We start from the raw sequence: 71,017 nt of genomic DNA, 5'->3' as shown, positions 1-71,017 counted from the left end.
GAGGGTCTCTGGGTGCTGACGTTGCTGTTTTTGTTGTTTGGAAAAGGATTTTCCCCTCACAACTCAGGGAACAGACTCCACATTCATTTTCTGAAGACTTGCTGCCTTCATTGCTGCTCTTCCTTGGGGATGAATTCCAGCTACCTGCTTGCGAACAGCCTATTTTACGGATGAGTGTGTCAGCAAATGCCTCGGTAGGCAAGACCAGTGCTGTTCCCCAATACTTTTCCCCCCTCCTGGCACAGGATAGGAATGTATGTCTGAAAGTGTTTGGGTGGGTAGAGCCACATGATTAATTCTAGCAATTGAGTAGTAAGTAGAAATTATGTATCTCGTGGGTGAGCTAGTATGAACCCTCAGAGATCTCTTTTTTTCTCTTTAGCAACTGGCAATAGGCAAGATGGAAGCTGCTCTGACAGCCTGGGAACCTGAGTGGCCTCAGTAAGTAGAGCTCCCTGTCAATTTGCAACAGACATGTAATAAGAGCAAGAAATGAACATTTGTTCAGGCTATTTGTTGTCACAGCAAAACCTAGCCTATCCTGACTGATACAATGCTACTGATGACATCTGCATTTTGGTTTCTCTTTTTAGACTAAATCAAAGCCAAAGCTTTAAGAAAACCAAAGGTAATTATGCCACAGGTTAGATTCTCAAAGATCTAGCATTCAGGATCCGAGCAAGCCAAGTGTCAGCCCAGAAAACCCAGGTCCAGTCAGTTGGCCTTCAATTCTGTGAAATGAGAAAGAGCTCCCAACAAAGGGAGAAATCATCAGAAGCCCCTAAATTGACCCGTCTGCCCAACGTTCTCTAAGGCCCTTGCAGCCACTAACTCTCCACAGTGTGAATTCTAAGTTCCATCACAATTTAGGGGTGCAAGCTGAGGTTCGGTGAGCTGAGCCTGTACACTTCTGCCAAATGAGGCTTCTCCCCACCCCCACAGACGCTGTTCCTTAGAGGCACAAGGGCAGGAGCCTCTGGTCTCTCGTACAGCTGGCTCTTCTCACAGCCCAGAGCCTCAGGAACACGAGAAAAATGACCTGGGCCGTGGACTGCTGGTATAGGGACTTGGTATCAGGTTCCTGGGAATGAGAGATTGTCATCAATGTAGCTGGATGATCTGCCGTCTTTTTCTGGAGGCTAATTATAAGCCTGAACCCAGAACATCACCAATTTTGGAATCTCCTCAGAGAATAGCAAAATACTGACAAGATTAGCTTTCAGTTTAATTTTGGGCAAATGGTCCAACGTGCCATGGCCTAGATTCCTGAGCCATAAAATAAGAATATCAAATGGCTTGTTGGAAATTGGGCCACAACAACATTCTGAAAGATGCTATGTAAACAAGGGGCTGTGGAATCACAGTGTCTTAGGAGACTCACAAGGTCGCTCTTCATTCCCCTACCTTCAGACAAGCATGTCTGTATAGTCTGTATAGTCTGTATAGTCTGTATAGTCTGTATAGTCTGCATAGTCTGCATAGTCTGCATAGTCAGAGGAGGGCTGTTCTCATTTTACAGTATTTCTGAGCTGACTTCACACTGTGGTTAGTTTACTGTGATAGTCAACAGCTTAAGAAACTTTTCCCCATGTTGTCTTAGCTTCCACATCTCACATACCCCGGCAACCCCTTCCATTGTCCTTGGGCATCTTTGGTACCCTCACTGGACTCGCTGTGCTGGTGTCCCTCCTGTCGCTGCCAGAGGTAAGGGCCATGCCTCTGAGGTAGGAAGTCAACATCTCCACTGGCGAGAAGGGACCTCTGACAAGAAGGAAGAAGGAGGAAGGACAGAAGGCAACTCTGGTTCTCAGGTCTATGATCCCTCAGGGATAGACCTCAAAAGATTCAAACCTACTGAACGCTATAAAAGGAGTTATAAAAGGCCTCTGTCTCATGGAGGCAGTCAAGGCACTAGGTCAGGAGGTGTCCATGGGGAGGACCTCAGGACTAACAAGTGACAGCTGTCTGTCAGAAGCCAGACTATCCGTTGCATGTTGTTAAATGTGCTTTAATGTGCCCAAGGCTCCACTCCAGATGCCTCCAGGACAGAGGTCAGCAAACTTATTAGTCAACAGAGCCACGTATCAACAGTACAACGATTAAAATTTCTTTTGAGAGCCAAATTTTTTAAACTTAAACTTCTTCTAACGCCACTTCTTCAAAATAGACTCTCCCAGGGCGTGGTATTTTGTGGAAGAGCCACACTCAAGGGGCCAAAGAGCTACATGTGGTTCACGAGCTGCTGTTTGCCGCCCACAGCTCTAGGATAAGCATCTCTCCACTCTTCTCTTGGAAGGGGGCTTTTGGTGGATATTTGGAGCAGCCCTAGATCACAGCGTTTCTTTTGTGAGAATATCGGCTGTTCTTCCTACTCATCTTGCTGTCCCAGAAGTTTCCTTGTCCTTCTCTAACCTCTTCATTCTCTAACCTCTTAATTCAATCAACAAATAATCACTGAGCACCTATAACACTGAGGATCCAGCTGTGAGCACAGTCCACCTGGTGTCTGTCCTCAGGGAGTTTACATCCTATAAAGATCAGGTGCCCCGTTCCCGAGACTGAGCTCCTACTGGCTCCTTGCTGCCCCCTCCCCGGGTTCTGCTCTGCCCTCCTGTAGGGACACTAGCCTGCTTACCAGGATGAGGGTAAGTAGGTATGTGGTCCAGAGGGTAGCAAATGGTTAGGTAACTGTGGCTGCTGGGCTACTTCTGGGCCAGGGGTTGCTCATTTCAAGGCTGGCCTGACTCAGAACACTCCTATTGACAAAAGAAGTCCACTGGGGTTCCATTACACTGGTCAGATGCCCACTCACAGGCCTTCAGCAATGAGTCAGAGTTAATTCCCAGACTTAATGAAATAACAAGAGAGTAATATTGAAATAACGAATAAAATGAAAATAATGAAATTCTCTTCTTAATGAAGCCCTTGACATGATGACTGTGAATGGTCAAATAAGGGCTGGACTTTCTGCACAGCACTGAGCCCTCACCTACTCAAGCTACTGACGTGGGTGGGTCGTGACCATTTTGCTGTCACTCTACCCTTAGCTTGGCATCATCCAGCAGAGATGGTGAAAGTCAGATAGGTGAGGTAGGTGAAACAAGGCAGTGTGTTTATGAGGCAGGTAATTGACAGATTACCCACATAGCTGTTGGCCTCTCAGCGTTGTCTCCCTTCCTTCCAACTTCTTTGTTTTGTTATTGCTGTTGTTTTGTTAATCTTGACCCGAGGATGTTTTTCCCATTGATTTTTAGAGAAAGTAGAAGGGAGGGAGGAGGGAAAGAGAGGATGAGAGAGAGATTGAGAGAGAGAGAGAGAGAGAGAGAGAGAGAGAGAGAGAGAGAGAGAGAGAGAGAAATATCAATGTGAGACATCAATTGGTTGTCTCCCTCAAGCACCCTGACCAGGGCCAGGGATCAGATTGTACCTGCAACCCAGCTACATGCCATTGACCAGGCATCAAACCTGAGACCATTCGGAAGGCAGGCCAACACTCACTGATTTCACCTGCCAGGGCTCTATCCACCTTTTGACCTTTCATGTTTTCTAGAAGGGAGGAAGAGGACATTTTTACTTTCTATGGGCACTCCTGTGAAGTGTTTAGAAAAAGATAAAACTTAAAACTTGCTTAACATGAGGGTTCGGAATGGATTCTTGATGCTAACAAACCATGTTTTTCCAGCTGTTGCCTTTGGCCATGACCCTCTGTGAGTGCAGCATGGGGCATTCGGGACAGTGTCCTGGCAGAAGCCTTGGGAGTCCCAGTTCAGTTGATATAGTGCCCATTTGGTGTATCCCCAGAAATATCCCTAAGATGTCATGACACAATTATTAATACTTGCTAGAACAGAAAAATTACTGGGGTAAACAAAGCACCTGAAGAGGAATCTGGTAGTTTTTTCTTTCCTCTATTTGTTTCTTAGGAGGAAAAATATCTTTAATAAATAAATAAATAAATAAATAAAAGCCATTACTAAACCTGGAACAGCTCTATTTCAGAACGCCCACATCCTGTGCACCAAGCCTGATAAATGATGGCATTAAGCTCTGGCTAGCTGGGGCTCAAATAGCAGAGGATCTCTCTCGGGACCTCTGGGATCACATCTGCTGTGCTGTTTGCTGTTACCTGGAGGGAAGCTCGGCATTTCTTCGGGTCCTAAGCCAGCCCTCCCCTGCCTGCTGGAGGCAGTCGGTGAGTGTGTGCTGTGTGTGTGTGTGTGTGTGTGTGTGTGTGTGCGCGCGGGGGGGCGGGGGGGCACGCTGCGGTGTTATTTCGGGTCCAGTGAACACCTAATCGAACGCATACACAATTGCATTCCATCCTGGAAAATCTACTTGCTGGTTTCATCACAAGCCCGGCGTTCTCAAAAACAGGTGACACTTTGCACAATAGCAGTGGCGATGTCATGCAAACATGCCTCCTGATTTGATTATCACTTAAACATCGCTTGCTCACAGCTCTGTGACGTGGAGAGACAATTGCTGCCTCCCATTCCACCCTCAGCTTAGTCACTCCAGTGATTAACTCATGCGTAACCACCCTCGTCGCAAATAAAATAACCAAGAAGCCTGGAGTGCATTGTGGTGGTGCCTGCTTCTATTCTGGCTTATTTTCTCTTCAGCCTAATGAGTTGCTATAATTCTTTTCCTCCCACTCAAAATGTTCACGCTCATGTTCTTTTCATAGTTTCCGGCAGAAACCATACTTATTTTCTAAAACAACATCTCTCCACTTTTTTTTGCCCCAAAACCTTTTAATGACGTCAGAGGTGGTTCTAGGTTTAAAAACAAAGGTTTCTTGTTTTTGTGGACACCAAAGGCTATTTTTCACTGAATCTTAAGGAGATTCTGAGACAGTTTTAATTTTGCTTTTCTGTTACATCCATCAAAACAGGAGTAACCAGAGGCTGCTGAGTGAGACGAAATAAACCAGAGGACAGCTGTACCAAATAGCCATTAGCAACAAAGAGCCACTAAAAAGTGTAACCATGAACACTGTTATTAAAAAAAAAAATTAAAAAAATCAAACTAGGTAACCTGTTCTCACTTTTATAGGTACACTAGAGGCCCCGTGCACGAAATCCATGCACTGGGGGTGGGGGTGGGGGAGGGTCCCTCAGCCCTGCCTGTGCCCTCTCACAGTCTGGGCTCCCTCTCGCAGTCCAGGGCCCCTCATTCCTTACCACCCCCCTGCTCGCTGCTCCTTAGTGCTGCCACAGAGGCGGAGAGGCTCCTGCCTCCGCTGCTGCGCTAGGCATCTGAGAGCCTGGCTCCTGGCCGAGCAGCACTCCCCCTGTGGGAGCACACTGACCACCATGGGCAGCTCCTGTGTTGAGCATCTTCCCCTTGGTGGTCAGTGTGTGTCACAGTGATCAGTTGTTTCACTGGTCCTTCCGAAGTTCAGTTTATTTGCATATTAGGCTTTTATTATATAGGATTTGTGTAAGCTCTTATATGTTAAAGATATAAATATTTATTGAATATTTGCTGCAAATACATTTTCCCAGTTTGACTTTTAAAATCTAGGCCCACAGGCCCGGAGCAGCAGCTGCCAGGCTGGGAGCAGCCAGGCCTGGAGTGGCCAGGCCCGGAGCAGCGGCTGCCAGGCTGGGAGCAGCCAGGCCCAGAGCAGCAGGGCCCAGAGCGGCCGGGTTGGGTGCGGCCAGGCCCGGAGCAGCAACAGCCACACCCAGAGCAACCAGGTCGGGTGCGGCAGTGGCCAGACCTGGAGCAGCTGGTTGTAGAACAGACCAGAGCAACAGAGGCCAGGCCCGGAACAGCCAGGCCCGGAACAGCTCGCTCCTCGCCTGCCCCCACCCCAAGGCTGCCTCTCAGACATGGCTGGAAACTTTTGTGGGAACTTGAGGGTCTGCTGAATCAAGTGATGAAGGCTTAGATCTGGATGTGTTGAGTTAGTATAGCGCTGGGGTGTTGATCTGGGAGTGCCTTGTGTGGAGCCTGGATGAGGTTGGTTGACCTATTTGGAAATGTCTTTTGTGTGAAGTGTATCTTTGGGCATGTGGAGGTATTATTGATATGAGAAAATGCTAAGTAACTGATTTACTATCTGAAAAGGGATTTACTATCGGGGAAAGGGATGGAGGAAGAGACTGAACATAAACTGTGCACCTATGGGTGAGGACAATGGGGGATGGGGAGGAGGCGGAGAGTGGGGTGGGAACCTGGTGGAGGGGGGAAGAAATGAGGAACCTTTGTAATAATATGAACAATAAAGATTGATTTAAAAGAAAAAATAAAATAAAAAATAAAATCTAGGCCCATTTAGATGCCCGTTTTCTTCCTCATTGGAATTCTGTTATTTTTATTGCTACAATTTCTTTCTTTCTTTTTTTTTAAAGAGCCTCTTATTCTTGTTGAGTTATATTTTCTTCTAGTTCACAGCCATGGGACCATAATGGCTTCACCTCTAACTTTATTTTTTTAAATATGCTTTCATTTATTTGAGAGAGAGAGGAAGAAAGAGAGAAACATTGAGCCCACAATCGGGCATGAGCCCTGACAGGGAGCCTAACCAGCAACCTATTGGTGTACAGGACAGACAGCCAGGCAGGGCCTCAGGCTTCTTAGTCTTTGTTGTTAATGCTTACAGGAGGCAAAGGGTTTATTATGCTAATGAGCTCCCAGTTTCTGAAAGGGGCCGAAGAAGGTTTTCACAGGACAGGGCACCTTGCCCAACCCCTGCCCCTAGGAGACTCCCCTTTCAGCAGTAATACAGAACAGCTGACGCTGAACGGCAGCTTAAAACAGGCCCAGCACTCTTTAAGGTGCTTCACCTGAGACCTGGTGTGGTCAACAACCCCAGGAGGCCGGTACCCTCATTCCCTCCCGGCTTTCAGATGAGAAAACAGAGGCGCGGAGTGAAGTGATTGTTGTGAAATGATTTGCCCCTGTGCAGGGCGGAGCCGGGGGCACAGGGAGGGGGCTGCTGGGGGACAGGTGTGCACCCAGATGGCGCAGGGGTTCCTGGCTGAGGAGGACTGGTCAGTGCCAGCAGAGACGGAGACCCGGGGAGACTTGCCGTTTCCAGGCTGTTCTATTGTGTCTTCTTCCCACTGATGGAAACTGGTGTGCCACCGGTGATCAGAGCCTGTGTGTATGTGTGCGTGTGTGTGTGGGGGGGGGGGGGGGGGGAGTAAGGACCAAGAGGTCGGCCATTCTCTCCCCCGCTCTCCAGGTGAATGCCAGCCTTGCCCTTGGGCTGGGTGACCCTACGTTGGGGGCAGGGTCCTTGGCCTGGTGCCTTTGCACGTCCCACCACCCACCCCGGGTCCCCCCAGCCCCCCATTCACCATCGCAGAGGGACTGAGAGGTTCGCCGTTCCCACCCGCTCCCCGGCCCACCCCAACCGAGGGTGGCCCTCTATGTGTGTGGGGGTGGGGGCTGGCGGGGCGGAGGCCTTGGCCTGGTATGGCCCAGGTCCCCTGCCACCCGCCCATGGTTCCCCGTTCGCCCTTGGCGGTGGGAGCTGCCGCCTAGGGAAGGGACCCAGAGGTGCAGTGGTCCTTCCTACTGCCAAGCCCCAGCGGCCCGGGCCCACTGTTCGGTCCTCCGAACGGTCCTGGCTATTATAAGTATAGATTATTAGTATAGATTATTAGTATAGATAGGTCCGTGTATGTGTACATGCATTTACCCTCAAATGCACGGGAAGAGGATGAGGCCTCGCATGGGGAGCCGCTGCCAGCGGTGTAGCTGGTACAGGGAGGAGGAACGAAGGACAGTCAGTTCCACTTGGATTACTTCTGTGTTGCTGGATCTATTACAAAACTGTGTTACTTTGTAATACATATGTGTACACATACCTCCATAAATGAGTAAGTATGTATATAAAAGAGAAGATCAATTCCAAACTGTATAACTCTTCCAGAAAGTTCGTATGGTAGTAGTCTCACTCAGAGAGGCTGAGAATGGCTCTTCCTCTTTAGCTTATGGACTAGGGAGGGCTTGTGTTCCCTCGCTGCCATGATTCTCACCCTGGGGTGCACATCAGACTCACTGGGGAGCTCGCACATATCAATGCCTCGCACCAGGAAAGTCAGATCTCTTCCGGGAGGCTGGCTCCCACAACGTCAAGGACCACTGCTCTCGTCTCTAACCCCCTCAATGGTAGGGTCTGTGTCTGGTTTGTCTTTTTGCCCTCAAAGCTCTTAAATTAGTGACTTTCCTTAATACAGTGAAACCTCGTTTCTCGAACTTAATTTTTTCCAAGAGGCCGTTCAGAAAGTGATTTGTTCAAAAACTAAATCAGTTTTTCCCATTATAAATGATGTAAGTTGAATTAATTCATTTCAGACTCCCAAATGATTACATGTTTTAACCTTTCTTCTATACAGAGGAAGAAAAAACGCAGAAATTGAATGTGTTAGAACTGTCAAAAAAAAAAAAAAAGTGCACAGATTCACAGAATCCCACAGTCAGTGTCACCTCCTGCTGATGTCTTTGGGGCCAGTTGACTCTTGGACATGCATCTTTTTGGGTACAGACACACACACACACACACACACTGAGTTCTCTACCCCTGAGAACTGTTTAGTGTTGAGGAAAGTGAAATCCCTCAACCAGTTGTGCCCTTGTTGATGTTCACATGAAGACTGTAAAATGAATTTCTCAATCACTGCTGAGCAGAGGGCCACCCTGAGAATTTTCCCAATAGAAACTGGCCTTTCTTTGGAACTCATTAACAACCCCTCGTGAAAAGAGAACTTTGAAATTTTTCAAATATATTTTGGATTAGATTTTTTTTCTGATGGTGTCAAAGGCTTCTTCATCCCTGAGAACAGCTGGTATTACTGATTCCAGTGACCTTATTTAAAACTTTATAGCTTTAAATGTTACTGGTCTTTGGTCTGACCAGGCCTGTTAAAAAGAGTGATTGCTGAGGGCAGAGGGTCCATTTTTATTGGGCACCAAAGCTGAAATTACCAATGCTTGATGTGGCCCTCTGAGCAGCCCATGCGGTTATCGTAATCGGCTAGCTGTCAATTTCTTGATGACTCCATGTCAGAGGCAGAATATCTGTTTTATGAGTAAATTATAATCCTATATAATAAAAGGCTAATATGCAAATTAGCCTCAGGAGTTCGACTGGGAGACCAGAAGTTCAATTGCTTGCTATGACATGCACTGATCACTGGGGGCAGTGTGAACATGGCACGTGACCAATGGCAGTAGTGTGCTGAGGGAGTGAGGGAAGGAGGAGATGGGGAGGCCGGGAGATGGGGAACCATGTGGTGCACAGGCAGTGAGGGAAGGAAGAGGCAGGGAGTTGGGGAGGTGGGGAACCTGATCAGCCCTGATCACTGGCCAGGCCTAGAGACCTTACCCATGCATACATTTTATGCACTGGACCTCTAGTTTCATAATAAAGATCTCTGTAATTATTAATAAGTTGCTCTAAAAATAATCTATAGCCCTGACTGGTTTGGCTCAGTGGATAGAGCGTTGGCATGTGGACTGAAGGGCCCCAGGGTCTATTCCAGTCAAAGGCATGTACCTTGGTTGCAGGCACATCCCAGTAGGGGGTGTTCAGGAGGTAACTGATTGATGTTTCTCTCTCATCAATGTTTCTAACTCTCTATTCCTTTCCCTTCCTCTCTGAACAAAATCAATAAAAATATTTTAAATAAAAAATAAATACAAAAATAAAAATAATCTGTAAGCCCTAGCCAGTTTGCTAAGTAGTTAGTGCGTCAGCCCACAGACTGAAGGGTCATGGGTTCAATTCTGATCAAGGGCACACACCTCCGTAGCAGGCTCAATCAATCTCCAGCCCTGGTTGAGGTCCGTGCAGGAGGCAACCAATCTATGTGACTCCTTCACATCAATGTTCCTCTCTCTCTCTCTCCCTCCCTTCCACTCCTTTAAAAAAATAAAAATCAATGGAAAAAATATTCTCAGGTGAAGGTTAACAACAAAAAATATTTGCATAAACACTCTAAAGGTACCCGTGTCTTTAATTGTTCCAGACATCAGCAACAATTATTCAATTTTCAAATTTTAGGATGCTGTTGCTTTCTTAAAAATAATCAGACCAGATTTTGTATCACTTATTAAACCTCTAAAACAAGCGATACTATATATATTTTTTGAAACTCTGTGTTTTTAAATAAAAAAATTCCCCAATTATTTGGAGCAGTAACCACCTTTACATCATTTAGGAGTACATACATGTTGAGAGCTTACAATTCCAAACAAAGAGAAATAATGGTTTTAAATCCCAGTATTTGGGAGAAAAACTACATTAACTCATGCACATATGTCCCACTAGATTCATTTATTTGATATTTCATTCATGATTAGTATGGTTTCTTGCATAGAAGTATGTGTTAAACACAAACTTCCCTCCCTGCTTCTTTCAGAGGCTGTCTTTCTAGAAGCCACTGTCTACGGACAGCTGCCCGCCCACCTTTCTCTCCTCCACTGCTCTCCTCTGGCTTTTCAACTCCCTGTGAGAGAGCTAATTCAAGCAAGAATCATCAATGAATACTACCACCATCAAGTACAGAATTGTGGGACTATAGGATCTTGTAGTCATTACCAAAGTATCGCCCCACAAGTGATCTGCCCGGTTTTAAGAGAAGGCTCTGCTTTTACTGAGAGAGCCCAGGTGATCAACAAAGCAACAAAGGAGTAGACTTAGTAGCCCTAACAATGGCACACCCAGGGGGTAGACTTCCTAATGTCATCCAACAGGAAGCATTCAGTATCACCAAATATTTTTTCCTGATAAGTTCAACCTATATTTAACCAAGCCTTTACACCATGGGTGGGGAACCGTGTTTCTACCAAGGGCCATTTGGATATTTATATCATTCTCAGGCCATACAAAATTATCCACTTAAAAATTAGCCTACTATATTTGATCAAATATTTAATTAACTCACCCCTAATGCCTTAGCAGGGCCAGACCAAATTATTTCTTGGGCCTTATATGAGCCAGATGTTCCCTACCCTGCTTTAGATCCAACTTTTAGTGCACCAGAAATTCAATAGCTATGGTATCAAGGCAGTGACACTACAAAAAAACAGACATGCTGGATATTCTACAGAACAAACTAGCCTAGTCTCTTCAGAAAATCAACACAATAATGGAAAGCAGATCGAGGGCAGCCTGGCCAGGAGTAGAGAGGGTGACTATAGAGGGGCACAAAGAAGTTTTTCAGGGTGACAGAAATATTTATCTCAATTGGGGTGTTGGTTACATAGGTATATATATTCGTCAAAACTTGTGAACAGGAGAAAACCAAGATGGCGGCATAGGTAAACACCTAAACTGCTGCCTCCCACAACAATTTCAAAACTACAACTAAAAGACAGAACGGACATCATCCAGAACCACAGGAAAGCTGGCTGAGTGAAAATTCTACAACTAGAAGGAAAGAGGAGAGCACACAGAGAATCAGAGGAGCTGCAAAGGATTGAGGTACGGAGACACGCGCACACAGAGAGGAAGGTAGGCTGAGTTCTCTGGCAGGAGAGGGAAGGAAGCCCATGACTGCACTGAACCCCAGTTTGGGCTAAATGCCATGGACCCAGACTTATGGGGGGGTGGGTCTGGACTGTCAGGTAGAGAGAAAGGTTCGCGGAGACCTGGAGACTCAGAGAAGCTGCGGCAGGCAGGGGTCTGAAGACACATGCGTGTGAGTGCACACAGAGAAGACTGGCTGCTGAGGTTGCTGCTAGCTCTCCCTAGCAGAAGGGAGTTCCTGACTGCACTGAACCCCAGTTCCAGGCAAGCCTGGGGTAATCTGGACTGTCAGGTGGAAACTCAGGGGAGCTGCAGAAGGCAGAGGTTTGGAGGCACACGTGCAAGGTAAGGGGTGATGGGAAGCTCAGCCCTGAGACTCCTCTGCCCCAATCAAGCTGAGCACAGAGGCTTTTGCAATTTTGCAAGTCTGATCCCATAAGGCTGTTTCCAATACAGAAGATATCCCAGCATAGACACAGCTGATCCTCACATCCAATTGGCCTGGAGGTCAATTCCTCCCAGTGATACCAACAACAATCAAGACTTAACTACAACAAGGCTGTACACACAGACCACAAAGGGGTGCACCAAGAGTGTCCACCTCAGGTAACTGGGGAGGCTGACTCACTGGGCCATAAAGGAAACCTAGCACACAAAGCTACCCTACCAACTCAGGGAAGCAATGAAAATGCGGAGACAAAGAAACAGATCACAAATGAAAGAAATGGAGAAAAGCAAATGCCTGGATATAGAATTCAAAACCATGGTTATAAGGTTTTTCAAGAATTTCCTAGAAAAGGCTGATAAATTTAATGAGACCCTTGAGGATATGAAAAAAGACCAACTAGAAATTAAACATACACTGAGTGAAATAAAAAATATTATACAGAGACCCAACAGCAGACTAGAGGAATGAAAGAATCAAGTCAAAGATTTTAAATACAGAGAAGCAAAAAAAGCACTCATCCAGAAAATCAAAAAGGAAAAAGAATCCAAAAATTTGAAGATAGTGTGAGAAGCCTCTGGGACAACTTCAAGGGTACCAACATCAGAATTATGGAGGTGCCAGAAGAAGAGAGAGAGCAATATACTGAAAACATATTTGAAGAAATAATGACAGAAAACTTCCCCTATCTGGTCAAAGAAATAGACTTACAAGTCCAGAAAGCACACAGAACCCCAAACAAAAGGAATCCAAAGAGGACCACACCAAGACACATCATAATTAAAATGCCAAGGGCAGAAGACAAAGAGAGAATATTAAAAGCAGCAAAAACCACATTGAAAATCCTGCCACACAAGCAGCCTCAGCCACCAATAGCAGTGCTATTAGTGAGCTCAGTAAGCACTGACTTCTTAGAAAACCATGACATTGGCCATCTGGGAAGAGAGAAAAACCGATGGACTGACTTAGTTACAAAAAATAAATAAATAAATAAATAAATAAATAAATAAATAAATAAAAGGCTGTCTTTTCCCAGGAGAGGCTAGAACTAGCTTTTCTGTCTTTTGACCAGTGTTCAGTGAGTAGAATGACTAGTTTGCAAGAGGAGGAGGAGGAGGAACTGGGTTCAGCTGTGGTGCTTTGTTGTAAAAGGCAGCCTGGCCTTTGCTACTGATAAGAAAGACGGAGCCTGGGTCTGGAGCCCACCTTTGGTGTACCTTTGCCATACAAAGGTACTATATGTGTGCCGGCTAAAAGGAGGGTGAGGGATTCTTTACAGTCTGAGAATGAGTGTGTGTGAATGAGGTGGTATCCACATTCTCAACTTCAAGTAATTGAATTTCTTTTTCCCAGAAAAAAGGGGTTAGACATTGCATTTCATAAAACTAACAGAAGTTCCGTCTACTGATGCAGCACAAGAGATGTAAAAAAAAAGGGGGGGGGGATGCTCTTTAGGTTTCATTTTTTGTTTTTTTAATTATCTTCAAGGGAAAACACTGATGAATGTTCAGAGCTCTCATTCTGATCTATCTCATCAAGGCACATTTCCTAATAATATGGTTCAACTGTGAATGAAGAATTGGGGGAAGGGGAAAGAAAAAGAAAACTCTGGAGTTAGATGATATAGAAAAAATAAAAATACAATTGTTACAAATAAAAAATGAAGACTTCAAAAACAAAGGAAAGCCACAGCCTCACCCCCAAAAAGACAACAAAATGTAAATGCTTATATTGGCAGCACAAAAGAAATGTTCTCTTCTGACATGTATCAAGGCAGTCTGAATGCCCCCAGAAAATTGTGCCAAAGAGTTTAGAAAACAAATACACAATAAAGCAAACATGCACACATACAGCAAACTTCAGGTAATTGTTTTGGATTGCAAACAGGATAAATTTAATGTTCAAACAATTTGATAAAATAACCACTTGGAAACTGGAAGGAAAAAAAAAGCAGCAAGAGAAAAATTACCTACAAGGGAGCACCCATACGATTGTCAGCTGATTTCTCAACAGAAACTATGCAGGCCAGATGGGAGTGGCAAAAAAATATTTAAAGTGATGAATAGCAATAACCTACAGCCAATATTACTCTACCCAGCAAAATTATCATTCAGAATGGAAGGTCAGATAAAGAGCTCCGCAGATAAGAAAAAGCTAAAGGTCAGGGGTATAAAAAGGGAGTGGACTCGTAATTCTCAGGGGGGAAGGAGTATGAAGGGTGCAGGAAGAGATTGGACAAAAATTGTACACCTATGGATGAGGACAGTGAGGGGTGGGAACAGGGTGGAGGGAAACTAGGAGGGGAGAGGAGAAACTATTATAATAATCTGAACAATAAAAATTTATTAAATTAGCCAAAAACGGTTTGGCTTAGTGGATAGAGCAGGTGTCCAGAGCCACATGCGACTCTTTTGAAGCTTTACTGCGGCTCCGACAACTTGCAAGCCTGTGTGAAAATGAAGGTAATGTCTTACAGCCCTGATGTGCTGACACTGTGCACTGAGGTTCAGGAGCAAAAATCCCATTAACCAGGTAAATTAAATATTTTAATTAGCTATTAATTTGCAAAAATATATTTTACATTGTTAAGTGAAAAAGTCCTTTTTTTCTTCAGACTGACAGCTAACTGCACGATCCGGTATATAGCATTAAAGAAAGAAACAATATATGCAGTGTTATATTTGTTTTAAATGTCGCAATGGTTTTGCGGCTCCCAGGTTTTTTTTTCCTTCAGAAACGGGTCCAAGTGGCTCTTTATGTCTTAAAGGTTGCAGACCCCTGGGATAGAGTGTCGGCCTGTGGACTGAAGGGTCCTGGGTTCGATTCCAGTCAAGGGCATGTACCTTGGTTGCGGGCACATCCCCAGTAGGGGGTGTGCAAGAGGCAGCTGGTCAATGTTTCTCCCTCATCAACGTTTCTAACTCTCTATCCCTCTCAATTCCTCTCTGTGTAAAAAAATCAATAAAATATATTTTAAAAAATAAAAAATAAAATAAAAGGAAATATAAAGATATACAACAAAAAGCTAACAACAGTTGAATCTAGATAGAGGAAGAACAAATATTCTATACTTTTGACATTGTAATAACAAAAATAATTGAAAATAGGGCATGCTGATTAAGTGGTGAGATGGATCCTATGGTTTAGAGTCAGTCTTCAGAAATTTTGGCCTCTTTGTGAAATATTTTTTCTATTAAGGAGCCACACCCTCCCCGCTTCCCCCCTTTCAGTGTATGATACTATGATACTGGATATATGTCATTAAATATTTAAATCCCATAGAATGTACAACAGCAAGAGTGAACCCTATGCCGAAACCGGTTTGGCTCAGTGGTGGAGCGTTGGTCTGCGGAATGAAAGGTCCCAGGTTCGATTCCGGTCGGGGGCATGTGCATTGGTTGCGGGCACATCCCCGGTAGGGGGAGTGCAAGAGGCAGCTGGTCGGTCTTTCTCTCTCATCGACGTTTCTGGCTCTCTATCTCTCTCCCTTCTTCTCTGTAAAAAATCAATAAAAATATATATTATTAAAAAAAAAAAAAAGGAGGATCCAAGATGGCTGCACCCAGGTGAACACCTAGCCGCAGCCACACACAACAATTTCAATAAAAAACAACTAAAATATAAAACGGACATTGCCCAGAACTACAGGTACGTTGACTGACTGGAAATTCTACAGCGAGAAGCAAGGAGAAAACCAGAAGGAGGCGCGGAGGAGCTGGAAAAGCCCAAGGTATGGAGACGCGGTGCGCGGAGAGGACGGAGCCGGAGAGGAGGGAGGCCGAGTGCCTGGCGGGCGTTCCCTAGCGGAAAGGAGATAAAACTCTGACTGTGCTGGGCCCCCGACTGCTCTGATCCCCAGTTCTAGGCCAGACCCCGGGGACTCAGGCTCAGCCATAGGGAGCCAGGCTGTAAGGCGGAACCCCGGGGAAGCGGTGAAAGGAGGTCCGGGCGGCGCGCACACTGCGCACAGAGAAGGGACATTCGGCCGCGCCGCGGGATTGCCCTGGCGGGAAGGAGACAGGGGCTTCAGACTGCTTTGAACGCCACCTCCAACTCCACTTCCAACTGAACTGAACCCCAGTACCGTGCTCATTGTGGGAGAGCATAGACTGTTTGGTAGCAGGTGAAAATCGAGGGCACCTTTCTCTCAGAGGCACCGGCAGCGAGCACTGAAGGACCCGCATAGGGCGGGGCTGACGGAAGCTGCAGGCTCCACCCTGAAACCCCGTCCCATCTGTAACTGCGAAATGCAACAACGAAATAGATTACAAACGAAAGAAATGGAGGACAAAAAGCGTCTGGATATAGAGTTCAAATCTACGTTTTTAAGGTTTTTCAAGAATTTCCTAGAAAAGATGGATAAGACCTATGAGGATATGAAAAGAGATCAACTAGAATTAATAAGGAGTCATCAAGAAATGATAAAGGATCAACAAGAAATGATAAGGGATCAACAAGAAATAAAGAATACGTTGTCTGAAATAAAAAATATTACACAGAGTCCTAAAAACAGAATGGAAGATCGCAAGAATCAAGTCAAAGATTTGGAACATACAGAGCCAGAAGACACTCCTCCGCAGAAGCAAGAAGGCAAAAGAATCCAGAAAATTGAAGATAATGTAAGAAACCTCTGGGACAACTTCAAGCGAACCAACATCAGAATTATGGGGGTCCCAGAAGATGAGAGAGAGCAAGATATGGAAAACATACTGAAAGAAATAGTGACAGAAAACTTCCCCCACCTGGGGAAAGAATTAGACTTACAAGTCCAGGAAGCGCACAGAACTCCAAACAAAAGAAATCCAAAAAAGACCACACCAAGACACATCATACTTAAAATTCCAAGAGCAAAAGACAAAGAGAGAATATTAAAAGAAGCAAGAGCAAGGAAGGTAGTTACCTATAAAGGAGCACCTATACGATTGTCAGCTGACTTCTCAACAGAAACCATGCAGGCCAGAAGGGAATGGCAAGAAATATTCAAGGTGATGAATAGCAAGAACCTACAGCCAAAGATAATCTATCCAGCAAAGCTATCACTCAGAATCGAAGGTCAGATAAAGAGCTTCACTAATAAAAAAAAGCTAAAGGAGTTCATCAACACCAAACCAGAATTATATGAATTGCTGAAGGGGGTTCTTTCAGAAGAGAAAGTAAACAAAGATAAAAATTATGAACAACAAATACGTAACTATCAACAAGTGAATCTAAAAACCAAGGGAATTAAAAAAAAATCTGATGAACAATAGTAACTGTTGAATATAATAGAATCAGAGGTATGGAAGGGGAGTGAACTGACGATTCTTGGGGAAAAGGGGAAAGGGGGCGTGGGAAGAGACTGAACATAAACTGTGCACCTATGGATGAGGACAATGGGGAGTGGGGAAAGGGCAGAGGGTGGGGTGGGAATCTGGTGGAGGAGAGCAATGGTGGGGGGAAAAAAAGGAACATTTGTAATAATATGAACAATAAAAACTTATTTAAAAAAAATAAAAATAATAAAAAAAATAAAATTGGAAAAAAAAAAGAGTGAACCCTAATATAAAGTATGGGCTTTGGTTGATAACAGCCCATACATGCAGGTTGGCCAGTTGTCACAAAAGCACCGCTCTGTGCGGACACTGACAGTGGGAGGCGGTGTGTGTTGGGGGCCGGGAGCTCATGGGAATTCTGTGTACTTCCTGCTCACTTTGCTGTGAACTTACAACTGCTCATTTGTTTAAATTGAAAAGTTCATTTGTTTAAATTATCAAAGATAAACAGTAACTTTAGCCCAAAATTGGCTTGGAGACTCGTCCTAAATTGGTGTTATCATGTCATCATGCAAACCTCCAAAAGACACTGTAAGATGCAGCTTGACGTGAGTGATAGATGGTAAAAGACAGAACCTCCTGCCCAGTCTGTGTTTAATGGCAAATAACAACCTGGAGTGGTAAAAAGGGAAATAATTTTGTTAAGGAAAAATCTTGGCTGATTTGACAGTTAGAATTATTGCTTCGTGATCTTGCAATTCAGTTCTCATTCATTATAAAATTTCTTTCCATTTTGTCTCATTCTCTCTGCAGGATGTTTAATAGTGTTCCCATAGCAACAAGGAATTCTTTAAATAGTTCAAATGGGATGCCACTTATGCCACTTTGAGATTTCATTGCACGGCCATGTGAATCTGTCTTCACTGCTTCTGGAAGGACACCGTTCAGGGACAAGGCTTTGGCTCAGTGAGTGCCAGAGAGGAACAAGCCACATGCCCGGAGTTATCAGGGAGAGAAAATGCAGAGAGGGGCCTGGTATTGGCCATCAATGTAGAAATCTGAATTTTGACTCTACTACTCACTTCCCTGGACCAAATCAGCGGAGCAGTCGGAAGAGGACATAAGGAGATGGGTTCCAGAGACCTGGGGGGGATGGAGAACCGAGTGATCAGAAGGGTTGAAGGGAGACGCTGAGGGACCTGAAGGGTCGGGGAAGGATGATCAGGAGCCTAGGGTGGAAAGGTCCAGGGCTGGAAGAAGGGGGCTTTGAGTGAAGCAGTATTTGATAAGTAGAGAAAGTTTGACAGAGAGAAGGACGATTGCAGAGTGTAAAGAAGACCTGGACTAAGGGGATGTCTGACAACTTCCCATTGTGGTAACAGAAATTAAGTCCTGGAGAATGTTAAAATCTCAGGCCAGGGTGATTAATTTATATTGAGGATAATAAGTGCTTTGGCCTGACCTCCGTGTAAAGGCTGCGCATATTAAGGTTAAAAGGAGACATCCCAGAGGAGTGTTTTGGGGGAGAGGGAAAGAAATTACCTGTGGTGTACATTAGGAAGAGGGGGTAAGGAACAAAGGGAGACCCGGGGAGCAAGACTAGGAGTGTGTCCCCACCAACTAGTCAGGCTCAGGAGAGAGGAGACAGTCTAGCCCAGTGTTTTTCAACCTTTTTTGGGCAAAGGCACACTTGTTTCATGAAAAAAATCACGAGGCACACCACCATTAGAAAATGTTAAAAAATTTAACTCTGTGCCTATATTGACTATATATAAAGTAATTCTCTTGAATAGGAATCAAATAAACACAAAGAAAGTATTTTATAATTACTTTATTATGAAATATTAAGTAAACAAAATAGTGAAAAATTATAAAATTCTTGTCTTGTCTGCACCTACGGCACACCAGGCAACATCTCGCGGAACAGCGGTTGAAAAACGCTGGTCTAACCCACATGGTGGACCTAGTCCCGGGGCCAAAGCTCAGTTAGATAGGATCTCTGGCCTCACGCTAGGTCTTTTTAGACGGACAAACCAGAAATCTGGATGGGGTGATCTAATTGTCACTTACCAGAGATGAAATGCATTTCTGAGTGAAAGTTCTATAACTAGACTGAAAGAGAAAAGAGCATTCAGGACACAAGCACTGAAAAACTGAGGTACGGGAGCACTTGATGCGGGCTGGCGGAGGGCGTTGCTTTCTTCAATCCGAAGAGAGACAAGCTCCCAATCTCTCTGAATTTAGTTTCTGGGATGAAGCTGGACTGTCTGCCATCAGGTCGGAAAGTGAGGGTGGCTGGCCTGCAGAGCTGCGCGCAAGAATAATTGTTTGCTGTGCTGGGACGCAAGACACAGTGACGGTGACGAGGTCAGAGAGACAGAGACCATCGCTGTTTGCCATGCCCTAACCTAGTGACGCCCTGAGGCTGCCCCGTACAATCTACAAACACACCCAAGCTCCAAGCAGCGGCTTTTGCATATGAATGGCCTTCTCAATTGCAGTTTAACCTAGCAAACTTGCATCCTGGTGCAGACAGCTCCAAAGCCTCCAAGCTCCAAGCAAGGGGAGAGGACTGTGTTTCTCGCTGTAGCTCCTGCAGGGTGGCCTCAGACAGTAGCTGAACTGCACCTCACTGGTTGCTGAGAAACTGTAGGCTTCTTTAAAGGCCAAATCCTAAACTCTCAAGAATGGAGGTGCCTTCCTGAGGTAGAGACAGCCAGTTACCACCCAATGCCTGTTCTGTTTTCCCTTCAAAATAAAACTGCACTATCACTAGGGCTGTCAATGCACTCAGAGGAAAGGCTACATTTCCCAGCTTCCTCCACAGCCATGTGTGGCCGTGTGACTAATGGCATATAAATGCAAGTGCTGGGCAGGCCTGGAAAGGTTAGTGCATGAAACCCAGGTCACTGGGGGCCCTTCCTGCTGCCTGGAGCTTCGGGGGCTGGAGCTCCAACAGCTGTCCGGGACCACAAGGAGGCCTGGAGGATGAGAACTACACACTCACTAAAAGACAAAAAGATGCCAAAACCGGTTTGGCTCAGTGGATAGAGCGTCGGCTTGGGGACTGAAAGGTCCCGGGTTCGATTCTGGTCAAGAGCATGTACCTTGGTTGCAGGCATATCCCCAGTAGGCAGCTGATCGATGACTCTCTCATCGATGTTTCTGACTATCTCTCTCCCTTCCTGTCTGTACAAAATCAATAAAATATATTTTTTTAAAAAAAGAAAGAAAGAAAGAAAGAAAGAAATGACATTGTGAAATATTAAAAAAAAAAAAAAAAGACAGAAAGATGCCACGTTTCTGGGTCTCCGGTGGCCATGGAACTATCATTTCAACCCAAGGTAGTCTATCCTGACTTTAAAAAACATAGACTTCCTTCTCACCGACTCTTCTGAATATGAGTTATGTCCACTCTGCCTTCCAGACTGTTGTATTTACTAAGTTTATTCTCCCTTTGTAAAGGGCACCCAAATCCGTCAGGGCTGGTACTGCATGCACACTGAGAAGAGGACATTTCGAAGGACTTGTTTGTGGTGTTAACCTTAAAGATAAAACAATTATCTCTAACCAGAAAAAATTGGTTTATTGGGAATAGCAGAAGATTGCAATTCAGGGCAAGCATGATGTAGCAAAAACTACAGGAAAGTCCAGCAAACAAAGGAGAGGAACATTTCTTTGTAGAGAAAGAGGAGGAAGTTGGGAGGGAGCGCTTTGAGGGAAAGTTCACTGGAGGAAAGCGAGAGGTCAGTGGCTTCTCACTGGTGGGATTTTGACATCCCCATTGGCTGGGCTTGGCGCTGGCCAAGGAGAACCCGCTTCCTCCGTGGGGTAGCAGAGACGCTTCTGTTCGGAAATGCACGGTATGCCTGTCCGCGTTGGAGCCCGTCGCTGAGGCTTTGCCTGCTGGCGGCGGTAATTACTGTTGAGTGACAGTGTGTGAGCACTTCTCCTTCCCGCCTCCCAACTCCATTTTAAGTGAAGTGTCTTTATTCAGCTTCACAGGATGTAATTATAGACTGAAAGCTGATGAAAGATTCACCTTAAATCCTTTTGATCCCTGGGATAAAAGGGAGAGACAAAGAGACAGGCTTTCATATAAACCCAAGTAACACAGTCAAGAAGTTCTCTCCCCGATGAGAGAACATATAGGGTGCAACTCAGCAGTCCACATGGTGACGGAAACCAGGGGAGGGGGTGGGGGTGGGGAGAATGATATCATTGCGGTCTATAGTAGAAAGTGCCGGGAGACGGGGAAGGTGGAGGAGAATTCTCTCTCTCTCTCTCTCTCTCTCTCTCTCTCTCTCTCTCTCTCTCTCTCTCTCTCTCTCTCTCACACACACACACACACACACACACACACACACACACACACGCTTTTGGATTCCTGCTTCCGTAGTGTGCTAAAGGCTTTGGTACCTGCAGCTGTTTGTGTTACCCTTCAACATGATCTTCAGCTCTGCACAGACAGCTTTCTCTCCTGAAATGCATGGCATTCTCTGTAACTATAGGTCCCTTAGCGAGCAAGGAGCCTTAGCACTAATTACAATCTGATTTTCTTTCAAGCAATGTTTGTGGTACATTTTGGGTAATACTTTTATTTACCTGTTTTTGCCGCTATTTCCCCAGTCATGATTAGCACCATTGAAACTCTTCCTTTGTGCAACTAAATAGCCAAAAGAGGAAATTATACTTCACAAGTAGAACTAAGGCATCCAGTATTTCTTTCTGGAAGAAAGATACTGGATAATAAATTTCCACCTAGTTAAACACACACACACACACACACACACACACACACACACACACAGCTACTCTTCCCCCAAGAGATTCTTTTAAAGGATCCACCATCCAATAAGGTGGCAACTCAGAACTAGAAATGATACATGGGTGACATGAAGTGTGGTCCCATTTAAGGCCCAGGACAAATTAATCTGCACAACCTCAGTGAGGGAGCTGGACACCCCCTCTCCCCCGTCTGCAATGCATGGGCCACCAGCTGCTCCCTCCTGCTTCTTTCCTGAGAAGTTGGGATCTTTTAGATAAGCACATTCCTAGGTCCAAAGGAGTGTCCAAACTTCTGGAAAAAGACTTACGCAAATCAACCTTATCAAGAAAGACTTACTGACCATCTCCTCAGGAGTTTTGCAATTTGAAACCACTATAGCAATTATTACTTTTTTTCATAATTGTTTTGCTACTATTACTTCTTTTTACAACAAATAGCAATAACTATCCAGTAGAAATTTCCAAGTACTTTAGAATTACAAAAGAAAGCCACACAAAGCAGGACGTTTTCTCATGAAAGCCTTTTAATTCTATTAAAAGCAGTCACTCAAAAAGAAAAAGAAAAAAGCTCTTTTAATAAGAAAATGCCAATTACAAGTTTCTTTGAAAAGGTAATTTTTTATCATTTTTTAATTTTTCATCACCATTTATTCCCTCTATGCATTCTTCCACTTCCACCTCCCCCCTCCTCCCTGCAATCACCGCACTGCTGTCCATGTCCCTGAGTTGTCTTTTTTTTTTTTTTTTCTCAATCACCCCCAAACCCTCACACACCACCACCAGAGCTGCTACCTGCTCGCTATCTATGAGTCTGTCTCTATTTTGCTTCACAGTTCAGTTTGTTCATTGAATTCCACACATGAGCCAAAACCAGTTTGGCTCAGTGGATAGAGCGTCAGCTTGTGGACTAAGGGGTCCCAGGTTAGATTCCGGTCAAGGGCATATACCTTGGTTGCTGGCACATCCCCAGTGGTGGGTGTGCAGGTGGCAGCTGATTGATGTTTCTCTCTTATCGATGTTTCTGACTCTCTATCCCTCTCCCTTCCTCTCTGTAAAAAAATCAATAAAATATACTTTAAACAAACAAACAAACAAAAAAATCCACATATGAGTAAAGTGATAGGATACTTGTGTTTCTCTGACTGGCTATTTCAGTTAGCAAAATGTTCTCCAGGTCCACCCATGCTGTTGCAAAGGGTAAGATTTTTTTTCTTTTTCCGGCAGAGCAGTATTCCATTGTGTAAATGTACCACAGTTTAGTTATCCACTCATCTACTTATGATACTTGGGCTGCTTCCATAGATTGGCTATTGTAAACTAGAGGCCCGATGCATGAAATTGTGCAAGGGGCTTGTCCCTCACTGCCCTGGTGGCTTGCCTTAGCCCTCGCAGCCCTGGCTTGGTCTGGAAGGTCATCAGAAAGATTGTTCAGCTGTCTGGTCTAATTAGCATATTATGCTTTTATTATTATAGATTAGGGGTGTCGAACTCAATCAGAAAAGGGGCCAAAATCTAAAATCCAGCCTAAATCGCGGGCCGAATGGTTTACTGAACAGTCATAAACTGTCATTGTGATGGAAACGCAGCGGAGTGCAGTGATGACAGCGCGGTGCGGGCCACATTGCAAGGCCTGGCGGGACGGATTTGGCCCGCGGGCCTTGTGTTTGACACATGTGTTATAGATAATGCTGCAATGAACACAGGGGTGCATATATTCTTTCAGATTTGTTCAAATAAATTTCCAGCAGTGGAATTACTGGGTCATAAGGCAGTTCTACTTTTAGTTTCTTAAGCTAACTCTATACCGTTCTCCACAGTGGCTGCATCAGTCTGCACTCCCACCAGCAGTGCTGAAGAGTGTCCTTTTCTCCACTTCCTCGCCAGCACTTGTTGTTTGTTGACTTACTGATGACAGCCATTTGATAGGTGTGACGTGATATCTCACTGGGGTTTTTATTTTCATTTCTCTGATATTGAGCATCTTTTCATATGTGTATAGGCCATCTGCATGTCCACTTTGGAAAAGTGTCTATTCAGGTCTTTGCCCGTATTTTAATTGGATTGTTTGTTTTTTGGTGTTGAGTTCTATCAGTTCTTTATACATTTTGGCTATTAACCCCTTATCAGATGCATCATTGGTGAATATGTCCTCCCATTCAGTGGGTTGTATTTTCATTTTGTTGATCATTTCCTTTGCTGAGCAAAATCTCTCTAGTTTGATGTAGTCTCACTTTTTTATTTTGTTTTCCTGAAAAGTTAATGTTAAATACAAAGTAACATCTGGGCTAGCAGAGGTTTCTCATTCAAAAAATTTCCAAAAACACACCATACCAAGATGTAACAACAGCAACTCCATGTGGCAAATATTTCACTCCTGAGGAATCACTTACGTTCTAGTCTCAGCCTAAGAATCCCTCTTTAGAACCACCTTTTGAAAAAAAAATGACATTTCTAAGTTCGAAGTTCATTTCAATCTGCCACTTGGACGGGTAGAAAAGGTTATACGGGCAGATACATCAACAGCAATGCCATGAGAATGCAGGCCCTGTGAGGGCAGAGGTGCTGTCACCTTTGTAACTTCAGTCAGATGTGTCGGTCTTTTCTTTTACTGATACGTCTTCTGTGTTGTGATGGCGAATGCTATGTGTTTATTTGGCTGGGCTATGGTGCCCCGTTATTTGGTCAAACACCAGTCCAGTTGTTGCTGTGAAAGTATTTTTTAGGGATGATTGACTTTGAGTAAAGCAGAGGATCCTCCATCATGTGGGTGGGCCTCAAGCAATCAGTTGAAGGCCTTCAGAGCAAAACTGAGGCTCTCCAAAGAAGGAATTTTTCTCAAGGCTACCACATCCTGCCTGAGTTCCTAGCCTTCTGACTCAAAACTACAAATCCACTCTTACCTGAATCTCTAGATTGTTGGCTTGCCCTAAAATGTTTATTTTAAGCCCTAACTGGTTTGGCTCAGTGGATACAGTGTTGGCCTGCGAACTGAAGGGTCCCAGGTTCGATTCCGGTCAAGGGCATGTACCTTGGTTGCGGGCACATACCCAGTAGGGAGTGTGCAGGAGGCAGCTAATCGATGTTTCTAGCTCTATATCCCTCTCCCTTCCTCTCTATAAAAAAAACAATAAAATATATATTTTAAAAATGTTGAATTTGAACTTGTCTCCACAATCACATGAGCCAATTCCTTAAAATAAATACCTCTCTGTTATACTTACATGCTTTCTCTCTCTCTCTTTCCTCTCTCTCTACCTCCCTCTCTCTTTCTATGTTTCTCTCATACCCACACACATTCATGCACACATTATATAATTACTAGAGGCCAAATGCATTATATAATTATTAGAGGCCCAGTGCACAAAATTCGTGCACTTGGGGGGTCCCTCAGCCAGGCCTGCACCCTCTTGCAGTTCGGGAGTCCTCAGAGGATGTCCAACTGACAGCTTAGCACTGCCCGATGGGAGCACACTGACCACTAGGGGGCAGCTGACCATGCAGGGCATTGAGTGTCTGCCCCCTGGTGGTCAGTGTGTGTCATAGTGGTTGGTTGTTCTGTCATTCAGTTGATTTTCATATTAGCCTTTTATTATATAGGATATGTATATATAATATTATATAGGATATGTATATATGTATATATATCCTATTGATTGTGTCCCTCTGGAAAACCCTAATACATGTGCTGTGTGTCATACTTAAAAAGACCTTCTTATCCTAACTGGGGTTACTAAGTGGTTAGAGCGTCAGTATATGCACCAAAGGGTCGAGGGTTCAATTCCTGGTCAAGGTCATATACGTAGGTTGCAGTTTCCATCCCCTGGTCAAGGCACATTCAGGAAACAACCAATCAATGTGTCCCTTTCTCATTGATGTTTCTCTCTCTCTCTTTCCCCCTCCTCTCTCCCTTCCACTTTCTCTAAAAATCAACAGAAAAAATATCTCAGGTAAGGATTAACAACAACAAAAAAGACTTTCTTCATTCTAAGATTGTTAAAATAATTTTATCTCATATATTCTTTTCACACTTTTTATGGCTTATTTTGTAATATTTAATATTATATTTGTTTTTTATTTTGGTGTAAGGTTGAATAGGATATAATTTAATTTTACTTTCAGTTTTATTTGTGAATCTGTCATAAATATAATAAGACTGATTTTATTTCACAGTTTGTAAACTGTCTCTGAGAGCCATGACAAAAGAAAAGTTCAAAAACACTTTAGAGAATGCTGGCATCTTTGGGAAAAGTGTATTATTTCTTGGGAACAACTTTGAAGGCCACAACTCAGATTTAGGAGTCCTGAAGTGTTTACTACAAAAAGAAAGCCAAGCTCTAATCATTTTGACTCAGTGGATAGAGCATTGTCCTGCAGACTGAAGGGTCCCAGGTTCGATTTCGGTCAAAGGCATGTACCTTGGTTGCAAGCACATCCCCAGTAGGGGGTGTGCAAGAGGCAGATGATCGATGATTCTCTTTCATCGATATTTCTAACTCTCTATCCCTCTCTCTTCCTCTCTATAAAAAATCAATAAAATATATTTTAAAAAGAAAGAAAGAAAAGAAAATTGAATGAGATAATATATGTAAAATGCTCAGGATAGGGTCTTGAGCCATAAATGCTATTTTTATCACCATAAATGAGGGTCATATAGGTGGTGAGGACCAAGGGTTTGAAACATGCTTGTTTAACTTAACATCCAAGCTCTTCCTCTCCTGTTCTCTGCCCAATGGCCATTTGTTTAAAGGGCCTGGCGTATTCCAGGTTCTCGCGTGCTTCCTAAGAGCCTTGTCTGTAGCCACACAGGACGCTGATCCTTCTGGTAAGTGCAATTCTGTTCTGAGAATAACTGGAGATCCATCAACACTGTTTCTGCAAGCTTGAAAAAACCTCACCAACACATGAACGGTCTCTCACACACAAAAATGCAAAGCAGGCAGAACCATTAAGATGCACTCAGCCTGTTCTAAGCCTTGAGGAAATCAGCCTGAATCACTGTTCTTGTCAGCTGAGTCTTTCAGCAGCGTTGGAAGATCTTGTTCCCAGTAGCAGACCAGATTGCTCAGGGAGTAAGAGGAAGCCAGAAGCTCAGACCACCCGCTCTCACTGTTGCTGACCAAGTGCTCACTGCATTGGGAACACTAAGCCAAGCCACACCAGATGGAGAGACACAAGAACAGCGATCCTAGTGAAGGCAGCTGAAGAATTCTAGTGTCTGATTCTATTAATGAGCACTCCTTCCCTGAGGTCTGTACTGCTCTCTTCCTCCTCAAGAAGTAGAGAGGGGAAGCAAGTAGCAATCTTCATGGCCTGCATATGTCCCTGACCACAAGCAAAGGATCTGTACAAGACACAGTATAGCTTGGCAATTAAGAGTCTGAAGTCAGACAGCCAAGGCGTGAATTCTGTTTGCTTCTTATCAGCTGTGCAATTTTGGGCAAGTTATTTAACTTCTCCAGGCCACAGTCTTGGAACAGCCTTAGAATGAAGTTAAATCCAAGGACAGAATGAAGAAATGGAAGGACCTTCAGGGCTTGCTATTAAGTGAGACTACATGTGTTTCTATTGTCAAAGGTAGCTGAAATCAAGTTTTTAGCCAAATGCATGCTAACTGACACAAGAGCTGGAATAAATTGTAGAGCCCATCTAATCCAGCTTCCTCATTTGCAGGTGAGGAAACAGAGGTCAGTCAGGTTGGTGATTTGCCCACAGAAATGCGGTGCCTGAGGAGCAGTGCTCATCCCCCTCACTGCTCTGCTGGAGCAATGACACAAATCCTCGCAAATGGAGCTCCCTATCCAGCGAGACTGGAGTCAGGACTGATACCCAGCTAAGGACTGTGTCAGTTGGCCACACCCAGGAAGGAGGTGAACTGTGCCACACAACTGAGGTAGTACAAGAAAATTAGTGACAGTCTACTTACTGTTAATGCTTTTCAGTTAACCAAGGAGAATTTACCAGGCACCTACTAGGTCAGTGGTTCTCAACCTTTCTAATGCCTCGACCCTTTAATACAGTTCCTCATGTTGTGGTGACCCCCAACCATAAAATTATTTTCGTCGCTACTTCATAACTGTAATTTTGCTACTGTTAATGCATTTTAATGTAAATATCTGTGTTTTTGGATGGTCTTAGGCTCTACAGCAGCGATTTTCAACCTGTGGATAGAGACGCTTCTAGCAGCGTCATCTAAGACCATAATAACGAAATAATTTTATGGTTGGAGATCACCACAACATGAGGAACTGTATTAAAAGGTCGTGGCATTAGGAAGGTTGAGAACCACTGCTCTAGGAGGTGCTAAGAGTATTCCAAAGATGTGTAGGCATGGATTCTGATCTCCACTAGTGAACAACTTAAGTTTGTATGACCCTCCACAGCTAATAATTGGGTGCTTTCATACTCATGAGGTCTTCCAGATTATGACCTCAAGGTATGGGAAGAGATAATTCCTGTCTGTCAGTCTTTTTGAGGAGATAGCACATATGCGACTCTCCACAATAAACCCTTAGAAGTGGCACCAGTCTCCTTAGGTCACCATAGCCAAGTACCACATGGGGAACTTAAGCAACAGAAATTTTCTCATAGCCCTGGAGGCTGGAAGTCTGAGATCAGGGTATTAGGAGGGTTAGTTTCTTCTGAGGCCTCTCCTCTTGGCTTATAGATGGCTGTTTTCCCCTATGTCTTCACATGGTCTTCCCTCTGTATATGTTTATTTCCAAATTTCCTCTTCTTACAAGGCCATTAATCAGATTGGATTAAGGCCCAACTATATGACCTTATTTAACTTAGCTACCTCTTTAAAAGCCCTATGTCAAAATACTCACATTCTGAGGTTCTGAGGGTTAAGACTTCAATATTTGAGTTTGAGGAGGACACAATTCAGCCCCATAACAGAGGGCATCATCTCTGGAGAACACACCTGCACTGCTATAGGTATCCAATATAATTATCCACAGCTAAGGAAGCAGCACATCGTGGGCATAACCCTCCATAGCAGCATGGTGGCTGGGGTAGGGAACTGGCAGGTGGAGGCAGGAGGTGGGCATGGTTGCCAGTGATATTGACCATGCAACATAGGTCTCATTGGATCCGAGAAACCTGGTTTTGCCCTCTGTCATAGTCATGCTACACTTGGGCTTTCAACACTCTTCAGGAAGAACTTACACAAACAACATCTACACTTAATGCATCCATTTAAAGAATATTTACAACAAACACCAAACTTCTAGTTCCCAAAATAACTCAGACTACAACTTTGTCTGCATAAATCAGAAGAATCAAAGACAAATGGCCTTGTGCAGCACATCTAAGTCTCCAGCTACCTAGCACAGACAGAATAAAAACAAGTAAAATTCAAATTAATTTAGTCTGACCTCTGACATCCTGTGGACTGGATGTCCCCCAAGACCATTTGTGCTCAAATATTCTGACTCTAGTTAGTGTCACAAAAAGCAACAGAAGCAATGAATGCTTTCTTGTTGCTTTCACTCACTCACTCATGCAAAAAGTATTAATCAAGTACCTACTATGTGCTGGGTGCTCAGAATGGAAGGGTGAAGGGGAGAGAAGAGGTTTCATGATGAAAGTGACATTTGTGTTTACCTTTGCTGACCTGCTACACTCTTGATGAGCAGAAGGAATTCCAGGTGGAAGGAAGACATGAATAAAGGCCAGGAATCAGGAGAAACCAATCATATTCAGGAATAATGAATATGTAAGGTCTGGTGGGGAACTAGAGAGGATTGTGCCAAGGAAACATGAGCTGCTAATCTAGGTGGTAGGTAAGATGTGGTTGTGCCTGAGGAGGAGCACTTCACCTGGCCATCTGCTCTCCACCTCCTCCAGGTTTGACATCAACCTGCAGGGATCAAGGAGAAGGGCGGAAGAACCAGAGGAAGGCAGGTCATTCTTTCCAGGAAAGGATGGAGAGAGAAAGGAAATGTTGGCAATGTGCTTTGACTATAAACATCACAGGTATTCTTCAGCTGGAATGTTCTACAACTCTGGATTCTGACCGTTCTAGTGGGCGTTCCTATTTGCATGTCAGTATGGGAAAGTGACTTGATTGTCTATTTTTGAGCATTTAAATCTGTCACTGAGTGAGTGAATTTGTTTATATACTATTCACAGGATGAGTATTTTCACCCCACAGGATGAGTATTATTGCTCATGCAGGTACTTGCTTTCAAAGCAGGATGGTGGGAGTCAAGAGATGCTTATGCTGGAGCCCTGACTAGCCTCTGAGACCAGAGTTAGTGCCTATGGCAAGACTCCCCACCCCATGGTGCCCCTGAAATAAAATCCCAAGTGAGCACGTTGGCTTCCTAAAGTATAGTGGGAGTAGGGACAATAAAGAGTGGGATCTGAGGAGCTAACCTGTGCCTCTGCAGGAAGTTTGAGAAGACTGATGGGACTTGGCAGCCAGCCTAACTGTTCAACACAGCTGGGCCGTTTAAGTAAGTAAGGGCCTTCCTGTCCAAAATTGTCACTCTGTACACTCCTTGCTTACTCATAGGATTCCAAGTTATCAGTGCATGAAGGAACAATAAAAAGAAACTTGTAAAATATCGTTTCCCTTCTGGAGCATGAAAAAATGGTGTGGTCTGCTGTGCCAAAGGAGTGGGTGCGGTACTACCTCATTAGAAAGATCTAGGGATGTTTTCCAGGTGGGTTGTACTCCTCAAATCCTCAGTTATCTTCTGAGTTGAGAGCACCTTTGTATCTCCTTAATTCAACTTCCTCCTCCCCCCAACCCTCTTTTGGGGTTTCTTTTCCTCTAGTTCAACACCTCAATTTACTTTTATTAAATCTCCAAGCCACCTCGTTCTGTGGGCTCTGCTTTTGAGCTATTCCTCCTGCACCCACCACCTCCTGTTCATCCCCTGGCAGTGCTCTATCCCTGAGATAGCCACAGCCCCCTGGTATCCAGCTCCTACCGCAGCTGCTGCCTGTGGTCCCTGCCTCCTCTGAGGGCTCCTGTGGCCTGTACAACGGAGCCTCCCCCTTCCTGTCAGGCCATCAGGCTCTTCACAATCCACCTGTGGCAGACTCTCCTCCCCTCCCCCTGGAATTCTCTCGCTTGAACCCCACACACGAGCCCAACCAAAGGACCTGCTCTTTGGAGAAGGCTGTTACCTCTGCACCTGGAACTCTGTGCTCCGGCCCTTCCCCAGGCTGGAAGCTCTGCTTCCCTCTGCCCTTAACAAGCTCCTCAGTTGAGCTGCCAGCCTCTCTCTGATGCTTACCTTAACCCCTCCCGTCAGGAAGACCCAATCCTTTCACCACCCTCCCACTCTGCTCTCAGAACACTTAGCTGTCCCTTTCTCCTGGCTTCTGTCGGTGTTTGCCTTGTATTCTGTGATGTGGGTCTTAGCTTCTTGACTACAATGCCAGTTCCTTAGGGACACTGTTTATTTAGGCAGCCAGCCGAACAGCTGGCTTGTGGTTTACAACAGCCTCTGGGTGAAACAGTAGTTGAGAGCACGGGATCTACAGCCTGGCCTGGCCTGGGTCTCAGCTCTGCCTCTCCCAACTGTGTGACCTGGGACTAGCCTGTTGGCTGTTGTGCGCCTCATTTTACTCATCTTTAAAATGGGGCTAATAACACTATATGCCTCATGGGGTCATTGCAGGAGTTAATCCACAAGAAATTCTTTGGAACAGTATCCATCCAGCACATGCCATGTAATGGATTTTAGGTACTATTATTCTTGGGCCCCACTTGGCATTGCTGTTCCAGAGTCTCTGGAAGTGGGCCCAGGACTCTGCTTTTTAAACTAGTCCTCCCCACTCCCCCACCTTGGTGATTCTGCTGCACACTAGGTATTGTGGACCACTACTGTCATCTGAATCTCTTGTCTTATCCATGAGGAACTTGAGGACCAGAGAGGTGAAATGGTAGCCAAATTCAAAAAGAATTTGCATAATCTACTATCTAATCCACCTTTGATCATTCACAACTTTGAACAAGCTCAAACAGCACCAACTGAGTTTGAGTTTCAGATACATCCTGTTGGTTCCATTTCTCTGGAAAGCTAAAAAAAGACACGTATATTTGGTAATAATAGTATCTCATGGTTGTTGTCATTAGTTTTATTATTATGCTACAAATGATGTGACTAGCACATAGTTCCTGGAAACAGCCCCTCAAACATGGTGGCAGCATCCTCATATTTTTCCCATCTGGGAGAATATGTACTACAAACTACACACACACACACACACACACATACACACACACAAACACACACACACACAGCCATCCTGGACCAGATTAATTTGTGATGGGAAGACACTTTGAGCTGCCAAATGTGATTATGAATTTATGCTTCCCATTGTGGTAAATCATTCGCTGCCTTAACCCCCTCACCACACTGACTTTCAACAACTCCTGGACCCCCAAACCCTGCAAAGTGTTAACCTTCTGCCTCCAGGAGAAAAGAAAGGGCTTGAAGGGGGTGGAAGGGGATGGGGCCTGGGTGCAGGCTGCTTCTCAAGACACTGGTCAAAGAGACTGAGGAGAGATTTGGCCAGTGGAAGGGTGTTCTGGGCATGCTGACTTTGATATTGCCCGCCACCCCCACCCCCTATCCACTGCCTCCACCTCACCATGACTTTCAAAGTGGTGGGAAAGACCCCGAACTGGAGAAGGAGCGGCTCTATCAGGGTTCTGAGAAGACTGGATGAAACAGAGAGGTCAGCCGAAACCCGTTTGGCTCAGTGGTAGAGTGTCAGTCTGCGGACTGAAAGGTCCTGGGTTCGATTCCGGTCAAGGGCATGTACCTTGGTTGCGGGCACATCCCCGGTAGGGGGTGTGCAAGAGGCAGCTGGTTGATGTTTCTCTCCCATCGACATTTCTAGCTATCTCTCTCCCTTCCTCTCTGTAAAAAATCAATAAAATATAAAATTAAATTAAAAAAAGAAAGAAACAGAGAGGTCAACCCATCCCACACCCTGCCTCACCAGCAACAGCACTGGGAGAAACCAGGGGCTCCATCCCCGACTTCTGCCCACTCCTGAGGTACTTCCCCCACCCCCGACTCTGTGTGGTATCCCTGCTCTCCTTGCACATCTGACTTCCCTGGGTTAAGAGGAAGCAACGGGTGAGCTCAGAGTATGATCTCACTCAAAAGCTCTAAACATGAAGCATCAAGGGAGCTCCTTAAAACCCGGATTCCTCCTCCACGGCTCAAATACAGAGCAGTGGAGTCTTCGTTTTCACCAGTTTCTGAAAATATGCTGGCCTGCACAGACCTGCCCGGGGAACAGCCCTGCGCTGAAGGGACTCTTGTCCTTCCTGGAGCCAGGCCTCGTGGTTCCCTGGCTCCTGTGCCCTTAGGCCACTTTGAGCCTCGTTTTCTAAGTTCTTATCTGTGTCAGGCTGAGCCAATAATTCTGCCCAGAGGTATTTATCTCCATTCTGAGGTAAGGAAACTTACAGTGTGTTGTGCCTAAGTCACATGTCCTTCAAGAGCAAAATGGGGTCTAACCTTGATTTCACCCAGAACCCCGGCGATGTTGCCTCCGTAAAGCTGGTGGGTAACTGTTCATCAGCAGGAGCTCCTGAAACATCCATATTTCTCCAGAGTTATAAACCATGTATTTCCAGGCAAAATCTTTTTACACAAGTAAGCCTTGTAGTTCACAATGTTTTTAATTTTTTAAATATTTTTATTGATTTTACAGAGAGGAGGGGAGAAGGATAGAGAGCCAGAAACATCGATGAGAGAGAAACATTGATCAGCTGCCTCTTGCACAGTCCCCACTGGGGATGTGCCCGCAACCACGGTACATGCCCTTGACCAGAATCGAACCTGGGACCCTTGAGCCCGCAGGCCAACGCTCTATCCGCTGAGCCAAACCAGTTAGGACAATGCCAGTAAGAAATGGCAGGAAGTTACAAATGTAACTCATTAATCCTCAACTGAACATAAGCATATTCAAAGGAAATAATGACAGTCCCTGGTGGTCTAGTGGTTAGGATTCGGCGCTCTCAAAGGAAATAATGTTTGACAATTTATAAAGTAAGAAACATCATTTTCTTAATAAGGATAGTTTCACACTCCATAGAATATTTGTCTCCAGTCCATTCTCTGCTCTGATCTGCACCCTCCTCTCATTTTGTCAACACTCTTAGATTTGGATCAAAGTCTTAGTTCACTTTTCACTCCTCCAGAACTCCCAGAGGCCTGAGCTTCTAGACGAGGAAGGCAGTCTCAATCACAGCATTAAGCACAAGACAGGCTCTCAATAAATGTGATTTGAAACCATGCAAATCACTATGGTGGCAAGCTGCTTGTTCAGGTAGCCCTGCTTTTGAGAATTGGGAAAGGGCCATCTCTGACCGTTTGACAATGGGAACCCAGAATATAGATATGCACCCTGCACACGTAAACTATACAGAAGTGACGTTATGGACTCCTTAGTTCTCTAATAGCTCAGTAGAGTAAATAGTCCTGAGGATCCTGTGTACCAGACACTCTAACAGGTGCTGGATCCAAGAAGCATGAGACCCATCCCACCTTAATGGAGCTCATTTTCTATTGGGTTGAGGAAGTACAGGAGGGTAGATTACATTTTTTCTAGGAGACACAAATTCCTAATCTGGATGCTGAAAACTGTGCTGCTATTGCAAACTAATCATTGCTTTCATCAGTTAAATTTCTTTGCACCCTAGCTAACTTAATGGTGTTTGGGAAATAATCATTTGGGAGTTTGCTTGTTTGTTTCTGTATCACATCTTTCCTATTGGGTGCCAAAGCAGTTGGAGACTAAGTCTTTCAAAATATTTCACCTTTGGGCCCGATTGGTCTGGTTCAGTGGTTGAGCATTACCCATGAACCAGGAGGTCACAGTTCAGTTCCTGGTCAGGTCACATACCCAGGTTGCAGACTCATCCCCAGTGTGAGACAGGCAGGAGGTGGCCTATTGGTGATTCTATCTCATCATTAATGTTTCTATCTCTCTACCTCTCCCTTCCTCACTCTCTGAAATCAATTTTATATGAAGACAGATGAGATGGTAAGAATAAATTATTAAGCATACAACTATCTTTGCATCATAAATTTAAATTGGTAACTTTACATAATGAGAAGTTGAAACTACAATATAAACATGGCATGGAGGGGAAGCTATTGGAGCCCCCAGTTCACTATTTAACCATTATCTTGTCTTTCCTATTTGCTGTTTTGTTCACTGCGACCTTCCATAATTACTTATTTTAATCCATTTCTCCATATGGATATTAATAAACTTTGGATCTTCCATTGAGCCTTTCATCTCAATAGAAGCAAAACAAATTTATTTTCTTCTGTTAGAATTCATGTATTTTTCCATTATTCAAGTCCACTTTTCATGAGTCACATGTGAAACAAGAATGTTTGCAGGATGTATAATTTAGCCTTTGGATCCTGTCCATTTCTCCAGGACCATGCTGATAGGCATGTTAATTAGATCATTCTGCAGTTTTGGAGTACAATTAGACCAAGCCTTAACCAAAGGGAGGCATGACCAATGGAAACTCGGGGAGTTCAAAAACAGAGGCTCTGGTTGGGGTGGGGGAGCGAAGAAGGGGCAGGAATGCTGTAGCCCTACCTCCCTCCTGAGGGTGACAGGGGATTGGCATGCTGATGAGGACACTCAGAGCTAAGGCATAACTTCCAGGGGGAAATGTGTACACTCTGGCCTCCCCACACCCACCCACGTTTTCGGTGTCCTGCCCAATGTTTCAGGAGTTCTGCCCCCATCAGTAACATAATGACACCCAGTGCTCCCACAGCCCTGTCCTCCCCATTCCTGCGGGGAAGGAAGGTGGGCTCCAGGCTCAGCTTCTCCAATAAGGGCCTTCTCTATGCCCAATTAAATCCAGATCCTCAGATCCTCTTCCCTACCCTCAAATCTGACACCCAAATCCCACCTAACCACATCCTGATAACTGCCTGCTCCTCTCTCCCATCTCCAGGGCTATGGTCCCAGGTCCTTTTTCCAGATGTTCCCAAACACCTGACTCCCCAAGAGACCCCAGGAGAGAGACAACAGGCATCGGGGAACCACGTCCTGTGCTAGGCTAGTTCTGGGACCAGAAAATAAAGAAAGCCACGGGGCCCTGGAGGCCGTTATTATATTTGTGACATTGAGGACAGGAAAAATACCGGGTAGGGTGCTTGCTGCCTGACCCCTAGCTTCCTTGGGCCCCTGGAGGCTGTCACTCCCTTTGGAACTAACTCATGACTCATTTTTGACCCCTCTGGTCCACAGTGTGCTCGCTTGGAGAGCACGAGGGTACTTCCTGTTCTCACTTGGAATTGGATCATAGGCTGCATTGGGACATCTCTTGTATTTTCCTTTAGCTGCAAAGTTATGGCTTAACTTTTTCCTATGAGATGTTTGATCTTAGCTTCTTGAACATAAAGAGGGAGCCCTCTGGCACTGGGTGGCAACCTGGGCACGCTGTGAGCATAACCATGATTAGGAGGATCAATTGTTCTCATGTCCATGCTTAGGTGTGGTAGGAAGCAGGAATGGAGATGATAGAATGAGAATATGCAAATGAGCAAGGAGAATTGAGTCCTTTTTTAGGGTAATGGAATATAAAACAATATTTTTTTAAATATATTTTTATTGTTTTCAGAGAAGGGGAAGGAGAGAAACATCAGTGAGGAGAATGAATCATTAATCAGTTGCTTCCTGCACAACCCCCACTGGATAGAGAACCTGCAAACCCAGGCACGTTCCCTGATAGGGAATGAAACCGTGACTTCCTGGCTCATAGGTTGGCCCTCAACCACTGAGCCACATTAATGGGGTTAAAATAATATTTCTTCTTAAAAGTTTGGACATTCCTTTAGATATAAATGATCTAATTTTCTAAATCGATCATCTCATTTTACGTAGGTAAGTGCCCCTCAAGGAGGGGGAATATTGGTGTTACTGTCAGAGGTTTGGACAGAGGTGGCCTTGGAAGGGCAATGGTCTGCAATGGCCAGAAGCTGCATGTGTCACTATCTGTGTCATGCGAATAAAGAACTTTTAACTACTCAGAATGTCTCCTGTCCTTGTTCTTTTGTCTTTGTAATCTCCCATACTGTCCCTTGGCCCCAATAAATACATTCAGTCATTTATTCATTAAATTTTTACTGAAAACCTATCACTTCACGTGTAAGTACTGGACTAGAAGCTTTGAATACAAAGTCATAAAATGCAGTGACTGCCCTTGAGCAGTGCTTCTTCCAAAGAAGGTGATCAATAGCTACATGACATGGTTGGGTTATAACACAGATGCAATGAAAATAGGAGACTCAGAGAGGGCTCCCAGAGGCTGAAAGTAGAATGTGCCTTGGGTCTTGGAAGATGAGATAGCCATATTGGAGGTGAAGAAGATGGAAAAATATTCAAGGCAGAGGAAGTAGTTTATGCCGAGGCAAAGAGGTGTGAAAGAGCCTCATGTATACTGAGAAAGGCATACCGGACTATTGGCATGGAGGGTGTGTGTGTGTGTGTGTGTGTGTGTTGGCAGGTGAGGATGAGGCTGGAGAAGTGGTGAATAATCTTGATGCCATGTCTCATTTATATTTTATCCACTAAATAAGGGAAAATCAGTTGAAGTTTTTTTAATCATGAAAATAAAATTATTAGAGTTGGCTTTAGTAAGATTGTTTTAGTATAAAGAAAGAATTAGACAGGTGGCATTCCACAAGCCCAGAAACCAGAGTCTTGCCTGGACCCTTGCCTACACTTGGTAAAGGCCTGAATTAAGGCAGACAGTGACAATTTAGAAAAAAATTAAAAATTGACAGATCAGATACCCTATTGAATATGAGGGCCAGGGAGATAGAGATGAAATGAGAATTTTTAGGCAACTCCTGAATGGTAGAGAGCACTTACTGAGATAAGAAATAAAGAAAAATGTTTTTGTTTTTGTCACTTGTTGTTTGCAGCATAACATTACTATTTATTGGTACAAGTGGAAGTTTATTCTCCCACCCTTATTTAAAAAACAAAATACCATTTGCACTGATGTAATTTTTAACATCATTGCACAGTGGAAATCAAATGTTGTTTGTTAATTTCATGCCTGTGGCAAAGTGCCCTAATTAAAGACATCCTGCAGTTATTCAAATCTCTTTCCTCCTCCACATATTTCTCTTTCTCCCACAAAACATTCCCTCCACTTAAACCCTCCCAACAGAGAAACACCAATCAGAGTTCAGGCTGGGGCAAGCATGGAGCAGTTCTGGGCTCTGGTGCAAGTATGATTTCTATAAAAAGACATTTAAGAAACAAGGCGAAATGTTGCCATTTTGCCTTTAATGGAAGAGTGGCTAGCAGTTACAGTAAAAAAAAAAAAAGTTTTATTTAAAAAAACAACTCTTCAAGTTCTAGGCAATCACTGAATTTTCAGAAATACACATACAATTTGCAAACCAATAGTTTGTATAAAAATAAACTCTGAATGTGTGATTAAAAAGGAGACCTCCTCCCCAGTCTTTTCAGCTGCACAAATGCATAATAAAAAGGAGGTAGTCTGTCCGGGGCGGGTTCACCCCAGTGCGGAAGGGGCTTTGACCCTGGGAGACAGAGCCTGCTTGAAGCGCCTCTTCAGGTCTTGCATGTTGGGAGAGCGTGGCCGAGGAATGATGGAGGCCCTTCTCCTCTCCCCGCCGAGGCTGTGCAGCTTGCTCACTTCTTTGCAGAGATGCTGAAACACATCACAGACATCTTCATAGTTTTCACTGGTGGAAATTTCAAGGAACAGGCTGCCCAGCTCGTTGGCTAGCTGAACACCATCATCAGTCTGCACCTGCCGGGCATGCAGAAGGTCCCCCTTGTTGCCCACGATGATGATAGGGGCCTTTGAGTCAGGGTGGACCTTCCGGATGTGCTGGTAAAGGGGGCGGATCGACTGGTAGCTGTCATAGTCTGTGATGGAATAGACCAGCAGAAAGCCCTCTGCCCACTGCACGCATTTGGACAGGGAGTCAACCACCTGCATGAGGTTGTCTTGGACCTGTGAGGATCAAATGGAGTCTGATCAAGGAGGCTTTCAGTGGGAGAGGACTCGAAATAACATCAAAGTAAACTTTGAGCAATGGTTGAAAAAGAAATCACTGAATACAGTTTTCAGATTCTGCCCTGCTTCTGCAGAAGGAGGTTTTTGATGTAGAAAGAGCAAATTCTCAGGCAAGTTCCCTGCCTGGGTTATTTTATGAGCTGTTACCAATGCATTGTTTTTAACCTCCCTGCCGGGCAGGTAGTCTGGGGTGAACCTAGGCTGACTTAAGAATGACTTCAATGAGAACTTCCAAATCAGAATGTCACCATTTTTAAGGCACTAACTCAGAAAAAGCAAAACTTTGGAAATAAGCCAAGATAAACATCTATTCCCAAAACCCATAAAAATATTTTTAGCATGTCCTTCTTGAGAATGTTCCAGAAACAAATTCTTTCTTTTCGGTTCTTCCCCGAGACCTTTCCTCCCTAGAAGGGAGAGCAATTAACTTAATCAAGTTACATTCCTGAGCAGGCGCCAAGAGTGTCTGACTGCAATTAGTGACTTGCGGGCACGGCTAGAAACAGAAGCACTTCCGCAGTCCCTGCTGGGGGAGAAGACCCTCTCCAGAGCCCCAGCCAGTGTTGCTATAGGTTCCCCGGCCAGCCCTGGAAGAGGTGGGAGACCCATGCCAGCGGCCTGGCCCTCACAGCTTGTAAAGAGAAGTCCAGCGCCTCTCCCCCTCTCAGAGGTGAAACTATGTGAAAATGATGAGATGTCAGAGGTGGCGCACAGGAGGAAGCAGCCTCCAACACCCAGTCCTTGCCCTCCTGGAAGGTTTCTAACAGCCCACTGACCGGCCCCTCCTGGGGACAGCCCCCTCCTCCCATCCAAACACACACCCAGCCGGCTCAGCGGCTTGCTCAGGCTGCCCAGCGCCCTCGGGGTCGGGAGGGAAGTCCTCACCTGGATTCCCCCGGGGGTGTCCTGGATCTGCAGGGACAGCTGGTCGCCCTCGACACACACTAGCCGTGAGTACAACTTGCCTGGAGAAGGAAGAAGAGTGTGCTTTTAAATTCCTACACTCTCCGCAGGACAAAGAAAACGGAAGCATGCAGCCACAAAAGCAGGGCGGCACATAACTATTCTAACCTGTATTCGGTTCATAATCGCCGATGAATCTCTTGGTTAGGAAGCGCACAATCATTGCTGAAAGTGAAATAGGAAAATCAGGTGAAGGGCTTGGACGGGACCGTCCAACACTCCCCGGGAGAGGCGGGAGGAAGGGGCAGCGGACTCTGCAAGCCCCGGGGGAGCCCCGTGGTCTCTGCGCCGCTGGCGGCGGGGACGACTGCCGGTGCTCGACCTGCTGCACCGGCCCTCGTTCTCCAGCGGAGCCCAACCCGGCGACAGCCCACCAAAGGCTGCCGGGGAAGCCAGAGGGAGGGGATGTGCGCGTCCCCCCTGCGCCCGGTCCTCCTCCCCGGCCGTGCGCTCCCGCTCCTCCCCACGCCCCGCCGTTCGGCCCGGCCCGGCGGGGCGGGCTCCGCCCGGTGGGCTCCCCCAGGCACTCACCGCTCTTGCCCACGCGGCCGGCGCCCAGCACGGCCAGTTTGATGTCCCTGGGCAGGAGGTAGTCGGAGGAGGACTCGGGGATGGGCGCGAGCAGAAAGTGCCCGGACATGCTGGGCGGCCGCATGGAGCGCGTCCGGCCGCCGAAGCACAAGCCGCGCAGCGAGCCGCGGCCGCAGCGGGGTGGCTGGCGAGCGGGAGCGCGGGGACTCGGGTACCGGGGCCGGGCGCACCGCCGCGCTGTCCCCGCCACCGCCCGCGGCTTTTAAAGGACTCCGCTCCGGGGCGCAGCGCCGCCTCAGGCTCCTCCCCTGCCCCGCCCTCCCCCGGGGTTGGCGGGCGGGAGCGGGAGGCCGACGCTGCGGGCTGGCGCACTCCCCGCCGCCTGACGCTCTGGGTTCGGGGACCTGCGCATCTCAGGGCGCCCAGAAGCTGGAAGTGCAGGCACTGTCCCGAGAGTGCGGGGCGGCCTCTCGCCGGCCTAAGCCTGAGCCCGGTGGCCTCCTCCAGCCCGCAGAGGCCATCCTGAGTCAATAGACGAGGAAGGGAACCTGAGATCAGAGTTAGGAGCTGGAGGAGGAAAGGAAGAGAGAAAACTGTTTTCAGTAGGATGTTTCTGCCAACAGTGGGAGGTAAATTCCTGCCAAACGTTGCTTCTTATTTTCAAAAGGTGATGAGGGATGACAATATTAGGGAAAAGGGGATGGGAGAGAGCTCATAGTAGCAGTACAAGGGAACGGTAGTCACTGTGACCAGGCTGCAGATCTGTGAAGGCCCCTGGAGGCATTACTACTTGTTTGCTCCTCAGCTGGCACTAGCGGCATTGACTCATCAACACTCCCATATGCATTCCATGGGCTAGGGGGCTGGAAGCTCTGGCTCAGGACCTAGGCACTTGAATCATGCGAGTGCTTCTCTATTCATTCCAGTACTGACTTCCAGGTGTAAAGTGGAGTTTAGGGTGAGGTGGAGAGTGCAAGAGAACACAAAAGAGAAATATGGCCTGGTCATGGGTTTCTGGGCCCACCCTGGCAAGGCAGAGCCTTGGGAGTTTTACCTTATGCTTCTGGCCTCCTGCATTCCAGCCTCTTATGTCCAATTGCCTATTAGACACCCTTCCTTTACTCACTCCTCCCTCTATCCTGGTTGAATTAGCTAGTTTTTGCTGCCTTAAAAAAAAAAAAAAAACACAAATACAATTGGCTTAAAACAATGACCCCTCATATTTGCTCACATGTCTAAAGATCAATGGGGTGGTTATCCTACACTACACCAGTCCCAGCTGATCTTGGCTGGCTCTCTCATGCCTCTGCAGAGCTGACAGGGCTTGAGGAACTGGCATTATCCTGCACCTGGCTGCCAGTCAGCTGTGATAAGGGAGGGACAGTAATTGAGTCACATGTCTCTGCTCATCAAGCAGGCTAGCCAGGGCTTATTCTCATGGTGGCTGAGAAAGGTTTCAAGAGAGTGACGAAGTGGAAAAGGCCTCATGAGACCTAGTCTCAGAGATGAACCCATCACCTTTGCTCTTTTGTTGGCCAAAGCAAGTCATAACGCCAGCTCAAATTCAAGAGGTAGGGAAAAACACTCCACTCCTCGGTGGAGAGAGCTGCAGAGGCACTGGAATGCAGAGGGGTAGAGAATGGATCCATTTTTTTACAATTGACCACACTAATGAATGTGCTCCATCACCCTGTAGCCCATCCTTGACTTTCACTTCCACATCAATTGCCAACTTCCATAATTTCTACTGCCTCCATTTCTTGGTGTCTCCTCCTCTCCACCCCTACTTTCTTCATTTTTCAATTGAAAAATTCTGAATAATCTTGAATAGTTTACTTGTTCCTCCCTTGGGGAAGCTTCCTCTGACCACTGCTACCATCCATAGGCTTATTTCCCAGTTACTCTCAGGGCACACTTAAGTGTCACTACTTCCTGGTGGAATATTTGCTTCATGTTTGTCTCCAGGAGGGCAGGGACTCCATCTTGTGTCTTTAGTATCAAGCACATAGTAGTACCTGGGACTTACTAGCTTTTGAATAAATGTTTGTTCACTGATTGACTTTCTAAAAGAACAAATGGTGTCTTCACTGTATGAACTGGAAAAGACAGAAATCATGTGTGTAAACATTATCCCAGTACTTTAATTTTGAGAGTAAACTGTTCTCAGGAGCAAGTGTTCCAGGAAATGTACTGGGATGAACTGCCATATTTCAGTTGTACTGACTTTTGGCTGTTCACAGGCAATCTCCTTCTGTTAAAACTTCAGTTTAACTGGGAAGACTTGAAGCAGGGCACCTCCTTCCCTACCGGGGAAAAGGCACCCATAGAGTTACTATTTACAAAACTTTGAAACTGTTAGCTTCCAGGGGTCCTTGAGTTCAGTGATAGGGGTCTGGTTTGTCTCTCAGATTGTCTTGGCCTTTCCTTCTTGGATACAAAATGGCTCCTGCTTCCCCAAACATTAAGTCCTCATTCAAACAGGGAGGGAGGGCCTCTCTTTGTATTTTCTTATTGTGAAACTAGAGGCCCGATACATGAAAATTCATGCACTGGAGCGGGGAGAGGGTCCCTCAGCCTAGCCTGCCCCCTCTCAAAGTCTGGGAGCCCTCAGGGGCTGGAGGTGACCCAGTGATCAGGGGAAGGCAATACCCCCATCACACTTCTGCTGGCAGTGCAGCCTTGGCTGGCCCAAGTTACCTGAGCCTCAGGCAGCTCTAGGTGGGGGGCTACCATCCCCATCCAAGACTTATCTGCACCTCGGGCTGGCCCTGGTTAGCTGGGGGGCTGAGGGCAGGTCTGGCCGCACCGTGCACCTGCCACCACCCACCCAGTTAAAAGGACTGGGGGACTCCAGAAGGGCTGAGGGGACTGGGCACCGCCATCTTTGTGAGGGTGTGATGGTCAATTTGCATATTCCCTCTTTATTAGATAGGATGATCCTCAGAAGAACCCAGCAGACTTTCTCATATCCCAATGACCAGAACTAAGAAGCTGGAAGTTCATACAAGTATCTAGCAAAAAAATAAATAAAAATTAATAAATAAAAAAGACTGGAATTGCTGTGACTAAATTGAACAATCATAGTTCCTCCACAGGTGCTAGACAGTTGTACCTGCTAAAATTCAAGGAACAGACAAGGGATCTATGCCGAGCAGCTGTCAATGTGACCTGCCACAAACACTTGACATTCCTGGAGTCTAAATGCAGACCTTTCTAGGGAAAAGCCATTTCTTGGTTGAGTCTTGTGCCTATCCCTTCACTTCATTCCATTATACATTCCCAGTCCAGAATAAGATCACTCAGTAAGGAAGATTCCTAAGACTGTTCTCTGCTCAGGTGATAATTACATTCCATTTTGCAATTACATGGCAACTTTGCTAGGTGAGCTCAAAATGTTATTCCACTTTTCTTGGAAAGCATTTGCAAGTACACAAAATAGTCCATGACATTTTAATGCAGACAATATATTACTGAACTGTGGAATTATAAATAGCCTTGTGCAAATTGTTGCTGCTTGTTTTTCATTTGGATTTGTGTCATTATGTAAAATTGTGTGACTAAACGTAACAGGCATGCTGAAGTGGTTTTAGAAAGATAATAGAAATGTGTAGGCAGATAGGGATACACAAGTCCATGGGTATTTAGAATTGTGGACAGAATCTGGAATATGCAAACATCACTAGCCTTAGAAAGTTACTTACCCTTTACCAGCTAAATAAGTTTGATTTCTAGACCTCAGTCAAAACTTCGCCAAGAGTCTGTCCTCTACGAGCTGAAGAATGTCCCTTCGCCCTAGCCCTGGTTGGGTGGCTCGGTGGCTGGAGCATAATCCCGTACACACAAAAGAAAGGTTGTGGGTTTGATTCCTGATCAGGGCACAAACCTAGGTTTCAGGTTCAATCTCCTTTCAGGGTGCTTAAAGGAGGCAAAGATGTTTCTCTAACGACATATCCTCAGGCGAAGATTAAAAAAAAACACCACTCTCCAACCACCATCCCTAAAATTCAGTATCAATTACTGCTAGAAACAGCAAGGCCAGAGCCTGGGGGTAGTTCCTCCCCATAGAGGTAGACTCCCACCTGACCCCCCATTTTCCCCAAATTAACTCTTTTCCAGTCTCTTCATTTGTGTGCGGCCTTCTCCAGAAACTGGACTCTGAACAGGAATCCTGAACCACGTGGAACGTGATAAGGGATCCCACAAATTACCTTTCCTGTATGGCCTAAAATTGAATATTGGTTATAGGAGACTCAGAGACTATCTTTTGGTACTTTGCCCAGAATAGGAATTATGCTTCTGTCTTATACCAACTCCCTACCTTATTTCAACTGTCAAAATAATTGAAAATCTACTCTGTAAGGCTCTTAAGTGCTGGCACAAAAGACAAAGAATAGCTAAGTTTCTATTATAAAACATTTACTAAAAAGACAACAAAGTACATAAGACACTCCTGTCTGCCATCAGTCATCCTCATAAAGTTTATTATAATTCGAAAATTAGTTGAATTATCAAAAAAGTCTAAATCTTAGTTCTCCCTAATCTTAACCCTATGAAACTGGCAAAATATCTTCTAAACTGATGTTCAGACGAGATTAATAATTTATCCAGTCAGAGTCATTCAGTAGTAGACAATCCAACCCGATTTCAAATCTTGGTGCAGCATGGAAAGCACTTTGGTCATGTAAATGGAATGACAAAACAGGTTGAACTTAATCTGAACCTTCTCTCTCAGGAGCAAAATATGCAATCACATATCACTTAAGCTAAGCCATTACCTCATTTAGTAGAGACAATAAAGAGGACCCTTTTTCCATTTCTTTTCCAATCCAAATGATTTCCATAAATTCTATTCTTGCTAGGAAAGTGGGTATGAAAGCATTTCCCTACACACTTCCCAGACTTTTGCATTTGGGGCTTTGTGAGATGGCCTGTCAATTGCTCCTCATTCTACACTTTTGCTGTTTGAAAAGCATTATAATGCAGAAACTTGGTTGGCTGCTTATCCATTCCTTGATACACTTTCCATCTCAACAGGAACAGCGGCAGATACTGCCTCGTTATTATTCATAACCAAGCAACTTGTCTAACAGATTAGGTGTTTTGCATGAACACCAATTTTTTTCCCCTTTAACTGGGGCTGGGTTGAAAAAAATGCTATAAACATGCCTATTTCAAATAAATTCAATTAATTTAAAATTCTCATGTGAAAAGAATGAAAAGCCTACCTTGTTTATATCTTAGCAATTCTTATAGCTATTTAGCATTGTTTTATATTTTAGCATTTTTTCCAACCCAGTCCAGAGAAAATGCTAATGTACATTAGTGGGAATATAGGATAGGAAATCTAATTATATTTAGCCACAATTTTTAGAAGACTTCAAAAAGAGTGTGCTATATTTTACTCAACCCTCGGGATTGGGTTCATCTTAACAAAAACAGAAGGCCTTAAAAGATACCTGGCAAGATCAGAATTAAAAGTTTAAGCAGCCATGCAACCTCCTTTACAGTCTTGACTCTTAGTAAGAACAGGATAAAAAGTTCTATAGTTAATATTGTACTTTTTTTCATATTCAACAAGTGTAAAATGGAATTGTATAGTATTGCACTTACAAACTTACAATCCGTCATGATTACTCATTTAAAAGATCCTGAATTTCAAGGCAGGGACCATAATCCTAGCATATTAAAAACTCAAGAGACTTTTAACTTAGGTAATTCATCTAATAAAACTTTCCAAACTAATCTCTACTTGCAGGACATTCAGATGGAGCTGCCCAGAGTTGTAAATATCAACCGAGCTTCAGAAAGTAAGCTCTGAAATCTAAGTGTCAAGTATATTAGGGATGACCATGACAGAAGTCAGTAGTTCTCAAACTAGAATATGCATCTTAATCACCCAGAACGTAAGTGCTGGACCAACCCCAGAATGACTAACGTTGTTCTGGTACAGGTCTGCATGTTTATGCAGCCAGGTGGGGACCCATACTTCGTGAACCACTGGCTTAGAATTCTACTCATAACAAATCATAGACAGACATGAAACATAAAAGAATCCAGAGTGAGAGGGAAGTCATGTTTAAGAACTGGGGAAAAGATATGTTAGAAGCCCTTGGAACTCTGAAAAAAAAAAAAAAGGCAAATATTTTGGGATAAAGTCCAATTGAAAAGCCTCTAATTTAATTAGCAAGTGTTTGGTCAAATTTTGAGTAGTTTCATTGGAGTGGTGGAGCCAGAGCCATATTTGTAGTGGGCCTGGGAAATTTAAGATAACAGAGAAAGGCACAGGAAAAGCTGTTAGTTTTACTTGCTGGTGTTTAAGTCTGTATCTAAAGTTAAGGAAGCAGCAGGTGGAAAGGGTCAGGCACGAGATATCAGAAATAATCAGTGAAGACATAAGGCAGAAACAAGAGGCTATTAGTACCAACTCTTCCCTCTTCTGTCCTACACTCCTTTATACTCTATTTTGCCTTGAAATGCTAGACAAGATATTCAGGAAATGCAATTTTAAAATATGCAAAGTGAGACATTAGTTAAAAATGATTATAACTGGGCAGTGGTGCCATCAAAGATTGGAAAACAGCCCTAGCTGGTTTGGCTCAGTGGATAGTGTCAGTTTGCAGACTGAAAGGTCCTTGGGCCAAAACCGGTTTGGCTCAATGGATAGAGCATCGGCTTGGGGACTGAAGAGTCCTGGGTTTGATTCCAGTCAAGGGAATCTCATCAATGTTTCTAGCTCTCTATCTCTCGCCCTTCCTCTCTATACAAAATCAATAAATTAAAAAAAAAAAAAAAGTCCTTGTATTCAATCCTGCTCAAGGGCACATTCTTGAATTGCGGGCTTGATCACCAGTAGGGGGCGTGAAGGAGGCAGCCAATCCATGACTCACTTATCATTGTTTCTCCCTCTCTGAAATCAGTAAGATTTAAAAATTTTAAAAAACATTAAATAGGAATGGCAACTGAATTCATAATTGTTCCTGGTTGCTTCCTGTGATAGGGAATTATTGACCAATATAAGCATGTTTAAACACAACTATCACTAGATATAAACCTGCTAAGGACTAATATCCATTTGACTTATAGACCCACTACTATAACACTTCACTGGAGAAATCTGAAGGCTGTTAATATTGGGCTTACTACCCATTTATAGTACTGACTTAAGTTATAAAAATGAATAGGTTGTCATTGAGTCTGTGAGTAGGGAAGAGAATACTCAGAGGACTGTCAGTTTTCCTGTCAAATAAACTGATACTATTGCTACAGGAATCACAGAATACTGAAGGCAGCTAGGATAAGATGTGATCAATTCTTTTTTTTATGTTTACCATATCCAAGTAAATATCTAGGAAGAGAACTTAAATGTGCTCCCATTAGCTGAAGCCGGTTTAGCTGTGGTAGAGCGTCGGTCTGCGGACTGGAGGGTCCCAGGTTCAATTTCGGTCGAGGGCATGTACATTGGTTGTGGGCACATCCCCAGTAGGGGGTGTGCAGGAGGCAGCTGGTCGATGTTTCTCATTGACGTTTCTAGCTCTCTATCAATCTCTCTTCCTCTCTGAAAAAATCAATAAAATAAATTTTTAAAAATAAAATGTTCCCATTAATATGAAGCAATATAACATTAGAGATTAAGACCTGGTTATGGAGCCAGACTGCCTAGGTTTGAATCTTTGTCCCTGTGGCCGTGGGCAAGTTGTGCTTCAGCTTTCTTTTATGGAAAATAGGCAAAACATAGATTTTCTGAGCAGTTTCATGAAAAGTGGAAGCAACTCAGAACTCTGTAACTCACAACGAACAAGTAGCAGGCTTCAAAGGCAAGTTTCTGATCCTTAAAATAGGGTACTTAGGCTAAGTAATCAATTTTCCTTGTGCTTAACTATAATGCAACAGGTGCCACTTCCTAACCAAAGGAGTACATTCTTTGTTGTAAACCACTTCATATCTTTTAGCAATCCCCCTCCCCCAAATTCAAATACTGAAGCCATCACTCAACGAATTAGGACAGAGTTTTCTTTTATTGATTGGCTGCATCCTGCATGCCCCCCTACTGTGGATCGAGCCCACAACCTGGGCATGTGCTCTTGACTGGAATCGAAACTGGAACCCTTAGGTTCGTAGGCTGACAAAGGTCTATCCAGTGATTCAAACCAGTTAGGGTGAAGTTTTCTTTAATTATTCTTTTGGGGGGAAGGGACGCCACACTTCCACTCAATTAAAATAAACATTATCATCAGCACAGAAGTCTTTATTTTTTCCCACTTATGCCATGAATTCATAGGGAATGGGTTCCAGCAGCTCAGGCTCCTTTCCATTGGTTCTCACAAAGTGTGCTTCTCTGGGTGGAGCAGGCTATTTAAAAAACAAGACAACAGAATAATTATGTTAAGAACTGTAACTCATTTCAAAGTGCTCTCAGAACCAATGAGGTAACATACACTGAGTGGCCGATTATAATTTAATCCGGCCACTGAGTGTATATCATATATCATATATAATAAAAGGCTAATATGCAAATTATTCCCTCGACCAGAAGTTCAACCAGCAGGCAGGCTGGCCAACTGCCCATGTTCTAATCCCCCTGGCCAGGCTTGCTGGACCCCACCTATACACAAATTCATGCACCAGGCCGCCCCCCCCCCTTACACACACATACACACCGGACCCCACCTATACAAATTCATGCACCAGGCCGCCCCCCCCCCTTACACACACACCGGACCCCACCTATACAAATTCATGCACCAGGCCGCCCCCCCCCCATACACACACACACACACACACACACACACAGACTCTGAGTGGCCAGATTATTATGTGTTCCAGATTATGCGTTCCGAGATCATAATATTCTGGCCACTCAGTGTATATACTCAATGCTTTAACTTTACTAATTTTCATATAAAATTATTACTGAGCAATTTTCAGTTGTCATGATCAACCAAAAAACCCTTTGTTGAGCACTCACCTGACGCTTCAATTGAACCCAGGTACCTTTCTCTTTGGCTTCCTTCTTTTTCTGATCATTTTCCTTCACACGTTTCAGGAAGCTATCTCGGCTCTTAGAGTGCTTAATATGCTCAATACGTACATTAATTCTCTTAGCAAGAATCTTGCCCCTGGAAAAAACAGAAATCCTTATAAATGCTTCATAAAAAATATAACCAAATTCAAAAAAACTTTTGGTGGTTTCATTTATTAAATAAACCATGAACCCTTTATGCACAGATAGGATAAGTTAACAGACCCCCCCCCCCCCAAATATTAAATAATTTAACCTAAACCAGATTGCTAATAACATTTGTACCTTATTAAACTTTTTTAAATTTTAAACTAGAACTAGTTTTTTAAGTAGCAGGCTTCAAAGGCAAGTTTCTGATCCTTAAAATAGGGTACTTATCTAAGTAATCAATTTTCCTTAAGCTTAACTATAATGCAATAGATGCCACTTCCTAACCAATGGAGTACATTCTTTGTTGTAAACCATTTAGCAAAATCCCATTAAATTCAAATAGTGAAGACATCACCCAATGAATTAGGAGTTTTCTTTTTATTGATTGGCTGCCTCCAATCAAAGATTCTTTCTAATTACCCTCTTCATTGTGAGTTACGTACTAGTTCTGAGTTGCTTCCACTTTTCATGAAACTTTGCTCAGTTTAAGCTAGAACTGCCTAATACCAAATACTATAAGTCTATTTTGTTTCCTCTGACAGGATACAAAACAAACCCACCCGTCGGCTTGAGTTTTAAAAGGATATTTCCTTTGCCCCACTTGAATGACCAATAAAGACATTAAGCCCAATTGGCAAAGTGCAAAGGCAGTATGAGGGAATACGAATCAAAGAACTATTATCGATACATCACTTACTTAACTTGCTTGTTCACAATAATGCCCACTGCATGCTGGGTGACATTGTAGACTCTTCCGGTTTTGCCATGGTAACATTTGTGGGGCATTCCTTTTTGAACAGTGCCCATTCCCTGTTAAGAAAGAAGATAAATATCACCTCAGCAAGTGCCTCCTCTTTTTAAACCCTGACTTTTATTAAAGTAACTAAAAGATTTTTTTCTCTTTTAAATGGCAACTCAAGAGCTTTCAGAGCCGGTGAAATGCATTTTTCACATTGCTTTGAGCAATCAAAAAGACAATCATCATTAAGCTCCAGAGTACCAGAATACACTCAAATATGGCTTACAAAAGAACATAGCTTTCGCTACTTTTATTAGTAATCTCACTAAGGTATCCAGTATCGCCTCATGTCCCCTATATTTTTATACCTGCTGTTAACAAGAGAAAATTCTTAGACTCAAGAATAGCACTTCAAAAACTGGTTTTAAAAGTAAAATTAAATTAGCTGTTCAAAGGCAATGGATTTTTCCTCACTTGCGAGGATAAAAAGAGCCAACAGCTGCACTATACACTAGTTTTCATACTGTTAGACTAACTTTTAATGTTATTTCCCCAGTTTTACCTTGATGTCCACAATATCACCTTTCTTGTAGATTCGCATGTATGTGGCCAAAGGAACAACTCCTAAAAACAGTAATATCAAGATTAAAAGTCAAGTCAAAAAATATAACCTCACTAGTTTTCAACACACTCCCACCTTTGATAGTGTACATTTTTAAGAGACTATTTTTGTGGACTTTAGAGAGGAAGAGGCAGAAACAGTGATGGGAGAGAGACTTGCACTGACTGCCTCCTCCACTCCACTCCTGGTTTGAGACTGCACCTGCATGTGCGCTCTGAGAGGTACTGAACCAGTTACCAGTCGCATGGGAGGGTGCTGCATCCAGAGTCACTCCAGCCGGGCAGTTACGTACATTTTCATTTTATTTTAAAATATATTTTTATTGATTTCAGAGAGGGAGAAAGAAACATCAATGATAATGGAGAATCACCAATCAGCTGCCTCCTACATGCCTCCTACTGGGGAACAAGCTTGCAACCCAGGCACGTGCCCCTGACTGGAATTGAATGGGGACCCTTCAGTCCACAGGCCAAGGCTCTATCCACTGAGCAAAACCCGCTAGGGTAGACGTCGCTAACCGGTGGTCATCTGTGAGGTCCAAAAGGTTGGCAACCATTGCACTAGGGCATATGTACATTTTTAAATCTTGCTAGTTGATAATGTAAGTACTATAAAAAATTCATGCTTTTTATTACAAAATTAAGTTAGGTAGGTGGTTAATTTCTACTAGAATACATTATATTATCTGCATCTCAGTGTGTTAGCATAGCACAAATGTATACCATGGTTGGTTTCAAAGAGGACAAATCTACTTACCATGTTTTCTAAAAGGCCTAGAGAACATATAGCGGGTGCCTCTCCTCTTTCCCTTTGTGTTAGTCATTTTGGCGAATTACTGAAACTAGAAAATATAAAATAGTTAAATACAATGGCAAAATTACTAGCCCCTTTAAAAACAAGAAATTATTTAAAATATATATATATTTTATTGACTTTTTACAGAGAGGAAGGGGGGGGGGGGGAGAGAGCGAGCTAGAAACATCGATGAGAGAGAAACATCGACCAGCTACCTCCTGCACAACCCCACCGAGGACGTGCCGGCAACCAAAGTACATGTCCTGACCGGAATCGAACCTGGGACCTTTCAGTCCCCAGACTGACGCTCTACCACTGAGCCAAACCGGTTTTGGCAAAACCCGTTATTTTAAATGGTTACATCTCAGTAGCAATGCCAGAATTGGAAAATGATCTAGAAAGCTGACTCATGAACAAGTATTTCTTACAAAAGTTTAAAAAACATCATTTTAGCGAGTAAGATCTTTGCCAAACCTGCATAAGTTCTGTAACAAAACTCAGTTAAGTAGCAGAACTGGATTTTAGAAACCAAATCTGTTAAATGAATATAAACACACCAGAACCCAGCCTAGAATGCCAAGGGCTTTGGAATTACTAACTAGAAGACAGTTTATTGTTGGAAAGCATAACAACTCAGCCTTGCATTTTTACTTTGTGGAATAAACCCCTTTTACAGCAAACCTAATTTTTGTGTGACTGTATCTCTTGCACAAAAATCTATTAACTGACAAAAATCTCCAACTCTTCATATTTCTGGCTGTTCACACAATTGCTTTCTAGGTAATGTATGAAGGATAGGATGAAGGAAAAATAGACTTAATAACCACTGGCCTAATTTTGACTAAGGTTCTGCCACCTACTTTCTGGGAGACCTACATTTACTCCCCGGTTCTTGCCTTTAACAAGGGGTTAATACTTGACAATGAATTGAGGTAATGGCTACAAAGCACTCAGCAATTCTCACATGCAAAGTGCTTACTAGTAGAATTCATCTATAACCATTTAGAATGGAACCTTTCACTTTGTGTCCCCAAAGGTTTCAATTGCTTCAGGTCATCTAAGGACAGAATTACCATTTACTGACAATGACTACAGGCAAAATATACTCAAGTCTGGTTTCACTTGTTGACAAGAGTTCTAACATAAACTGGTCTCTTAACTCTCCTTAATCCTAAAGATAAATGACTCCACCAGAGTATCCTTTTGTGCGGCAAGAAGATCCCAAAATATGTAACCTAACCACCAAAGCCAAACAAACCAGTGGCTACAACAAATGCACCCTTTAACTTTGAAAAGCAACTAAGAATCTATTAAATATTAAGTTCACATAAACTTGTGTTAAATTCATGAACAAGGAAAGATGCTCAAATTGGCAGGATCAGTAATGGGAGTGATATTTGATTCAAGCCCATGCTGCTTGCACCAGACCCATCTTCCCATATGAAAAAATTCGTTGTACATCACGACCCAAACTGGAACCCACTATGGGATGCAACCTGCAGTTTGCTCGGCACAGGTAGCTAGACAAAAAGAAATTAAGATCAAGCGTACTCGATAACTTTTCCCCTAAAATTTCTAAATCAGAGTTATTCGGAAGTCCATTCATTCAACATAAGATGGCCCAGCATTGATAAAATAAAGCCTGAAACAAAATGTTTTCCTTTCGTCCAACTGCGACCTGGAGCCAAAATTAAAAACGGGAAATCATTTCATGCACCAAAGACGAATGGTCTGGAGTTCACTGTCCAGGACGACACAGTTCGAACCTATTCCGTCCTCCAGCCACGAGGCTCCCACACACAACCAGGCCTCGCCGGAGTTTTAAACCCGTTCCTACGGTCCCGCAGTCCCAAACCCGCAGCATTACAACAGATTAGGGGGAAACACATCGAAAAGCTTAAAAGGCATCACACCACGCGGCCCGACCCCACAAAGCTTGTCCGCGAAGGCCCGGGACGGTGGAGCGAAGCCGTGGGGACACAGGTTCTGAGTTTCTTTCCAACTGCCCCGCGCCGCCTCACGCAGGGGACGCGGCCTCCTCCTCCCGGAGCCTGGCCCCTGCGAGGCCGCGGCCCCGCACACGGGTCTCAGCCAGGACCCAGCCCGGCGCCGCCGGCCGCACGCCGCTACCGGGCGGGAGCCATAGCTCCGCCACCCAGGCCAGAGGGACCTGACAGTCTGCACAGTCTCTCTAGGGCCCCAATACACAGCCTCCAAGGCCTCCAGGTTAGGACTCACGTCTGTATAACCACGGCCGTCGGGAGCCACGCGCAGGGCCAACCTGGAAGATGGCGGTTCCGGCCGGAAAGGAAGGAGGCGGGGCTGCGGCGCACGTCTTACAAGGACCCGAGAGCGCCCGCGGCGCTGCCGGAAAGAAACGCCAGCCGAGAGCGTCTCTTCTGGGACTAGGGGGTCATCTGTGAGAAATAAAGAGCCTGTCAGGATATTTCTCTTTCTTGTGAAAAAGAAGCGATCGACCCACGTAAGCTGACACTTGGATCTTGCCAGACAGCCCGGAAGGGGCCTTCAAGGGCGTCACACACTCGCCGCCGCCCGAGCGCGCCCTACGTCAGAAGCCACGCCGGAAGCGGACGCCAGGGAGCCATTCCTGCGGCCTGAGCTGTTCTTGGCGGCTTCTTCCGTAGCTGCTGTTTGTAGAAATGACGACATGGGCACAAAAAACAAATAGTTAAGGCAAGAATAATATCCAGTTTGTCTCTCAAAAGTCATTTTCGCCAGATGCGTCAGAACATACTGCGTGTATGTGCATAAATGATACAACCACTTTGGAAAGCAGTTTGGCAAAATCTAGTGGAACTGAAAATATTCAAGTACTAAATCCCAGCATTCCGTCCAACGTATATATTTTATAGAAACTTTGATATGTAGATAGCGGTAACATATCAGCACTGTGAGTAGAAGCAAACACATTATGGGATAGTCATATGATGGTATATTAAATGCCCAGAAATAGGACCAGGCAAATTTAGGTGAAATTTACCTGTGAAACCATCTGGTCTAGGAATTTTTTAAAAAAATATATTTTATTGATTTTTATACAGAGAGGAAGGGAGAGAGATAGAGAGTTAGAAACATCGATGAGAGAGAAACATCGACCAGCTGCCTCTTGCACACCCCCTACTGGGGATATGCCCGCAACCAAGGTACATGCCCTTGACCGGAATCCAACCCGGGACCATTCGGGACCATTCAGTCCCCAAGCCGACGCTCTATCCATTGAGCCAAACCGGTCCCAGCCTGGTCTAGGAATTTTGTTTGTTGGGAGTTTTTATTATTATTATTATTACTGATTCAATATCCTTAGCAGTTATTAGTCTGTTTAGATTTTCTGTTTCTTCCTGATTCAGTCTTAGAAGATTGTAAGTTTATAGGAATTTGTCCATTTCTTCCCGTTCAGTTTTTTTTTTTTTTTTAATATAATTATCCGTAGTATTTTCTTACAACCCTTTGTGTTTCTGTGGTGCCAGTTGTCACTTCTCTTTCATTTCTGATTTTTTTTGGGGGGGGGGGGAAGGAGGGAGGATGGTCCTTTCTCTATCTCTTGATGAGTTTGGTTGAAGTTTTAACTGTTTTGTTTACCTTTTCAAAGAACTAGCTCAGCTTCACTGATCTTTTCTGTGTGTTTTTAGTCTGTACTTAGTTTATTTCCATTCTAGTGTTTATTATTTCCTTCTACTCACTTTAGGCTTTGTTTGGTCTTTTTCTAGATTTTTTAGGTTTAAGGTTATTTGGAATTGTTCTTGTTTTTAGAAAATATGACTGTATTCCTTTGAATTCCTCTCTTAGAAATGCATTGGCTGTGTCCACTTATTGTGAAATGCCCTTCTTTGTCTCTTGTACAGCCCTTGTTTTAAAGTCTGTTGTTTTTTTTCCTACGGATATTGCTAGTCCAGCTTTTCTTTTCCATTTGCTTGAAATATCTTTTCCCACCCCTTTACTTTTAGTCTCTGTGTATCCACTTAGCCTGCTTCACTTGTTTATCTGCCTTTCCCCATAGGCATGTGAGTTTTTAGTCCCTGCTATTAGTTCATGATCAACCATTCTCAAATGCATATTCATTAGTGTTGGCATTTCCCACTGCAGTTCCAGAGTTAGTGTGTTAACAGATTAAGGGGAAAGACTCCGTAAAGACTATTCTCTGTAAAGTCTATTTCACATTTTTCTTTGATTATCAAATCTTTTATCTCTTTACCTTTCCTTTAGCTGATGATGGTCTCATTTTTATTAGTGTATAAACATGCTCTCTCTGGTTTTTCCTTCTAAACCCACCAGTCTCTCCTTTCTGGCCCTAATTGAGCTCATTTTCCATTCCACCTATGGCATCATATTTTCTGCCATCAAGCTTTATAAAAAAGAATCATATGGCCAAAACCGGTTTGGCTCAGTGGTAGAGCGTTGGTCTGCAGACTGAAAGGTCCCAGGTTCGATTCCAGTCAGGGGCATATACATAGGTTGCGGGCACATCCCTGGTAGGGGGTGTGCAAGAGGCAGCTGGTCGATGTTTCTCTCTCATCAACGTTTCTATCTCTCTATCTCTCTCCCTTCCTCTGTAAAAAGTCAATAAAAAAATATATATTTTTAAAAGAATCATATGAAATTACTGTATTTCTACATAAAAAATTGTAAGATTTCAGCAATGTACAATTGTTTTACCTAATACAAGAACACTGTTAACTCTTCCTTACCCCCCATTCTGTTTTTATTTTATTCTGGCTACAGTTCCAAGTGCCACCAAACTGCTCTTGTCAAGGTTATCAACTGCTTCATATTGCCAAAACTGAAAGAGTTTCCCTGTTTTTGTCTTAATCTCTCTGTTGGCCACACCTTCCTCCTTGACACTACTCCTTCAGAACACTCCACAGGCTATTTTACTGGTTTTCCCTTCTCTTCCTACCAATGTCATTGACACCCACCATGTTCCACATTGCCCCCTAGTGGTCAGCACACATCATAACAAGTGGTTGACCGACTGCCCAAGGGGACAATTTGCATATTAGGCTTTTATTACATAGGATATATATAGAGAGAAACATTGATTTGTTGCCTCCTGTATGAGCCCCAACCTGGGATAGAACCCTCAACCTAGATATGTGTTTTGACAAGAAATCTATAGGAGGACACCCAACCAGCTGAGCCACCTGGCCAGAGCTCTATCCATTTTCTACATAGTAAAGTGATCTTTTAAAAATATAAACCTGATTATATCGTGCCCTTGCTTAAAAACCCTCCAAAGGCTTCTATTGCTCTTACAAGAAAATCTAAACTTATCTTGGTTTACAAGATCCTGCACAAACCAGTAATTGCTTATCTTTTCAGGTTTACTTGATTGAGCATCTATTGTAGAAGGGTTCAGGATTCTGGAGAAGGGCTGTGTGTAAATTAATCAAGAGTTCAGAGACGAAACAGTTTTGGAAAGTATTATGGGGAGTCAGAGAAGACTTAGGAACATAATTTTGGAAGGCATTATGAGGAGTCAGAGAAGACTTAGCTAAAAGGAACGAAGTTCTCCTTGTCTTAGGAACCCTTGCTTTTTATTAACACAAATTGTCCTATCACAAGGTAGATATACACTTCAAAGGCCAGGGTTTAGTACACAAAATCTATTGTCAGATTGGTGAATTGCCTATGGCTATTCAGGTGTTTGGCCAGTAGGAGGCAATAACATGTAGATGCCGTTAGCTGTCTGGCAGCAAGCAGTCATTTTATGCATCCTTTTCAAGATTGGGGAAATCAGCCCTGCTGACATGCTGAAATTGGCTTCCAGCACTGTTCCTTTAGCCTTTTAAATGGCTCATACTTTCTCATCTTTTTGCTTCCTAAATATATACGTTTTATATATAGAAAACAACTAAAAATTTAATAAGATGTTTTAATCATAGAGCGGTAATTCTTTTCTCAAAGATGCATTTTTTTTCATACACATCCATCATACACTGTAACCCAAAAAAAAGCATTGTACATGAAATAAAAGAAAATAAATGAAAAGTCCTTAGCATAGGTAAGAAGGCTCTAGTCTGGAGCACAGCTAACTTTCTAGCAATATAAGGAAGCTCAAAAAAAATTTTTTTATAATGCTTGCTAGCAAGGGTTGCAGCCAGATGATTGGTTGGTCTGTAAGTCAGTCTTGAATACTTGAAACAGTTCAGTGTTGGTTTTTTCCTTAGCATTTAGAATAGCCATCATTGTCCTGTAATAGGCAGAACTATCACATCCAGGAAAAATGAGGGAGGGAACCACAGAGGCCGTGTAAGATCCAAATACAGCATTCAAAGGTTATTGGTCTGGTGGTGCCTGAGGAAGGAGACAACACTCTGGGGTTAGCTATCTTTCTTTGGTGAGTGTAACAACCTTTTCTTCTTCTTCTTCTTCTTCTTCTTCTTCTTCTTCTTCTTCTTCTTCTTTTCTTCTTCTTCTTTCTTCTTTCTTCTTCTTCTTTCTCTTCTTCTTCTTCTTTTCTCTCCTCCTCCTCCTCCTCCTCCTCCTCCTCTCCTCCTCCTCCTCCTCCTCCTCCTCCTTCTTCTTCTCCTTCTTCTTCTTCTTCTCCTTCTTCTTCTTCTTCTTCTTCTTCTTCTTCTTCTTCTTCTCCTTCTTTTCTTTTCTTTTCCTTCTTTCTTTCTCTCTCTCTCTCTCTCTCTCTCTCTCTCTTCTCTCTCTCTCTCTCTTTTCTTTCTTTCTTCTTTCTTGTCTTCTTTCTTTCTTTCTTTCTTTCTTTCTTCTTTCTTTCTTTCTTTCTTTCTTTCTTTCCTTTCTTCCTTTCTTTCTTTCTTTCTTTTCTTCGCTTCCTTCTCCTTCCTTCCTTCCTTACCTTCCTTCCTCCTTCCTTCCTTCTTTCCTGCTTCCTTCCTTCCTTCCTTCCTTCCTTCCTTCCTTCCTTCCTTCCTTCCTTCCTTCCTTCCTTCCTTCCTTCCGTGGATCTGTACCATGGACTTGTAGGACTGCTGTGCTCTTGTCAGTCTATTGAGATTTTTTTTTTTTTTTTTTTTTTTTTTTTTTTTTTTTTTGCGGCCAACTCAAGTCTATTGAGATTTGTTGGCTCCAAACTGCCCTCATCCTTTTCCCTTCACCAGTCACGCACTGATCTGCATGATTATGGACTCTTATTGAGTAGACACTGCTCCAGCCTTGTTTGGTAAGAGGTTCTGTGCAGATGACACCTCTACTCAGAATATACCCTCCAGAGGGGACTGGAGATACATCCCTGACAAACGGTGGGTCAAATGGAAAATTACTTTGAAAGGAAAACTTAAATAGGATGAGGTTTGTGCCTTCTGTTTCTTTGAGGGTCTAGAGATCATTGTGCAGAGTGCCCTTCAGGTCAACTTTGAGGAGTTTGACATTCATGAATTTGACTGCATAATTTCTATCTTTGAAACTCTGTGATCAGTATATATCCCTGATTTCCTTCATCAACCAGTCAGTGGCTTGTACTAAGTCAGACACTTCCACATTTAAGTAATCTTCCCTCTTGTTCTTTTAAAATTTTCTCTAGTATAGCTAAATTTTCTTTTCAGATTTCTTGCTGTTCCTCTTTTATTTCATGGTGATCTAGGACTTCTATGTCCTCAGGCATCATCTCCCCATTCATCTTCAGAAGACATGTCTTCCTGTGTGCACCACTCTGCTGGCAAGAGCCGATCAGTATCTCTACATCTAGATGTTGAGGGAGGTAATAGAGTTTACACAGGTCAGAGATGATCCTGTTCAGATGCTGAAGTAGCAGAGTATTCCTTTTCTTTATCTCCACCAGCCTTTCCAAGACAGCAGCCAAGTTTGGGTCATCAGACTCTAGTGACCAGATGGAGACACAGCAGGGTATGACTCTGTGTTACTGCACTGGATGTGGATGGGATCTCCAGGCAGCAGCCCCTGTGCATGGAGATGCGGTTTGGGCTCGGCCCCTGCTCCAGCCCCTCCAGCCCCAGCCAGCAGGAACTCACAGCTCAGCTCGTCCCAGAAGGCATTGGCAATGTATTTTAATCAACTTTTTGAAAGTCTTTGTCATACATAAAACTCAATTGTAAGCAGTTTCTCTGTTGTTGTTGTTGTTGTTAGCATATATGCTATCTATATGATATCACTTGATTCAGGCTGAGTACCAAAATTATATTACTATTATCCTAAAATCATAATTAAGAAAATAAAAATAATAGTACACTAAAATGAATTCCAAATTAAATGTTTTTTTCCCCTTCATTTAAAAAAATATATATTTCATTGAGTTTTTACAGAGAGGAAGGGAGAGGGATAGAAAGCTAGAAACATCGATCAGCTGCCTCTTGCACACCCCCTACTGGGGATGTGCCCACAAGCAAGGTACATGCCCTTGACCAGAATCGAACCTGGGACCTTTCAGTCCGCAGGCTGATACTCTATTCACTGAGCCAAACTGGTTTCCGCATCTTTCATTTTTTATTAAGGTATTATATGTATCAATATATATATATCTTACCATTGCCCCCCACCCCCACCCCACTCCCATACATGCCCTCACTTCCCAGAGTTTTGTATCCATTGGTTATGATTATATGCATGCATACAAATGTGTTTTTGCTGTGGCCTACCATTTTAAACTTCATACATTGTTTTTTTCTTAATGTAAATAATTGAATCTCAGTATGGTGTGTGAGTGTGTGTATGTACACATACAGAGAGAAAGATTGAGGTAGATTTTTTTAAGATTTTTACATTAAAATGCATAATACTAAGTTGTACAATTAAGTGACATATACATATGTCAAGAGAGATATATATATATATACATATACATACACACACACACACACACACACACATACATATATATATATATATTAGTGGTGGCCTGGTGCACGAAAATTCCTTCACTCAGGGGGCAGGGTGGGTGGTCCCTCAGCCCAGCCTGCCCACTCTCACAGTATGGGAGCCCTCAGGGGATGTCCTACTGATAGCTTAGGCCTGCCTGCTCCCTGTGGCCAATCATGGGGAAGGGACCGCCCCCGTCTCCCCCTCACTGTTGCTGCCCCTGATCTTCCTCTGCAGCAGGTGACCCGACGCCCCCATCACACCTCTACTGCTGCCACTGCCAGCCACACGGCTGCCTGAGCCTCAGCCCTTGCAGTATCGCGGTTTGCCTGAGCCTTGGCCTAGCCTTCATTGCCTGAGCCTTGGGCCCTGGGCAGTGGTAGCCACCATCCAAGCTTGCCTGAGCCACAGGCAGCCACTGCAGCTTTGTCCAAAAAGATAGTCTCTGCTCACCGAGCACCAAGCACGCAGCCTCCTGCTGATCAGTCGTGATGGCGTGACAACCATTAGCATATTAGCTCTTCATTATATAGGATATCTATATATGTCAAAAGTCATCTGTATAACTATATAGTTTTGTAACAACTATCTCCAGTCGAGATATAGAACATTGCCATCTCCATGGAAAATTCCTGATGGTTTTTCCCAGATAATCCCCTTACTACCAGAACCATTCAATATCCTGATTTCTATAACCATAGATTAGTTTTACCTATTCTTAAATTTCATATAATCAGTACCCATACAATTCACACTATTTTTCTCTGACTCTTTGTTCAGCTTCATGTTTTTCAGATTCAGTCATTTTGTTGCATGGGTCAATAGTTCAATTCCTTTTTTATTGCTAAGTAGTATTACACTACATGAATATACCATAATTTATGTATACATTCTCTTCTTGAAAATTTGGGTTGTTCACAATTTTTGCTACTGTGAATAAAGTGGCCATAAATATTTTTGAGAATATGTTTTCATATTTTGGCTAAATGCCGCAGATGAGCATTGCTTGATCATAGGCAGGTGCATGACAAGAATTGGGAGGGTCTGTAAGAGGAACTCTCACACCCTATATCAATTGTGAAAGCTCTAGAAAAACTCTATAGTTATAACAGAACTCTATGGTTGTAACAGCCTCCACCCTCTTTCTGTTCCCCTCTGTGAAAGAGCTTCCTCCTCTTTATTTCACATTCTTTTTGCACACCACTCACCATGGCTATATGTACAGGATTAAAATCCTTTCTTTTTCCTAAGTCTTTTTTTGATGGAGTAATACCTGGCTGTTTTTGTTTGCACTCATTATCTAACTTCATTAAAAATTGCAAAATGTGGGAGAAACCAATATGGTGGCCTAGGTAAACACCTAAACTGCTGCCTCAACAATTTCAAAACAACAACTATAAGACAAAATGCGCCGAAATCGGTTTGGCTAAGTGGATAGAGTGTCAGCCTGCAGACTGAAAGGTCCCAGGTTCGATTCCGGTCAAGGGCATGTACCTTGGTTGTGGTACATCCCCAGTATGGGGTGTGCAAGAGGCAGCTGATCGATGTTTCTCATTGATGTTTCTAACTATCTCCCTTCCTCTCTGTAAAAAATTAATAAAATATATTAAAAATAAATAAATAAAAGACAAAACTAACATCATCCAGAACCACAGGAAGACTGGCTGAGTGGAAATTCTACAACTAGAAGGAAAGAGAAAAGCATACTGATACCCAGAGAAGCTGCAGGAGGCAGAGGTACTGAGATGTACGCATGTGGAGAGGGTGGGCAACTATGCGGCTGGCTTTCTTAAACGGGAGGGAGACAAAAGCTCCCAACTGCTCTGAATTCATTCTGGGTGAGACTCTGGGGACCCAGACTCATACAGGATGAAACTGGATTGTCAGGAAAGAGAAAAGCACACTGAGACTCAGAGGATCTGTGGAAAGCAGAGGTACTGAGACATGCACACGTGGAGGGGGTGGGCCACAGAGTACACGGCTGGCTTTCTCAAGCAGGGAGGAGACAAAAGCTCTCAACTGCACTGAACTCTAATTCCGGGCAAGACTCTGGGGACCCAGACTCATTTGGGGAGAAATGACTGTCTGGCCGTGGGCGGGACTCAAGGGCGGCTTTCTCTTAGAGGTGTTTGCAGTGATTACCACGGGACACTTATACACAACTATTAGGCCAGGGCTGATGAGAAATCAATGGTGTCTGCTCTGCCCTGAGACTCCGCCCAATCCAAGCTGAGCACAGAGGCTTTTGCAAATCTTGTCTCATAAGGGTGTCTCTAGCACAGAAGTTCTCCCATCATAGACACAGCTGATTCTCAAAGCCAGTTGGCCTGCAGGCCAATTCCTCCCAGTGATAACAACAATAATCAAGGCTTAACTACAATAAGACTGTACACACAAACCACAAAGGGGTGCACCAAGAGTGTCCACCTCAGGTAACCGGAGAGGCTGAGCCACTGGGCCCTAAAGGACACCTAGCACACAAAGCCACTCTATCAACTCAGGGAAGCAGCCAAAATATGGAGACAAAGAAACAGGTCACAAATGAAAGAAATGGAGGAAAGCAAACATCTAGATATAGAAATCAAAATATTGGTTTTAAGGTTTTTTAAGAATTTTCTAGAAAAGGGTGATACATTTAGTGAGACCCTCAAGGATATGAAAAAGAACCAACTAGAAATTAAGTATACACTGACTGAAATAAAAAATATATATACAGAGATCCAACAGCAGACTAGAGGATCACAAAAATCAAGTCAAAGATTTGAAATACAAAGAAGCAAAAAAACACTCAACCAGAAAAGCAAAAACAAAAAAAGAATCCAAAACTATGAAGATAGTGTAAGGAGCCTCTGGGACAACTTCACACATACCAACATCCAAATTATGGGGATGCCAGAAGAAGGATAGCAAGATACTGAAAAATCTATTTGAAGAAATAATGACAGAAAACTTCCCCCACCTGGTGAAAGAAATAATCTTTCAAATCCAGGAAAGCGCACAGAACCCCAAACAAGAGGAATCCAAAAAGGAGCACATCAAGACTCATCATAATTAAAATGCCAAGAGCAAAAGACAATATTAAAAGCAGCAAGAGAAAAACAGTTACCTACAAGGAAGCATCCATAAGACTGTTTGGTGATTTCTCAACAGAAACTATGCAGGCCAGATGACAGTGGCAAGAAATATTCAAAATGATGAATAGCAAGAACCTATAACCAAGATTACTCTACCCAGCAAAGCTATCATTCAGAATTGAAGGGCAGATAAAGGGCTTCACAGATAAGAAAAAACTAAAGCAGTTCACCACCAAACCAGTTTCTAGTTTTCTATCCCTCTCCCTTCCTCTCTGTAAAAAATCAATAAAATATACATATATTTTTTTTAAAGAAGAAAAAGATTAACCCTCTTATCTTACACACTTGCTTCATGGTTTAGATGAGGGCTAAGAAATTTCCGTCTCTTAGCTCTGAATGATCGATTGATTGATTGATTGATTATGGCTACCTGACCTGGCTTAAGTAGTTTCTGAGGCCAATTCCAGGCTGACTAAACAAGAGCATTAGTGCCTGATGGACACTCACTGGGGAGAAAAGGACCTCTACATACCATATTCTTGTCACCTTAGGTAACTGGTAGTAGGAAAACTAATTTCATCGATAGGGGCAATGGCCTGCACAGATACAGAAACAGGCTAGGATATGGAATAGGGGACATAGCTTATCATAGGGGTAAGTAGTTTCAAAGAGGGGTTCCTAAATCAAAGCTAACTGTACTATACTGTACTGGAGGGTACAAAATATGTAATCTCCCTTGCCCTCCTTTACTTCTCTCAGAATCTGGTGTTCTTAAACTCTATGGATCCTTGGGTGTCTGAGACTTTTGCAAGGGATGTATGCAGTCAAAAGCCCTAGCCTTGGCTTAGTGAATAGTGCGTCAGCCTGCATACTGAAGGGTCCTGGATTTAATTCCAGCCAAGGGCACATGCCTGGGTTGTGGGCTCAGTACCCAGTAGGGAGTGTGCAGGAGGCTGCCAATCAATGATTCTCATTATTGATGTTTCTATTTCTCCCTCTCCCTTTCTCTCTGAAATCAATAAAAATATTTTAAAAAATATTTTCATAGATAATGCTAAGATATTATTTGCCTTTTTTTCTGCATTGACATTTCTCTGGTAGTGCAAAAGCAATAATGGGATAAACAACCTAGTGCCTTATGAATCAAGGCAATGGCAACAACTTGTACTGGTTATTACTGTACTTTTCACCACCATGCTCGCACAGTTAAGACAAAAAAAGCCAGTTTGCTTAATATGTTAGATAAGGGCAGTAAAAAATCATTAATTTTATTGAACCTCCATCCTTTCCCCCTTTTTTTTGTTAATCCTCACCTGAGGATATTTTCCATTGATTTTTAGAGAAAGTGAAAGAGAGAAGGAGAGACAGAGAAACATGAATGTGAGAGACACATTGATTGGTTGCTTCAGCACTTGCTCCATTACAAGGGTTGAGAATCAAGTCTGCACTTGAGGTTATATGCTCTTGACCAGAATCGAACTCGGGATCCTTCAGTCCAAGGGCCAATACTCTATCCACTGAGCCAAACTTGGGCTTGAGTATGTATCATTTTAATAAATTGTGAGTGACAAAATGGGAGTTGTGCTATATAACCAGGATGTTGGTTGTATTCCCACTTAACACGATTTTTACTGGAAAAAAAAAGACAAACTACGTTTATTCAGAGTTGAGAATTTTGGAAAACTTGTTTTCACTGTGAGCATGACAATTTCCTACAATTAGATACTTTTCTGATGAGATCATTGGTGATATGAACCAATGTGGTTTGTTTTATATTGTATAATTAAATGTGTTAACATTTGGATTATCTTCATAAGTGGATGAATTACATTTTCAAATGACTAGCATATAATGTTACAAAATATAAAATAGGAAGAGATCATTTGAAATGTAAGATAGACCAATAAATATTTTACTATAACAGTATAAAAACTTCACTGATTGCATTTCACATTTCACATTCCAACTATTCTTTTAAAAAATCTGCCACTTATTGAGTGTTGAGATAGTATCAACTAAGAATAACCACAATTATCTAAAAAAAAAAAAAAAAAAAAGGTATTAAAATACTTCTTCCTTTGATAACACATCTGTATGAGTCTGGATTTTCTTCATATACTTCAACCAAATACCATATGCACTAGACTTGATGCAGAAGCAGATATGAGGGTCCAGCTACCTGTGACTAAGGATATTGTAAAAATGTAAAACAATGCCACCCTTCTCACCATTTGGAGGGAGGAATATAATTTTTTGTCATAAAAAGCTGTTACTTATGTTAACAAGTAGTGGGGCTTTTATTATTTTTATATAAATTCATGAACATACCTACAAATTCTTTATTGTAACTTCTAATATGCTAAATATTATAGATAAAACCACATAAAAGTTCTGGTTGGTCCCCAATAATTTTTAAGAGGTAAAGATGTTCTGAGACTAGAAAGTTTAAGAACACTGTCCTAGTTCCCTACTTCTGCTGGATGTGCTTTGACTCTCAGAAGGAGAGCCAGGAATGTCACTGCAAGTTCCTGAAATAACCTGTATTTGACACAGACTTTGACTAATGCAATTTCGGTGAGTCCTGGGTCAAAATATGCATGTTCCCATAGTGATCTTGCTTCTGCAAAGTTATTCAGGAACATAGACACATGGGGTTATTTTCATTTTGCTTCATGAATTCTGGACAAGTCTTAGTACAACTCTTCTAAGTTGTTTAGAACTAAAGGACTTCAATTTTTATTTATCCTGTCATTAGGCTGATTTTGCTTTACTGTTATTCTGCCATGTCCTTAGATTTCTAGTGAAACTGCTTATTAGTCAAATAGGTCAAATTTTGTGGGAAAATCTGATAGGAAACTAGCATTGGTTATGCTTGTTAAATTTTATCTTGGAGACACTTTAAACAGAAACCCACAAAAGTTTTCTCAAAACAGTCTTTCTGGCTGTCAAATGAAAGAGGGTTTCTCAGCTCTCATTCAGGTACTTGATTGTACTCTGATGAAGTAATACTGGAGGAAAAGACCAACAATAGTTAGCATAATTATGGGAAAAGTCAGCTGGAAGGCTAATGAACTATGATATTCAGCTGGGTTGAAAATCAGCATAAGATTGCCCTGCTATTGGCCAAATGGCTGAAGGCAATTCCCTAACCAGATAATCATTTTATTGTTTATCGGACTTCACCATTGATATGCCTGTTTGCGTGCCTAAAGAGCAAATGTGTACTTAAATAAATAAAAGCTGATGGATCCTGGGTTTCATAGAGCCTCTCCTCTGCCTGGCTCCCCCATGCCTTCTGAATTTGTATTTCCTGTCTTGTGTATTTATTTGTGCACCAGCCCCTTCTCCAGATCCATCCTAGCTGCAGATGGATGCGGCATCCACAAAGTAAGAAGAATCTGTGGTTGAAATACCTTAACTATAGTACTTGCTGACACAAGATTAAAACTTTTTAGCCATGATAAAAATTACTCTGGCTACAGTTTCATATATGCTAGGGATTACTGAAATAGTTTTTTTGAAAACTGACAACTTTTACCATTATAATGAACCACAATGACATCAAAATATTCCTACAAAATAATTGATACAAAATTTTAAAAAGTTTCAGCACTGGGATTTGTAGCTGAAGCATGAATGTCATGTGAAGCACCTTTGTCAGACATTACTTGGGTTTTTTTTAATGAAAAGTTTTAATGTTGACTTAGATTAATCTGATAATTTACACTAAGCTTTTAATTTTTATAAATGCATTTCCAATGCCAAGTATTTTCTTTAAACTATTCTTCAAATATTTGTGATGCTTAAAACTTGGTTTCTGCAGTATTTGAAAGACGATTTATGTGCATTAAATTGGTAAGGTTCAACTTCAATCATTTGCTAGAATTCTATTTTATTTTAGAAGATCTATGATAAAATAACTTGAAACTGAATAATAAACTGGATAGAGAATTTCTAGGAATAATGGTTTGATTAAGTTTGCACAGTAAATTTCAGACAATTATAATGTAAGCTTCATAATGTCAGTATAGGTGTACTACTTTATATTCAACTAGAGGCCCAGCACACGAAATTCGTGCAAGGGTATGGTCCCTAAGCCTAGCCTGTGATCAGAGCCATCTTCTCCAGCTGTCCATAGCCGACCCGCCCACCCCCTCCCAACTGCCATCCACCCCTGTTTCCCCACCCTCCATTGGGCTATCAGAGCCTGCTGGCTGGGGGAAGGGACCAAGAAGTTGACTGTTCCTGCCCGCTCTCCAGCTCTGTCCCTGCCGCGGGTTGCCCTCTGTGTGGGGGGCGACTGGCGGGTTGGGGGCCTTGGCCTGGCACACTCCGTGTCCCCTGCCACCCACCCCTGGTTCCCTGTTCACCATTGGATGATAGGAGCCTGCTGGCCAGGGGAAGAAAGCAAGAGGTGGTCAGTGTGCCTCATAGTGACTGGTCAAGCAGTCGTTCTGGTAATTCTGCCATTAGGGTCAATTTGCACATTACACTTTTATTATATAGGATGCTTAGCAGATAGTAAATGCTCAAAAAATAATTGGAAACAGAGATCAGTATTAATCCCAACTGGATCAGTATTAATATTGGTAATTTTAATAGCATTAGTGGAATTTTAAGAAAATGATTGTTCACAGTTGTAGAGTCTATGTTAACAGAATGAATCTGTATTTAGGATCCACTCAAATATATTGATTGATGATGAATACAACTTAGTCTGCTGCCCAGCTGACTAGTGTCCTTCAAGCAGTGCTCAGAGCATCCATTCCTTCATGGAACATACATTTATTGAGTACCTACTATGTGACAAGCATTGATCTAGTGCTGGAAATAGGAATAAAATAAAAATCCTAATGCTCTTGAAGTTTACATTCCAGTGGGAAAAGAAAGATTATAAATAATACACACTTGCATTATTATGTTACAATTTATACTTTATGAAAGATGAACACCAGTGCCATGGAGAAAAAAATTAAGCATGAAAGGGAGAATGAAGAGACATTACAATTTAAAATAGATTAAAGAATGCCTCACTAAGAAGGATATTTGAGCAAAAGTCTGAAGAAAGTAGGGAAGCAAGTCATGCAGACATCTGAAAGGGAAGCATTTCAGGCAAAGAGAACAGCAAGTATAAGGGTCTTGTGTACAGAGTACCTGGCATATTTAAGGACTGTTGTAGATGGGGTATTGGGAACGGACTGGTTCAAAGAAGAGGAGAAGTTGGAGGATGGTGTGGAATGCAGCAAGAGGTAATAGAAAACAGTTTGTTGGATTTTTAGGCATTGCATATACTTTGGTTTATATCTGAATGAGGTGGGAAGGCATTAGAGGATTTTGAAGAGGAGTGACTTATCTGACTTATTTTTGTAAAAGATCAACCTGAGGTTAATGTTCAGATTAAACAGAAAGTAACTGAAGGGAGAAATCACAAATTCAGAATTAACAATTGAGGATGTCAATACCTCTGACAGAAAGTTAGCAAGAATATAAAACACTTGCCCTGGCCTGTGTTGCTCAGCAGTTAGAGCATTGGCCCTCGCACCGAAGGGTCACGGGTTCAATTCCCAGTGAAGGGCATGTACCAGGGTTGCAGGTTCATCTCTGGCCCTGGTCAGAGTGCATGCAGAAGGCATCTAATCAATATCTCTCTCTCACACTGATGTTTTTTCCTTTCTCCCCCCACCCCCCCCAACTCTTCCCTCCTTTCTACTCTTTTTAAAAATCAATGGGAAAATATTGTTGGGTGAAGATTAACAAAAAAAAGAAAAAAAAGAAAAAAGAATATAGAACACTGGAACAATACTATCAACCAACTAGACCTAATTGAAATCTATGGAACATTCAAACAACAATAACAGAATAGATATCTTCTCATTTGCACATGGAACAGTCTCCAGGATATAGTATATTACCACGTCATACAACAAGTCTCAGAAAATTTAAAATAATTGAATTTGTACAAAGTATGTTCCCAGAACATGATGAAAACATTTTGGAAATCACAAACATGGAAATTAAATTACACATAAATTATCAATGGATCATATAAGAAATCTTAATAGAAATTAGAAAATACTTTGAAATGATTAAAGATGAAATATATTAATATTTATGGGATGCAGTGAAATCAAAGCTTACAGGGAAATTTATAGCTGTAATTTCTCTCTTATTGAGGTATAATTGACATAATGTTATAGGTTCAAGTGTACAACATAATGATTTAATATTTACTATATTGCAGAATGATCACCACAATAAGTCACATAAAAATAAAATAAAACTATCACCATACATACTAAAATTGTTTTTCTTGTGATGAAAACTTTTTAAGATATACTCCTTAGCAAATTTCAAATATAATTAACTATAGTCACCATGCTGTACATTAAATTCCCATGACTTCTTTTATAATTGGAAGTTTGTACATTTTGCCCTCTTTGCCCATTTGCCCATCCCTACCCTCTGTAAATCTCATATTAGGAAAAAACCTCAAGTAATTTAACTTTACATCGTTAAAATGTAGAAAAAGAAATGCAAACAAAACCCAAAGTAAGCAGAATGAAGGAAAGAATAAAGAAAAGAGAGGAAACAAATGGAATAGAAAGCAGAAAAACAACAGAGGAAATAAATGAAACCAAATGTTGGTTTTTTGAAAAGATCAACATAATTAGCAAATTTAGTTACACTGACCAAGAAATAAAAATGAAAACTCAATTATTAAAATTAGTAATGAAAGAGGGGGTATCACTACTGACTACAGAAGTTACAAGGATTATAAAGGAATGCTAACAAATTAGATTTTACATTAAATGGACAAATTGCTAAGAAGATACAGACTACTGAAATTGACTCAAGAAGAGCTAGAGTGGATCCAGGATGGCGACAAGAGTAGATATAAGTTACACTCACCTTCTCCCAGGACCAAACTGGAATCACAACTAAAATATAGAACAATCAACCTGACTAATTGAAAACTACTGAACAGAAGTCTTATAACCAAGGATTTACAGTAGAAGCCACATAAAGACTGTCAGGAAGGACGGAGAAGCTAAAAAAGCTGGGCCCACAACCACGTGCTGCTGCTGTGAGTCCAGAAGGAGTGTGGGCTCTCAACACTGCTGTTAAGAGCACCAAAGCACCGAAACCGGTTTGGCTCAATGGATAGAGTGTCAGCCTGTGGACTGAAAAGTCTCAGGTTCAATCCTGGTCAAGGGCATGTGACTTCGTTGTGAGCACATCCCCATGGATGTGCAAGTGGCAGCTGATCTTTGATTCTCT

The 71,017-nt window shown here is 43.2% G+C and overlaps 2 protein-coding genes, 1 long non-coding RNA gene, 2 other non-coding genes and 1 pseudogene across 9 annotated transcripts; all 6 read right to left on the bottom strand.

Moving 5' to 3' along the window:
* Positions 1-37,088: 37,088 nt before the first annotated feature.
* Positions 37,089-47,213, bottom strand: LOC118728977. The gene is made up of 3 exons (XR_004991077.2): positions 46,239-47,213; positions 44,789-44,795; positions 37,089-37,118 (listed from the first exon to the last, which is right to left on the bottom strand). It is a non-coding gene; the product is annotated as an uncharacterized LOC118728977 (long non-coding RNA).
* On the bottom strand, positions 38,262-43,054 carry RASL11A (RAS like family 11 member A). 3 transcript variants are annotated; one of them, XM_045588465.1, is made up of 5 exons: positions 42,678-43,054; positions 40,539-41,105; positions 40,116-40,172; positions 39,930-40,009; positions 38,262-38,981 (listed from the first exon to the last, which is right to left on the bottom strand). In XM_045588465.1, exons 2-5 carry the CDS (start codon positions 40,660-40,662, stop codon positions 38,514-38,516), a joined length of 729 nt encoding a protein of 242 aa, XP_045444421.1. In that variant the 5' UTR covers positions 40,663-41,105; positions 42,678-43,054; the 3' UTR covers positions 38,262-38,513. The 3 variants fall into 3 exon arrangements, with proteins under 3 accessions (XP_045444421.1, XP_036312026.1, XP_036312027.1); XM_036456133.2 differs by having other exon boundaries at positions 40,539-43,054; XM_036456134.2 differs by lacking the exons at positions 40,539-41,105; positions 42,678-43,054 and adding an exon at positions 40,297-40,487.
* A 1,476-nt stretch (positions 47,214-48,689) lies between the features above and the next one.
* Positions 48,690-54,214, bottom strand: RPL21 (ribosomal protein L21). 3 transcript variants are annotated; one of them, XM_045588466.1, is made up of 6 exons: positions 54,102-54,214; positions 51,825-51,909; positions 51,009-51,070; positions 50,405-50,517; positions 49,504-49,654; positions 48,690-48,887 (listed from the first exon to the last, which is right to left on the bottom strand). In XM_045588466.1, the coding sequence occupies exons 2-6, from the start codon at positions 51,889-51,891 to the stop codon at positions 48,798-48,800; spliced, it is 483 nt and encodes a 160-aa protein (XP_045444422.1). In that variant the 5' UTR covers positions 51,892-51,909; positions 54,102-54,214; the 3' UTR covers positions 48,690-48,797. The 3 variants fall into 3 exon arrangements, with proteins under 3 accessions (XP_045444422.1, XP_036312028.1, XP_036312029.1); XM_036456135.2 differs by having other exon boundaries at positions 51,825-51,903; positions 54,145-54,207; XM_036456136.2 differs by having other exon boundaries at positions 51,825-51,903; positions 54,102-54,176.
* Positions 50,232-50,360, bottom strand: LOC118731079. Its single transcript, XR_004991778.1, has one exon. It is a non-coding gene; the product is annotated as a small nucleolar RNA SNORA27 (small nucleolar RNA).
* On the bottom strand, positions 50,628-50,698 carry LOC118731035. The gene has a single exon (XR_004991737.1). It is a non-coding gene; the product is annotated as a small nucleolar RNA SNORD102 (small nucleolar RNA).
* A 4,686-nt stretch (positions 54,215-58,900) lies between the features above and the next one.
* LOC118729568 lies at positions 58,901-59,852 on the bottom strand (annotated as a pseudogene).
* Between the last annotated feature and the right edge of the window lie 11,165 nt (positions 59,853-71,017).

This window comes from Pipistrellus kuhlii, unplaced genomic scaffold (assembly GCF_014108245.1).
Source record: "Pipistrellus kuhlii isolate mPipKuh1 unplaced genomic scaffold, mPipKuh1.p scaffold_m20_p_3, whole genome shotgun sequence".
In the NCBI taxonomy this organism is placed as follows: Eukaryota; Metazoa; Chordata; class Mammalia; order Chiroptera; family Vespertilionidae; genus Pipistrellus; species Pipistrellus kuhlii.
Note: the sequence above shows the minus strand (reverse complement) of the source record. Positions and strands in the feature narration are given on the sequence as shown.

Excerpts from the sequence above, each read along its gene's own strand:
- RASL11A (XM_036456133.2), bottom strand. The coding sequence starts at position 40,662 with ATGCGGCCGCCCAGCATGTCCGGGCACTTTCTGCTCGCGCCCATCCCC. Across the intron at positions 40,010-40,115 it reads CGATTATGAACCGAATACAG|GCAAGTTGTACTCACGGCTA; the intron begins GTTAGAATAGTT and ends TTCCTTCTCCAG. Across the intron at positions 38,982-39,929 it reads ACACCCCCGGGGGAATCCAG|GTCCAAGACAACCTCATGCA; the intron begins GTGAGGACTTCC and ends TGATCCTCACAG.
- RPL21 (XM_045588466.1), bottom strand. The coding sequence starts at position 51,891 with ATGACTAACACAAAGGGAAAGAGGAGAGGCACCCGCTATATGTTCTCT. Across the intron at positions 51,071-51,824 it reads TAGGCCTTTTAGAAAACATG|GAGTTGTTCCTTTGGCCACA; the intron begins GTAAGTAGATTT and ends TACTGTTTTTAG. Across the intron at positions 49,655-50,404 it reads ATTGTGAACAAGCAAGTTAA|GGGCAAGATTCTTGCTAAGA; the intron begins GTAAGTGATGTA and ends TGTTTTTTCCAG.